Source organism: Durio zibethinus, chromosome 2 (genome assembly GCF_047325235.1).
Source record: "Durio zibethinus cultivar Kanyao isolate XHJ-2024 chromosome 2, ASM4732523v1, whole genome shotgun sequence".
Lineage (NCBI taxonomy): Eukaryota > Viridiplantae > Streptophyta > Magnoliopsida > Malvales > Malvaceae > Durio > Durio zibethinus.
Genome location: NC_143163.1, coordinates 24512754 through 24584842, shown reverse-complemented (window position 1 = coordinate 24584842; position 72089 = coordinate 24512754).

The window sequence follows — 72089 nt, the reverse complement described above, 5'->3', positions numbered from 1 at the left end:
GGTCTGCGAGCCTCAACCTTTGGCTCGCCTGCTGGTCCACCTGATGTGCCTGGTGTGCCCGCCCAGGGTGTGACACTTAGACATGGAATGAACTTCGTATGACTGAGCCAACCCACGAAATGAGCGTATGGGTGCTCAGTCGATCGGAGAGGCAGAATGCGCAAGCCCAGGATCGGCTCGGTCCCTCCTGCATGCTACCGATCCTGGTGCTGGTCCTACTCCGTAACCCTCGGTTCGGTCCGATCTTAGACTAGGAATGAACTTTGTATGCTTAAACTAGGGATGAACTCCATATGCCTAAGTCAACCCACGAAATGAGCGTGTGGGCGCTTAGCCGGCCAGAGAGGCAGGATGCGCAAGCTAAGGATCGACCCGATCCCTTCGACCATCAATGGCACATGATGACGCATGGTGATGGCACATGCATCGACTATCATCGACACAGGCTACCCTTTGGTACGGGCACTTGCCTCGATCACCATTGGCACAAGCTGGGCCCTGGTGCGGGTGGTTGTCTCGATCACCATCGGCACATGCCGGCCCTTGGTGCGGGTGACTGCCTCAACCACCATCGACACAAGATGGCCTCGGGTGTGGGCGGTTGCATCAAACACCATCGGTACATGCTGGGCCATGGTGAGGGTGATTGGCTCGACCACCATCGGTACATGTCGAGCCCAGCTCATCCCTCGAAACAAGCGTGCGAGCACCGAACCAATGGCTGGGGGTGGGATGCACGAGCCGACCAAGGATCCCGTTGCTAGTCCCTCTTAGTTGTTGCCCCAAACACCGTCAATAGCCTCAGGCCCTTGGTTGGTGGAGATCGAGAATGCACTATGTATGCCTAAGTCAACCCATGAAACAAATGTACGGGCGCTCAGTCGGTCGGAGAGCCAGAATGAGCAAGCCGAGGAACGGTTCGGTCCCCCTCTACGTGCTACCGATCCTGCGGTGGGTCCCTCAGTCTGGTTGGGTCTTAGACCAAGAATGAATTCCGTATGCCTAAGTCAATCCATGAAAGAGCATGCAAGCGCTCAGTCGGTCGGAGAGGCAGGATGCGCAAGTCGAGTATCGGCTCGGTCCCCCTCTGCGTGCTGCTGTCGATCTCGCTACCGGTCTGATCTTAGACTGGGAATGAACTCCATATGCTTAGACTAAGAATGAACTAAGTATGCCTAAGTCAACCCATGAAACGAGTGTACGGGCACTGAGCCAGCCGAAGAGGCATAATGTGCAAGCCGAGGATCAGCCTGGTCCCCCTCTACAGGATGTCGATCTCGCTGCCACAACCCTCGATCCGACTGGGGCTTGGACGTGGAATGAACTCCGTATGCCTAAGCCAACCCATGAAACGAGCACGCTATCGGGGATCGACTCGATCCCTCCAGCTGTTGGTCCTGCTGTGGCAACCCTCAGTCCGGTTCGATCTTAGATTGGGAATGAACTCAGTGTGCTTAGATTGGGGATGAACTCCGTATGCCTAAGTCAACCCATGAAACGAGCATGCGGGTGCTCAGTCAGCCAGAGAGGCAGGATGCGTAAGCCAGGGATCAACCCGATCCCCTTTACGTACTGTCGATCCCGCTACAGGTGCTACAGCCGTAACCCTAGGTTTGGTCCGATCTTAGACTAGGAGCACAATACGTATGCCTAAGTCAACCCACAAAACGAGCATGCAGGCACTTACCCGGTCAGAGAGGTGAGTGTGCAAGCCATGGATCGATCGAGTGGTAGGTGGATTCAGGCACATCTTCATATATCTGCCATGCCAATGCCATTTTTATGGCTTGTAAATTCATACAATGGTCCCCTAAGCCTTCATGTGAAGTTTCATGGCAAGACTCAAAAACTTTTTACGGTTTGGGATTTTTTAAAGTTTTTTTAGAAGGAGTTTTGGCTCCAAATTTGGTAGACTTGATCCTTGTATTTTTGTTGGCAAGCATAAAAAAATTCAGCTAAAAACTCGAAGTGGAGAAGATTTTGTGACCGTTTGAAAAACATGTTCCCATTTTAGACACTTTAATGGCTACTGAGAGCAAACCTATAAAATCTCAAATGCTCTTTATGGGGGTGTGAGTTCTCAAGGTTTGATGAGGGATAGGGGGCCAATATAAGGGCCAAGTACCAGCACCCATCGCACATCATGTGCGCACCCCCCTGGCCAACTCAATCGTCGGAACCCCTAATGCTGCCGGTTAGGTTCTCTGATGATGCTCTGGCGATGGTGCCCCGGGTGAAAAGAATGTGGCACCAGCACATGCCCGAGCCCAGCATGTGCACTGTGGCTCAAAATCAAACTTCGGCCAAGGCCTCGACCATCAATGGCACATGATGACGTATGGTGATGGCACATGCATCGAGCATCATCGGCACAGGCTACCCTTTGGTATGGGCAATTGCCTCGACTGTCATCGACATAAGCTGGGCCCTGGTGCGGGCGGTTGTCTCGATCACCATCAGTACATGCTGGCCCTTGGAGTGGGTGATTGCCTCGACCACCATCGGCATAAGATGGCCCCTAGTGCGTGCAGTTGCATCGAACACCATCAGCACATGCTGGGCCGTGGTGCGAGCAGTTGCCTCGACCACCATCGACACAAGCCAAGCCCCGGTCGGCCCTCAAAATGAGCGTGCGAGCACCGAATCAATCATTGGGGGTCAGATGCATGAGTCGACCAAGGTTCCCGCTGCTGGTCCCCTTCGGTTGTTGCCTCAAATGCCATCGATAGCCTCTGTCCCTTGGTTGGTCGAAAACGGGAATGCACTACGTATGCCTAAGTCAACCCATGAAATGAGCGTGCTGGTGCTCAACCGACCTGAGAGCCAAAATGTGCAAGCCAAGGATGGGCCCGGTCCCCCTCTGCATGCTACCGATCCCGTGTCAGTCCCTCAGTCCGGTTGGGGCTTAGACCGAGAATGAACTCCATATGCCTAAGTCAACCCACAAAATGAGCGTACGGGCGCTCAGTCGATCAGAGAGGCAGGATGCGCAAGCCGAGTATCGGCTTGGTCCCTTTCTGCATGCTGCTATCGATCCCGCTGTCTGTCCGATCTTAGACTGGGAATGAACTCCGTATGCTTAGACTGGGAATGAACTTCGTATGCCTAAGTCAACCCACGAAACGAGCGTGAGGGCATTGAGCTGGCTGGGAAGGCATAATGCGTAAGCTGGGGATCGACTCGGTCCCCCTCTGCGTGCTATCGATCCCGTTGCCACACCCCTCGATCCGACTAGGGCTTAGACATGGAATGAACTCCGTATGCCTATGCCAACCCATGAAACGAGCGTGCGGGCGCTCAGTCGGTCGGAGAGGTAGAATGCACAAGCCAGGGATCGACGCGATCCTCCCTACGTGTAGCCAATCCTGCTACTGCTCCTGCTACCGTAACCCTCAGTTCGGTCCGATCTTAGACTGGGAATAAACTCTATATACTTAGACTGGGGATGAACTCCATATGCCTAAGTCAACCCACGAAACGAGCGTGCGGGTGCTCAGCCGGCCAGAGAGGTAAGATGCGTATGCCGGGGATCGACTCGATCCCCTCTGCTTGCTGTCGATCCCGCTACGGGTCCTACTATCATAACCCTCAGTCCGGTCTGATCTTAGATTGGGAGCACACTACGTATGCCTAGGTCAACTCACGAAACAAGCGTGCGAGCACTTAGCCGACCAGAGAGGCGGGATGCGCAAGCCGTGGATCGATCGAGTGGTAGGTGGGTTCAGGCACATCTTTATATTTCTACCATGCCAATGCCTTTTTTATTGCTTGTAAATTCATACAATGGTCCCATAAGCCTTCATGTGAAGTTTTGTGGCAAGACGACCCGTTTTCTATTTTTCATGATTTTTAAAAACTTTTTACGGTTCGGGATTTTTTAAAATCTTTTTAGAAGGATTTTTTACCCCAAATTTGGTAGACGTGATCCTTGTATTTTTGTTGGCACGCACAAGAAAATTCAGCTAAAAACTCGAAGTGGAGAAGATTTTGTGACCATTTGAAAAAAATGTCCCTATTTCAGACACTTTAATGGCTACTGGGAGCAAACCTATAAAATCTCAAATGCTCTTTAAGGGGGTGTGAGCTCTCGAGGTTTGATGAGGGATAGGGGGCCAATATAAGGGCCAAGTACCAGCACCCATCGCACATCATGTGCACACACCCCCCGGCCCCCCCAATCGCCAGAACCCCCAATGCCATTGTTTAGGTTCTCCGGCGATGCTCAGACGATGGTAAGCCGGGTGAAAAAAATGTGGCACCAGCACATGCCCGAGCCAGGCATGTGCACCGTGGCTCAAAATCAAACTTCAGCCAAGGCCTCGGCCATCAATGGCACATGATGGCGCATGGTGATGGCACATGCATCGACCATCATCGGCACAAGCTACCCTTTGGTATAGGCACTTGCCTCGACCGCCATCGGCACAAGCTGGGGCCTGGTGCAAGTGATTGCCTCAATAAGCATCGGCACATGCCAGCCCTCGATGCGAGTGATTGCCTCAACCACCATTGGCACAAGATGGCCCCCGATGCGGGCGGTTGCATCGAACACCATCGGCACATGCTAGGTCATGGTGCGGGCGGTTGCCTCGACCACCATCGGCACATGAAGAGCCCCGATCGACCCTCAAAATGAGTGTGTAGGCATTGAACTGACCATTAGGGGCAGGATGCACGAGCTGACCAAGGATCCTGCTGCTGGTCCCCCTCGGTTGTTGCTCCAAACACCGTCGATAGCCTCTAGCCCTTGGTTGGTCGAGATCGGGAATGCACTACGTATGCCTAAGTCAACCCATGAAATAAGCGTGCGGGCTCTCAGCTGACTGGAAAGCCAGAATATGTAAGTCGAGGATCGACCCGATCCCCTTCAGCGTGCTGAAGATCACGTTGTGGGTCCCTCGATCTGATTTTGGCTTAGACCAGGAATGAACTCGGTATGCCTAAGTCAACTCATGAAATGAATGTGCGGGTGCTCAGTCGATCGGAGAGGTAGGATGCACAAGTCAAAGATCGGCCCGATCCCCCTCTGCCTGCTACTGTCGATCCCACTGTCGATCCAATCTTAGACTGGGAATGAACTCCGTATGCCTAAGTCAACCCACGATACGAGCATGCGGGCGCTGAGCTGATCGGAGAGGCATAATGCGCAAGCCAGGGATCAGCCCGGTCCCCTCTTCGTGTTGCCGATCCTGCTACTGGTCCTACTGTCGCAACCCTCGGTCCAGTCTGATCTTAGACTGGGAATGAACTCCATATGCTTAGACTGGGGATGAACTCCGTATGCCTAAGTCAACCCACGATACGAGCGTGCGGGCACTCAGGCGGCTAGACAGGCAGGATGCGTAAGTCGGGTATTGACCCGGTCCCTTTTGCATGCTGTCGATCCTACTGTGGGTCCTACTATCGCAACCCTCAGTCCAGTCCAATCATAGACTGGGAGTGCACTACGTATGCCTATGTCAACCCATGAAACGAGTGTAAGGGCACTTAGCCGGTCGGAGAGGCGGGATGCGCAAGCCATGGATCGATCGAGTGGTAGGTGGGTTTAGGCACATCTTCATATTTTTGCCATGCCAATGCCATTTTTATGGCTTGTAAATTCATACAATGGTCCCCTAAGCCTTCATGTGAAGTTTCGTGGCAAGACAACCCGTTTTCTATTTTTCATGATTTTTGAAAACTTTTTGCGGTTTGGGATTTTTTAAATTTTTTTGGAAGAGTTTTGGCCCCAAATTTGGTAGACATGATCCTTGTATTTTTGTTGGCACGCACAAAAAAATTCAGCTAAAAACTCAGAGTGGAGAAGATTTTGTGATCGTTTGAAAAAAATGTCCCCATTTTAGACACTTTAATGGCTACAGGGAGCAAACCTATAAAATCTCAAATGCTCTTTAAGGGGGGGAAGTTCTTGAGGTTTGATGAGGGATAGGGGGCCAATATAAGGGCCAAATACCAGCACCCATCGCACATCAAGTGTGCACACCCCCCGGCCCCCCAATCCCCGGAACCCCGAATGTTGCCAGTTAGGTTCTCCGACGATGCTCCGACGATGGTGCCTTGGGTGAAAAAAATGTGGCACCAGCACATGCCTGAGCCTAGCATGTGCACCATGGCTCAAAATCAAACTTCGACCAAGGCCTCGACCATCGATGGCACATGATGGTGCATGGTCATGGTACATGCATCGGCCATCATCGACACAGGCTGCCCTTTGGTACGGGCACTTGCCTCGACCGCCATCGGCACAAGCTAGGCCCTGGTGCGGGCGGTTGCCTCGATCACCATCGGCACATGCCAGCCCTTGGTGCGGACGATTGCCTCGACCACCATTGGCACAAGATGGCCCCTGGTGGGGGCAGTTGCATCGAACACCATCAGCACATGCTGGGTCGCGGTATGGGCGGTTGCCTCGACCATCGTCGGCATATGCCGAACCGACTGCTGGGGCTGGGATGTACGAGCCAACCAAGGATCCCGCTGCTGGTCCCCCTTAGTTGTTTCCCCAAACACCATCGATAGCCTCTGGCCCTTGGTTGGTCAAGATCGAGAATGCACTATGTATGCCTAAGTCAACCCATGAAACGAGCGTGCGGGCGCTCAGCCGATCGAAGAACCAGAATGCACAAGCCAAGGATCCACTCGATTGCCCTCTATGGGCTATCGATCCTGCTACGGGTCCCTCATTCCGGTTGGCGCTTAGATCGGGAATGAACTACGTATGCCTAAGTCAACCCATCAAACGAGAGTGCGGGCGCTGAGCCAGCCAGAGAGGTAGGATGCACAAGCCAAGGATCGGCACAATCCCACTCTGCGTGCTGCTATCGATCTCGCTGTCAGTTTGATCTTAGATTGGGAATGAACTTCGTATGCTTAGACTGGGAATGAACTCCATATGCCTAAGTCAACCCATGAAACGAGCGTGCGGGTGCTGAGCCGACCGGAGAGGCATAATGCGCAAGCCAAGGATCGGCCCGGTCCCCCTCTACGTGCTACCGATCCCACTGCCACAACCATCGGTCCGACTGGGGCTTAGAATGGAATGAACTTCGTATGCCTAAGCCAACCCATGAAACGAGCGTGCGGGCGCTCAACTAGTCAGAGTGGCAGAATGCGCAAGCCGGGGATCGACATGGTCCCCCCTACGTGCTACCGATCCTGCTGCTAGTCCTACTGCTGCAACCCTCGGTTCGGTTCGATCTTAGACTAGGAATGAACTTCGTATGCTTAGACTGGGGTTGAACTCCGTATGCTTAAGTGGGTTCAAGTACATATTCATATTTCAAACTTGCCAATACGATTTTTATGGCCTGTAAATTCATACAATGGTCCTCTAAGGCTTCAAGTGAGGTTTCGTGGTAAGACGACCCATTTTCTATTTTTCACGATTTTTGAAACTTTTTACATTTTGAGATTTTTTAAAAATTTTTTAGAAGGACTTTTGGCCTCAAATTTGGTAGACGTGATCCATGTATTTTTGTTGGCACGCACAAACAAATTCAGCTAAAAACTCGAAGTGGAGAAGATTTTGTGACCGTTTGAAAAAAATGTCCCCATTCCAAACACTTTAATGGCTACTGGGAGCAAACCTATAAAATCTCAAATGCTCTCTAAGGGGGTGTGAGTTCTCGAGGTTTGATAAGGGATAGGGGGCCAATATAAGGGCCAAGTACCAGCACCCATCACACATCATGTGCATACAGCCCCCGACCCCCCCAATCGTTGGAACCCCCAATGCCGCCGATTAGGTTCTCCGGTGATGCTCCGGTAATGGTGCCCCTGGCAAAAAAAATATGGCACCATCATATGCCCGAGCCCAGCATGTGCACCGTGGCTCAAAATCGAACTTCGGCCAAGGCCTCGACTATCAATCGCACATGATGGCGCATGGTAATGGCACATGCATCGACCATAATCGGCATAGGCTACCCTTTGGTACGGGCACTTGCCTCGACCGCCATCAGCACAAGCTGGGCCCTGGTGCAGGCGGTTACGTCGACCACCATCGGTACAAGATGGCCCCTGACGCGGGCGGTTGCACCGAAAACCATCGACACATGCCAGGCCGTGGTGCGAGCGGTTGCCTCGACCACCATCGGCATATGCCGAGCCCCAGTCGACCCTCGAAATGAGCATGCTGGCACCGAACCGACCGCTGGGGGTGGGATACGTGAGCCGAGCAAGGATCCCACTGCTGGTCCCCCTCGGTTGTTGCCCAAAACACCATCGATAGTCTATAGCCCTTGGTTTATCGAAATCGAGAATGCACTACATGTTCCTAAGTCAACCCATGAAACGAGCATGCGGGCGGTCAGTCGATCGAAAAGCCAAAAAACGTAAGCTGAGGATTGACCCAGTCCCCCTCTGCGTGCTGCCGATCCCGCTGTGGGTCCCTCGGTCCAATTGGGGCTTAGACCAGGAATGAACTCTGTATGCCTAAATCAACTCACGAAACGAGCGTGCGGGTGCTCAGCCGATCGGAGAAGTAGGATGCGCAAGATGAGGATCGACCCGATCCACCTCTGTGTGCTATTGTCGATCCGATCTTAGACCGGGAATGAACTCCGTATGCCTAACTCAACCCACGAAACGAGCATACGGGCGCTGAGCAGGGCAAAGAGGCATAATTCGCAAGCTAGGGATCGACCCGATCCCCCTCTGCGTGCTGCTGGTCCCGCTGCCACAACCCTCAATTCGGTTGGGGCTTAGACATGGAATGAACTCCGTAAGCCTAAGCCAACCCATGAAAGGAGCATGCGGGGGCTCAGTCAGCCAGAGAGGCAGAATGCGTAAGCCGAAGATCAGCTCGATCCCCCTACGTGCTGCCGATCCTGCTGCTGGTCCTGCTGTCGCAACTTTCGGTCTGCTGCGATCTTAGACTGGGAATGAACTCTGTATGCTTAGACTGGGGATGAACTCCGTATGCCTAAGTCAACCAATGAAATGAGCGTGCGGGCACGCAGCTTGCCAGAGAGGCAGGATATGTAAGTCGAGGATCGACTCGACCCCCTTTGCGTGCTTTCGATCTCGCTGCGGGTCCTACTTTTGCAACCCTCAGTCTGATCCGATCTTAGACTAGGAGCGCACTACGTATGCCTAAGTCAACCCACGAAATGACCGTGCGAGCACTTAGCCGGCCGGAGAGGCGGGATGCGCAAGCCGTGGATCGATCGAGCGGTAGGTGGGTTCAGGTACATCTTCATATTTCTACCATGCCAATGCTATTTTTATGACTTGTAAATTCATACAATGATCCCCTAAGCCTTCATGTGAAGTTTCATGGCAAGACGACCCGTTTTCTATTTTTCATGATTTTTGAAAACTTTTTGCGGTTCGGGATTTTTTAAAATTTTTTTAGAAGGATTTTTCACCCCAAATTTGGTAGACATGATCCTTGTATTTTTTTTGGCACACACAAAAAAATTCAGCTAAAAACTCGAAGTGGAGAAGATTTTGTGACCGTTTGAAAAAAATGTCCCCATTTTAGACACTTTAATGGCTACTGGGAGCAAACCTATAAAATCTCAAATGCTCTTTAAGGGGGTGTGAGGTCTCAAGGTTTGATGAGGGATAGGGGGCCAATATAAGGGCCAAGTACCAGCACCCATGCATATCATGTGCTCACACCCCCCGGCCCCCCAACCGTCGGAACCCCCAATGCCGTCTGTTAGGTTCTCTGGCGATGCTCCGACGATGGTGCCTCAGGCGAAAAAAATGTGGCACCAGCACATGCTCGAGCCCAGCATGTGCATCGTGGCTCAAAATCCAACTTTAGCCAAGGCCTCACAATCCATGGCACATGATGGCGCATGCTGATGGCACATGCATCGACCATCATCGACACAGGCTGCCCTTTGGTATGAGCACTTACCTCAACCACCATCGGCACAAGCTGGGCCCTGGTGCGGGCGGTTGCCTCGACCACCATCGACACAAGATGGCCCTTGGTGCTGGCGAATGCATCGAACACCATCGGCACATGCTGGCCCATGGTGCAGACGATTGCCTCAACCACCATCGACACATGCCGAGCCCCGATCGGCCCCCGAAACGAGCGTGTGAGCACCGAACCAACCACTGGGGGTGGGATGCATGAGCTAACCGAGGATCCCGCTGTTGGTCCCCCTCAGTTGTTTCCCCAAACACCGTTGATAGCCTCTGGCCCTTGGTTGGTCGAGATCAGGAATGCACTACGTATGCCTAAGTCAAACCATGAAATGAGCGTGCGAGCGCTCAGTCGATCGGAGAGCCAGAATACGTAAGCTGAGGATCAGCCCAGTTCCCTTCTGTATGCTGTCGAACTCACTGCAGGTCCCTCGATCAGACTGGGGCTTAGATCGAGAATGTACTTTGTATGCCTAAGTTAACCCACGAAACGAGCGTGTGGGTGCTCAACCGACCGGAAAGGCAGATAAATAAGCCAAGGATCAGCCTGATCCCCCTCAGCGTGCTGCTATCGGTCTGATCTTAGACTGGGAATGAACTCTGTATGCTTAGACTGGGAATGAACTCTGTATGCCTAAGTCAACCCATGAAACGAGTGTGCAGGCACTGAGCCGGCCGAAGAGGCATAATGCCCAAGCCACGGATCGGCCCGATCCCCTTCTATGTGCTGCCGGTCCCATTGCCACAACCCTCAGTACCGCTGGGGCGTTAGACATGGAATAAACTCATATGCCTAAGCCAACCAACGAAATAAGCATACTGGTGCTCAGCCAGTCGGAGAGGCAGAATGCACAAGCTGGGGATCGACCCGGTCCCCCCTGCGTGCTGTCGATCCTGCTACCGCAACCCTCGGTCCGATCCTATCATAGACTAGGAATGAACTACGTATGCTTAGACTAGGGATGAACTCCGTATGCCTAAGTCAACCCACGGAACGAGCATGTAGCCGCTAAGCTGGCCAAAGAGGCAGGATGCATAAGCTGGGGATCGGCTCGATCCCCTCTGCGTGCTGTCGATCCCGCTGCGGGTCCTGCTATCACAACCCTCGGTCTGGTCCGGTCTTAGACTGGGAGCGCACTACGTATGCCTAAGTCAACCCACGAAACGAGCGTGCGGGTACTTGGCCGACCGGATTGGCAGGATGCGTAAGCCATGGATCGATCGAGGGGTAGGTGGGTTCAGGCACATCTTCATATTTTTGCCATGCCAATGCCATTTTTATGGCTTGTAAATTCATACAATGGTCCCCTAAGCCTTCATGTGAAGTTTCGTGGCAAGACAACCCGTTTTCTATTTTTCACGATTTTTAAAACTTTTTACGGTTTGGAATTTTTTAAAATTTTTTTAGAAGGATTTTTTGCCCCAAATTTGGTAGACGTGATCCTTTTATTTTTTTTGGCACGCATAAAAAAATTTAGCTAAAAACTCGAAGTGGAGAAGATTTTGTGACCGTTTGAAAAAAATGTCCCCATTTCAGACACTTTAATGGCTACTTGGAGCAAACCTATAAAATCTCAAATGCTCTTTAAGGGGGTGTGAGTTCTCGAGGTTTGATGAGGGATAGGGGGCCAATATAAGGGCCAAGTACTAGCACCCATCGCACATCATGTGCGCACACCCCCCACCCCCCAATCGTCGGAACCCCCAATGCCGTCGGTTAGGTTCTCTGACGATGCTCCGACGATGGAGCCCCGGGTGAAAAAAATATGGCACCAGCACATGCCCGAGCCCAGCATGTGCACCGTGGCTCAAAATTGAACTTCGGCCAAGGCCTCGACCATCAATGGCACATGATGGCGCATGGTGATGCCACATGCATCGACCATCATCGGCACAGGCTGCCCTTTGGTACGAGCACTTGCCTCGACCGCCCTTTGGAATGATGGTGCCCCTGGTACGGGTGGTTACATCGAACACCATCGGCACATGATGGGCCATGGTGCGGGCGGTTGCCTCGACCACCATCGGCACATGCCGAGCCCCAGTCGGCCCTCCAAACGAGGATACGAGCACCGAACCGACTGGTGGGGGGGATGCACGAGCCGACCAAGGATCCCGCTGTTGGTCACCATCAATAGCCTCTGGCCCTTGGTTGCTCGAGACTGGGAATGCACTACGTATGCCTAAGTCAACCCATGAAATGAGCACGCGGGCGTTCAATCGATCGGAGAGCCAGAATGCACAAGCCGAGGATCGGCCCGATCCTTCTCTGCATGCTGCCGATCCCGCTACGGGTCCCTCAATTCAGTTGGGGCTTAGACCAGGAATGAAGTCCATATGCCTAAGTCAACCCATGAAAGAAGCGTGCGGGCGTTCTGCCAGCCAGAGAGGCAGGATGCGCAAGCCAAAGATCGGCCCGGTCCCCCTCTGCGTGTTGCTACCGATCCGATCTTAGACTAGGAACGGACTCCGTATGCTTAGACTGGGAATCAACTCCGTATACCTAAGTCAACCCACGAAACGAGTGTGCAGGCACTGAGCCGGTCGAAGAGGCATAATGCGCAAGCCGAGTACCAGCCTGGTCCCCCTCTGCGTGCTGCCGGCCCCGTTGCCATAACCCTCGGTCTGGCTGGGGCTTAGACATGGAATGAACTCCGTATGCCTAAGCCAACCGACAAAACGAGCGTGCGGGCGCTCAGCAGGCCGGAGAGGCAAAATGTGCAAGTCGGGGATCAACCCGATCCCCTCTGCGTGCTGTCAATCCTACTGCTGGTCCTGCTATCACAACCATCGGTTCGGTCATATCTTAGACTGGGCATGAACTCCGTATGCTTAGACTGGAGATGAACTCCGTATGCCTAAGTGAACTCCCGAAACGAACGAGTGGGGGCTCAGCCGGCCAAAGAGGCAGGATGCCCAAACTGGGGATCGCCCGGTCCCCTCTGCGTACTGTTGATCCCACTGCGGGTCCTACTGCTGCACCCTTGGACCGATCTGATCTTAAACTGGGAGCGCACTATGTATGCCTAAGTCAATCCACGAAATGAGCGTACGGGCACTTAGCCGGCCGAAGTGGCAGGATGCGTAAGCCGTGGATCGATCGAGTAGTAGGTGGGTTCAGGCACATCTTTATATTTCTGCCATGCCAATGCCATTTTTATTTCTTGTAAATTCATACAATGGTCCCCTAAGCCTTCATGTGAAGTTTCATGGCAAGGCAACCCGTTTTCTATTTTTCATGATTTTCAAAACTTTTTTCGGTTCAAGATTTTTTAAAATTTTTTTAGAAGGAGTTTTGGCCCCAAATTTGGTAGACGAGATCCCTGTATTTTTGTTGGCACGTACAAACAAATTCAGCAAAAAACTCAAAGTGGAGAAGATTTTGAGACCATTTGAAAAAAATGTCCCCATTTCAGACACTTTAATGGCTACTGGGAGCAAACCTATAAAATCTCAAATGCTCTTTAAGGGGGTGTGAGTTCTCAAGGTTTGATGAGGGATAGGGGGCCAATATAAGGGCCAAGTACCAGCACCCATGCACATCATGTGCACACACCCCCCGGTCCCCCAATTGCCGGAACCCCTAATACCACCGGTTAGGTTCTCCGATGATGCTCTGACGATGGTGCCCTGGACAAAAAAAATGTGGCACCAGTACATGCCCGAGCCCAGCATGTGCACCGTGGCTCAAAATTGAACTTCAGCCAAGGCCTCGACCATCAATGGCACATGATGGCGCATGGTGATGGCACATGCATCGACCATCATCGGCACAGGTTGCCCTTTGGTACGAGCACTTGCCTCGTTCGCCATCGGCACAAGCTGGGCCCTGATGCGGGTGGTTGCCTCGATCACCATCGATACATGTCGGCCCTTGGTGCGAGCGATTGCATCGAGCAGCATCGACACAAGATGGCCCTTAGTGCGGGCGGTTGCTTTGAACACCATCGACACATGCTGGGTCATGATACGGGCGGTTGCGTCAACCACCATCGGCAAATGTCGAGCCCCGGTCGGCCCCAAACACCATCGATAGCCCCAAATGCCCCAATCCCGCTGCTGGTCCCCCTCAGTTGTTGCCCCAAATGCCCCAATCCTGCTGCTGGTCCCCCTCGGTTGTTGCCCCAAATGCCATCGATAGCCTCTGGCCCTCGGTTGGTTGAGACTGGGAATGCACTACGTATGTCTAAGTCAACCCATGAAATGAGCGTGCGGGCGCTCATCCGACCGAAGAGCTAGAATGCGCAAGCCAAGGATCGGCCCTGTCCCCCTCTGCGTGCTGCTGATCCCACTGTAGGTCCCTCGATCCGTTGGGGCTTAGATCGGGAATGAACTCCGTATGCCTAAGTCAACCCATGAAACGAGCGTGCGGGCACTCAACCAGCCGAAGAGGCAGGATGCTCAAGCCAAGGATCGGCCTGATCCCCCTCTACATGCTGCTGTCGATCAGATCTTAGACTAGGAATTAACTTCGTATGCTTACACTGGGAATAAACTCTGTATGAACGAGCGTGCGAGCGCTGAGCAGGTCGGAGAGGCATAATGCGCAAGCCAGGGATCGATCGGGTCCCCCTCTGCGTGTTGCCGATCCCGCTGCCACAACCCTCGATTCAGCTGGGGCTTAGACATGGAATGAACTCAGTATGCCTAAGCAAACCTACAAAACGAGCGTGCGGGGGCTCAACCAGTCGGAGAGGTAAAATGCCTAAGCCGGGGATCGGTCTGGTCCCCTCTGCGTGTTGCTGATCCTACTACAGGTCCTGCTGCTACAACCCTCAGTCTGGTCTGATCTTAGACTGGGAATGAACTCCTTATGCTTAGACTGGGGATGAACTCCGTATGCCTAAGTCAACCCACGAAACGAGCATGCAGGCGCTCAGTCGGCCAGAGAGGCAGGATGCGCAAGCTGAGGATCAGCTCGGTCCCCCTCTGCATGCTGCTGTCGGTCTGATCTTAGACTGGGAATGAACTCTATATGCTTAGACTGGGAATGAACTCCGTATGCCTAAGTCAACCCACGAAACGAGCGTGCGGGCGCTGAGCCGACCGGAGAGGCACAAGCCGGTGATCGGCCCGATTCCCCTCTGCGTGCTGCCGGTCCCGCTACCACAACCCTCAGTCCGACTAGGACTTAGACATGGAATGAACTCCGTATGCCTAAGCCAACCCATGAAATGAGCGTGCGGGCGCTCAGCCAGCCAGAAAGGCAGAATGCACAATCTGAGGACCGGCTCGGTCCCTCTTACGTGCTATCGATCCTGCTGCTGGTCCTGTGCTGCAACCCTCAGTCCGATCCAATCTTAGACATGGAATGAACTCCATATGCTTAGACTGGGGATGAACTCCGTATGCCTAAGTCAACCACGAAACGAGCGTGCGGGCGTTCAGCAGGCCAGAGAGCCAGGATGCACAAGCTGAGGATCGACCCGATCCCCTCTACGTGTTGCCGATCTCGCTATGGGTCCTACTGCTACAACCCTCGATTCGGTCCGATCTTACACTAGAGCGTACTATGTATGCTGAAGTCAACCCACGAAACGAGCGTACAGGCACTTAGCCGACCGGAGAGGCGGGATGCACAAGCCATGGATCGATCGAGTGGTAGATGGGTTCAGGCACTTCTTCATATTTCTGCGATGCCAATGCCATTTTTATGGCTTGTAAATTCATACAATGGTCCCCTAAGCCTTCATGTGCAGTTTCGTGGCAAGACGACCCGTTTCCTATTTTTCATGATTTTTGAAACTTTTTGCTGTTCTAGATTTTTTAAAATTTTTTTAGAAGGAGTTTTAGCCACAAATTTGGTAGACATGATCCTTGTATTTTTGTTGGCACGCACAAAAAACTTCAGCTAAAAACTCGAAGTGGAGAAGATTTTGTGACCATTTGAAAAAAATGTCCCCGTTTCAGACACTTTAATGGCTACTGGGAGCAAACCTATAAAATTTCAAATGCTCTTTAAGGGAGTGTGAGTTCTCGAGGTTTGATGAGGGATAGGGGGCCAATATAAGGGCCAAGTACCAGCACCCAACGCACATCATGTGCGCACAGCCCCCGACCCCACCAATCGTTGGAACCCCCAATACCGCCGGTTAGTTCTCCGGCGATGGCGCCCCGAGCGAAAAAAATGTGGCACCAGCACATGCCCGAGCCCAGCATGTGCATCGTGGCTCAAAATCAAACTTGGCCAAGGCCTCGACCATCAATGGCACATGATGGCGTATGGTGATGGCACTTGCATCGACCATCATCAGCACAAGCTGCCCTTTAGTATGGGCACTTGCTTCAACCGCCATCGGAACAAGCTGGGACCTAGTGCAAGCAGTTGCCACGATCACCATCGGCACAAGCCGGCCCTTGGTGTGGGCGATTGCCTTGACCACCATCAGCACAAGATGGCCCCTGGTGCGGGCAATTGCATCGACCACCATCGACACATCAACCCATGAAACAAGTGTGCGAGTACTCAACCGGCTAGAGAGGCAGGATGCGCAAGCCAGGGATCGACCCGGTCCCCTCTACGTGTTGTCGATCCCGCTGCGGGTCCTGTTGTTGCAACCCTCGGTTCGGTCTGATCTTAGACTGGGAGAGCACTACGTATGCCTAAGTCAACCCACGGAACGAGCGTACGGGGCACTTAGCCAGCCGGAGGGGCGGGATGCGCAAGCCGTGGATCGATCGAGTGGTAGGTGGGTTCAGGCACATCTTCATATTTCTGCCATGCCAAAGCCATTTTTATGGCTTGTAAATTCATACAATGGTCCCCTAAGCCTTCATGTGAAGTTTCGTGGCAAGATGACCCATTTTCTATTTTTCACAATTTTTAAAATTTTTGCGGTTCGAGATTTTTTTAAATTTTTTTAGAAGGAGTTTTGACCTCAAATTTGGTAGACATGATCCTTGTATTTTTGTTGGCATGCACAAAAAAACTCAGCTAAAAACTCAAAGTGGAGAAGATTTTGTGATCGTGTGAAAAAAATGTCCCCATTTCAAACACTTTAATGGCTACTGGGAGCAAACCTATAAACTCTCGAATGCTATTTAAGGGGGTGTGAGTTCTCAAGGTTTGATGAGGGATAGGGGGCCAATATAAGGGCCAAGTACTAGCACCCATCGCACATCATGTGCGCATGCCCCCCGGCCCCCCAATCGTCGGAACCCCCATTGCCACCGGTTAGGTTCTCCAACGATACTTCGGTGATGGTGCCCCGAGGGAAAAAAATGTGGCACCAGCACATGCCCGAGCCCAACATCAATGGCGTAAGCTGGGCCCTGGAGCATGCGGTTGCCTCAATCACCGTGCCTAGATGGGTTCAAGCACATCTTTATTTTTCTACCGTGCCAATGCCATTTTTAAGGCTTGCAAATTCATAAAATGGTCCCCTAAGCCTTCATGTGAAGTTTTGTGGCAAGATGACCCTTTTCTATTTTTGAAACTTTTTACGGTTCGGGATTTTTTTAAATTTTTTTAGAAGGCATTTTGGCCCCAAATTTAGTAGACATGATCCTTGTATTTTTGTTGGCACGCACAAACAAATTCAGCTAAAAACTTGAAGTGGAGAAGATTTTATGACCGTTTGAAAAAAATGTCCCCATTTCAGACACTTTAATGGCTACTGGGAGCAAACCTATAAAATCTCAAATGCTCTTTAAAGGGGTGTGAGTTTTCGAGGTTTGATGAGGGATAGGGGGCCAATATAAGGGCCAAGTACCAGCACCCATCGCACATCATGTGCGCACACCCCCCGGCCCCCCCAATCGTCGGAACCCCCAATGCCGTCGGTTAGGTTCTCCGACAATGCTTCGACGATGGTGCCCTAGGCGAAAAAAATGTGGCACCAGCACATGCCCGAGCCTAGCATGTGCACCGTGGCTTAAAATCAAACTTTGGCAAAGACCTCGACCCTCAATGGCACATGATGGGCATGGTGATGGCACAAGCATCGACCATCATCGGCACAGGCTGCCCTTTGGTATGGGCACTTGCCTCGACCACCATCAGCACAAGCTGGGCCCTGGTGTAGGCTACTACCTCGACCACCATCAGCACAAGATGGCCCCTGGTGCGGGTGGTTGCATCGAACACCATTGTCACATGCTTGGCCGTGGTACGGATGGTTGCCTCGACCACCATCGACACATGCCGCGCCCCTATCGACCCCTGAAATGAGCATGCAAGAATCGAACCGATCGTTGGGGGCTGGATGCACGAGCCAACCAAGGATCTCACTGCTGGTCCCCTTCGGTTGTTTCCCCAAACACCGTCGATAGCCTCTGGCCCTTGGTTGGTCGAGATCGTGAATGCACTACATATGCCTAAAGTCAACCCATGAAATGAGCATGCGGGCACTCAGCCAATCGGAGAGCCAGAATGCACAAGCTGAGGATCGGCCCGGTCCCCCTCTGTGTGCTGTCGATCCCGCCATGGGTCCCCCGGTCAGGTTGGGGCTTAGATCGAGAATGAACTACGTATGCCTAAGTAAACCCACAAAACAAATGTACGGGCGCTCAACCAGCCAGAGAGGCAGGATGTGCAAGTGAGGATCGGCTCGGTCCTCCTCTGGGTGCTGCTATCGGTCTGATCTTAGATTGGGAATGAACTCCTATACCTATGTCAACCAATGAAATGAACGTGCAGGCGCTGAGCCAGCCGAAGAGGCATAATGTGCAAGTCGGGGATCGGCCCGGTCCCCCTCTACGTGCTGTCAGTCCCACTGCCGCAACCCTCGGTCCGGCCGGGGCTTAGACATGGAATGAACTCCGTATGCCTAAGCCAACCCATGAAACGAGCTTGCAGGCACTGAGCCAATCAGAGAGGTATAATGTGCAAGCCGGGGATCGGTCCGGTCCCCCTCTACGTGCTGTCGGTCCTGCTGCTACAACCCTCAGTCTGGCCAGGGCTTAGACATGGAATGAACTCCGTATGCCTAAGCCAACCCACGAAACAAGCGTACGGGTGCTCAGTCGGTCGGAGAGGCAGAATGCGCAAGTCGAGGATCGACCCGATCCCCTTCTGCGTGCAGTCGATCTTGCTGCTAGTCCTGCTACTACAACCCTCGGTCTGGTCTGATCTTAGACTGGGAATGAACTCCGTATGCTTAGACTGGGGATGAACTCCATATGCCTAAGTTAACCCACGAAACGAGCGTATGGGGCGCTCAACCGGCCAGAGAGGCAGGATGCATAAGTCGGGGATCGACCCAGTCCTCACTGCGTGCTGTCAATCCCACTGCGGGTCTTGCTGTCACAACCCTTGGTCCGGTTTGATCTTAGGCTAGGAGCACACTACGTATGCCTAAATTAACCCACGAAACGTGCGTGCGGGCACTTAACCGGCCGAGAGAGGCGGGATGCGCAAGCTGTGGATCGATAGAGTGGTAGGTGGGTTCAGGCACATCTTCATATTCCTGCTGTGCCAATGCCATTTTTAAGGCTTGTAAATTCATACAATGGTCCCCTAAGCCTTCATGTGAAGTTTCGTGGCAAGACAACCCTTATCTATTTTTCATGATTTTTTAAACTTTTTACGGTTCGGGATTTTTGAAAATTTTTTTAGAAGGAGTTTTGGCCCCAAATTTGGTAGACATGATCCTTGTATTTTTGTTGGCACGCACAAACAAATTCAGCTAAAAACTCGAAGTGGAGTAGATTTTATGACCGTTTGAAAAAAATGTCCCTATTTCAGACACTTTAATGGCTACTGGGAGCAAACCTATAAAATCTCAAATTCTCTTTAAGGTGGTGTGAGTTCTCAAGTTTGATGAGGGATAGGGGGCCAATATAAGGGCCAAGTACCAGCACCCATCGCACATCATGTGCGCACACCCCCCGGCCCCCCCAATCATCAGAACCCCCAATGCCATCGGTTAGGTTCTCCGGCGATGATCCGACGATGGTGCCCCACGCAAAAAAAATGTGGCACCAGTACATGCCCGAGCCCAGCATGTGCACCGTGGTTCAAAATCAAACTTCGGCCAAGGCCTCGACCATCAATGGCACAAGATGGGGCATGGCGATGGCACATGCATCGACCATCATCGGCATAGGCTGCCCTTTGGTATGGGCACTTGCCTCGACCGCCATCAACACAAGCTGGGCCCTGGTACGGGTGGCTGCCTCATCCACGATCGATAGAAGATGGCCCCTGGTGTGGGCGGTCACATCGAATACCATTGGCACATGCTTGGCCGTGGTGCGGGTGGTTGCCTCACCACCATTGGCACATGCCGAACCCCGGTCAACCCTATAAAAAAGCGTACGAGAACTGAACCGACCGCTGGGGGCTACATGCTCTAGCCAACCAAGGATCCCGCTGTTGGCCCCCCTCGGTTGTTGCTGGAAACACCATCGATAGCCTTTGGTCCTTGGTTGGTCGAGACCAGGAATGCACTACGTATGGCTAAGTCAACCCATGAAACGAGCTTACGGGCGCTCAGCCGGTCAGAGAGCCAGAATGCACAAGCTAAGGATCGACCCAGTCCCCCTCTACGTGCTACCGATCCTGCTACGGGTCCCTCGGTGCAGTTGGGGCTTAGACTGGGAATGAACTTCGTATGCCTAAGTCAACCCATGAAACGAGCGTATGGGCGCTCAATCGGTCGGAAAGGTAGGATGCGCAAGCCGAGGATCGACCCGGTCTCCCTATACGTGCTGTTACCAGTTCGATCTTAGATTGGGAATGAACTCCGTATGCCTAAGTCAACCTATGAAACGAGCATGCGGGCACTTAGCCAGCCAGAGAGGCATAATGCGCAAGCCGGGGATCGGCTCGGTCCCCCTCTGTATGCTGGCGATCCCGCAGCCAGAACCCTCGGTCTGGCTGGGGTTTAGACATGGAATGAACTCCGTATGCGTAAGCCAACCTAGAAAATGAGCGTGCAGGTGCTTAGCTGGTCGAAGAGGCAGAATGCGTAAGCCGAGGATTGACCCGAACCCCTACTACATGCTGCCGATCCTACTGCTGATCTTGCTGTAGCAACCCATGGTCCGGTCTGATCTTAGACTGCGAATGAACTCCGTATGCTTAGACTGGGGATGAACTCCATATGCCTAAGTCAACCCACGAAATGAGCGTGTGGGCCCTCAGCCAGCCAGAGAGGCAGGATGTGTAAGTCGAGGATCGACTCGGTCCCCTCTGCATGCTGTCGATCTTGCTGCAGGTACTGATGCCGCAACCCTTCATCCAATCCAATCTTAGACTGTGAGCACACTACGTATGCCTAAGTCAACCCACGAAACGAGCGTGCGGGCACTTAGCCAACCGAAGAGGTAGGATGCGCAAGCCGTGGATCGTTCGAGTGGTAGGTGGGTTCAGGCACATCTTCATATTTCTGTCATGCCAATGCCATTTTTATGGCTTGTAAATTCATACAATGGTCCCTTAAGCCTTCATGTGAATTTTGGTGGCAAGACAACCTGTTTTCTATTTTTCATGATTTTTGAAACTTTTTATGGTTCGAGATTTTTTAAAATTTTTTTAGAAGGAGTTTTGGCCCCAAATTTGGTAGACGTGATCCCTGTATTTTTGTTGGCACGCACAAAAATATTGAGCTGAAAACTCGAAGTGGAGAAGATTTTGTGACTGTTTGAAAAAAATGTCCCCATTTCAGACACTTTAATGGCTACTGGGAGCAAACCTATAAAATCTCAAATGCTCTTTAAGGGGGTGTGAGTTCTTGAGGTTTGATGAGGGATAGGGGACCAATATAAGGGCCAAGTACCAGCACCATCACACATCATGTGCGCACACCCCCCAACCCCCCCAATCGTTGGAACCCCCAATGCTGTCGGTTAAGTTTTCCGACGATGCTCCGGTGATGGTGCCCCGGGCGAAAAAAATGTGGCACCAGCACTTGCCCGAGCCCAGCATGTGCACTGTGGCTCAAAATTGAACTTCAGCCAAGGCCTCGACCATCAATGGCACATGATGGCACATGGTGATGGCACATGCATCGACCATCATCGACACAGGCTGCCGTTTGGTACGGGAACTTGCCTCGACTGCCATCGGCACAAGCTAGTTCCTGGTGTGGGCGGTTGCCTTGATCACCATCGGCACATGCTGGCCCTTGGTGTGGGTGATTGCCTCGACCACCATTGGCACAAGATGGCCCCTGGTGCGGGCGATTGCCTCGACCACCATCGGCACAAGATGGCCCCTGGTGCGAGCGGTTGCATCGAACACTATCGACACATGTTGGGATGTGGTGCGGACGGTTGCCTCGACCACCATCAGGACATGTCGAGCCCCGATTGACCCTCAAAATGAGCGTACGAGCACCGAACCGACCGTTAGGGTGGGATATACAAGCCGACCAAGGATCCCGCTATTAGTCCCCTTTAGTTGTTGCCCCAAATGCCGTCAATAGCCTCTGGCCCTTGGTTGGTCGAGACTGTGAATGCACTACGTATGCCTAAGTCAACCCATGAAATGAGCATGCGGGCGCTCAACCGGTCGGAGAGCTAGAATTCGCAAGTTGAAGATTGGCTCGATCACCCTCTGCATGCTACCGATCTCGCTGTGGGTCCCTCGATTCGATTGGGGCTTAGATCGGCTCTGTCCCCTTCTGCATGCTGTCGGAACCCCTAATGCCATCGGTTAGGTTCTCCGACGATGCTCTGGCGATGGTGCCCCAGGCAAAAAAAATGTGGCACCATTACATGCCCGAGCCCAGCATGTGCACCGTGGCTCAAAATTGAACTTCGGCCAAGGCCTCGACCATCAATGGCACATGATGGCGCATGGTGATGGCACATGCATCGACCATCATCGGCACCGGCTGCCCTTTGGTATGGGTGTCACGGGCTCTGACCTTAGACTCAGAATCCGTGCGACCTTTGGCTTGGAATCTCCTCCTTTATGCCTATGTCTGCCTAAAACACAAGTGTGCGGGCACTAGAACAATGGGAAGGGCTGATTACACAAGTTAAAGAGAAACAGGATAACAAGATAGAATTCTAGAAATGCTCTTATATTCACTGAAACAGAAGTGTTTGATGGTGTACAAATGAGGGTGGAGCAGCCCTCTATTTATAGTTGAGGCTCCAGTTATACTTAATGGCAATATCCCTAGAATAAAGGCTAAAATCAAGGGATTATATAGATTACAATCAATCAGGATGCTAACTCCTGATTTTTAAGGTCAACCAAATCTACCAGGATGCTCCTGCTGATCCTGCCTGCTTTTAGAAGCTTTCCTTGCGTGTCCAGCACCTTGGGCCCTTCTGGATGTGGTGCAGGTAGCTTGTATGCCAGTCCTTGGTCTCACGGGCTGGCCTGCAAGTTGGGCGGGTGTTCTGAACTCGTTTGCTAGGCTTTGCACGTAGATACCTGCCAGCACACCTAGTCTACGGGCCTCAACCTCTAGCTCGCCTGCAGGTGCGCCTGATGTGCCTGGCTCGCCTGCCCAGGGTGTGACATTGTCCCCCACCTGATTGTGTAGTGCCCTCATTGCATCTTCTGCATGGTACTGCCTAATCTGGTCCCTGAACTGCCAAGTCATCTGCTGGTTCCTAGCTCGCCTCACTGTCTGGAAGTCCCTTCCAGCGCACCAAGTACTCTTGTCTTGGTTGATAGTTCTTCTGTCTCACCTTCTGGTCAGCTATGATGCTACGGACCTCCTTCTCATATGAGGCGCTTGTTCCCAATGGCACACGCTTTGACTCTGCCCATCCTGGATCTCCCTCATCCTCATGGAACGGCTTGAGCATGCTCACATGGAACACCGGGTGTACCCTCAGCTTAGGTGGCATATCCAGCTTGTAGGTAACCTTGCCTACCCTCTTGACTACTCGGAAAGGTCCCTCCTACCTCTAGACTAGGCCTTTGTGCAACCCCCTGTGGCGCACAATGGGATGCTGCTTCACCAACACCAAGTCTCCAACCTAGAACTGCACGTCCCACCTATTCTAGTCTGCCCACTTCTTTGACCTCTTGGCCACCTTGTGTAGACAAACTCTAGGCAAGTCAGTTTCCTCCTGCCATGCCTTGGCAAACTTGTATGCTGCTGGATTCAGCCCTGTATAACCTGTAGTAATCGAACCGGGTGTTAGTGGTTGTTGCCCTGTCACAACCTCAAATGGGCTCTGGTTTGTTACCTCGCTCCTTTACAAGTTGTAGGAAAACTGTGCAACATCTAGCAGCTTTGGCCAGTCCCTTTGTGTGGCACTCACATATTGCCTGAGGTAGACCTCTAATAGTCCATTCACTCGTTCTGTCTGCCCATTGATCTGCGGATGCATGCTAGTGGAAAAGTTCAAGTCTGACCCCAACAGCTTGAACAACTTAGTCTAGAACCTGCCCGTGAAACGCCCGTCCCGATCACTAACAATGGTCCTCCGCACTCTCCAGTACTTAACCATGTTCTTCAGGAACAATCGAGCTGCCTCCTTGGCTGGGCACTCCTTGGTTGCTGGAATGAAGATTCCATATTTGGAAAACCTGTCCACCACTACCATGATGCTTCCAAACCCTTCTGCTTTGGGTAGACCGACTATAAAGTCCAAAGAAACACTCTTCCATGGTCACTCTGGCACTAGCAGTGGCTCCAAGAGACTACCTGGTTTCTTGAGCTCTATCTTGTCTTGTTGGCACACAAGACAAGTCTTCACATACGCCTCCACATCATCCCTCATGTGCGGCCAGTAGTACTGGTCCTTGATCAGCGCCAAGGTGTGGCTCACTTCGAGGTGTCCAGCCCACCTTGAATAATGACATTCTTGCTAAACTTCCTTATGGAGCTTCCCGTGCTGCGGCACAAACAGTATACTACCCCTGGTGTACAGCAAGCCATCCTGACACCAAAATTGCCTAGTCTTACCTTGTTGGGTGTACTCCATTAAAGCCTTGGCTGTAGGATCTTGCGTAAGTCCCTCCTTGATGCGCAGCACCAGTGACCCCTCTGGTTGGCTAATGGCAGCAAGGTTAGCCTTCCTGCTTAGGGCATCTGCCACTAGGTTTGCCTACTCCGGCTTGTACTCCATCTGGAAATCAAATTCCGTAAGAAAATCTTGCCATCTCGACTGCTTGGGGGATAGCTTCTTTTACATCTAGAAGTAGCTCATCGCCACATTGTCCATCCTCACCATGAACCTCTACCCCAACAAGTAATGGCACCAAGTGCGCAAGCAGTGCACCACTGCAGTCATCTCCTTCTCTTGGATCGTTTACCTACGTTTAGTCTCATTCAGCTTCCTACTTTCGAACGTGATTGGACGTCCTTCCTACATCAACACGCCCCCTATGGCAAAGTCTGATGCATCTGTATGCACCTCATACGGCCTGGCATGGTCTGGCAAGGCCAAGGCTGGCTCCTCGATCACAGCTCGCTTCAACCTATCAAAGTCGAGGATCGATCCGATCCCCTCTGCGTGCTGTCAATCCTGCTATGGGTTCTACTATCACAACCCTTGGTCCGGTCTGATCTTAGACTAGGAACGCACCATGTATGCCTAAGTGAACCCATGAAACGAGCGTACGGGCACTTAACCGACCAGAGACACGGGATGCGCAAGGCGTGGATCGATCGAGTGGTAGGTGGGTTCAGGCACAACTTCATATTTCTACCGTGCCAGTGCCATTTTTATGGCTTGTAAATTCATACAATGGACCCCTAAGCCTTCATGTGAAGTTTCGTGGCAAGACGACCCATTTTCTATTTTTCACGATTTTTGAAACTTTTTACGGTACGAGATTTTTTAAAATTTTTTTAGAAGGAGTTTTGGCCCCAAATTTGGTAGACATGATCCTTTTATTTTTGTTGGCACTCATAAACAAATTCAGCTAAAAACTCAAAGTGGAGAAGATTTTGTGACCGTTTGAAAAAAATGTCCCATTTCAAACACTTTAATGGCTACTGGGAGCAAACCTATAAAATCTCAAATGCTCTTTAAGGGGGTGTGAGTTCTCAAGGTTTGATGAAGGATAGGGGGCCAATATAAGGGCCAAGTACCAGTACCCATCGTACATCATGTGCGCACGACCCCTGGCCCCCCCAATCATCGGAACCCTCAATGCCGTCGGTTAGGTTCTTCGATGATGCTCCGAAAATGGTGCCTCGGGCGAAGAAAATGTGGCACCAGGACATGCTTGAGCCCAGCATGTGCACCGTGGCTCAAAATCAAACTTCGGCCAAGGCCTCGACCATCAATGGCACATGATGGCGCATGGTGATGGTGTCACAGGCTCTGACCTTAGACTCAAAAATCATGCGGCCTTAGGCTTGGAATCTCCTCCTTTATGCCTAAGTCAGCCTAAAACACAAGCGTGCGGGCACTAGAGCAATAGGAAGGGCTGATTACACATGTTAAAGAGAAACAGGATAAGAAGGCAGAATTCTGGAAATGTTTTTGTATTCACTGAAACAAAAGTGTTTGATGGTGTACAAATGAGGGTGGAGCAGCTCTCTATTTATAGTTGAGGCTCCAGCTACACTTAATGGCAATATCCCTAGAATAAAGGCTAAAATCAAAGGATTATACAGATTACAATCAATCAGGATGCTAACTCCTAAATTTCAGGGTCAATCAAATCGGCCAGGATGCTCCTGCTGATCCTGCCTGCTTCCAGAAGCTTCCCTTGCATGTCCAGCACCTTCAGCCCTTTTGGATGTGGTGCGAGCAGCTTGTATGCTAGGCCTTGGTCTCATGGGCTGCCCTTCAAGTTGGGCGTTCGTTCTGAACTCGTTTGCTAGGCTTTGTGCATAGATACCTGCCAGCACGCCTAGTCTACTGGCCTCAACCTCTGGCTCGCCTGCTGGTGCGCTTGATGTGCCTGGCGCACCCGCCCAAGGTGTGACATTCTCCCCCACCTGATTACGCAATGCCTTCATTGTGTCTTCTACATGGTACTGCCTGATCTGGTCTCCAAACTACCATAAGTCATCTGCTGGTTCCCAACTCGCCTCACTATCTAGAAGTCCCTTCCAGTGCACCAAGTACTTTTGTCTTGGCTGATAGTTCTTTCGTCTCACCTCTCGGTCAGCTATGATGCTATGGACCACCTTCTCATATGAGGCCCTTGCTCTCAATGGTGCACACTTTGACTCTGCCCGTCTTCGATCTCCCTCATCCTCATGGAATGGCTTGAGCATGCTCACATGGAACATCGGGTGTACCCTCAGCTTGGGTGGCATATCCAGCTTGTAGGCAACCTTGCCTACCCTTTTGACTACTGGAAAAGGTCCCTCATACCTCCGGACTAGGCCTTTGTGCAGCCCCCTGTGGTGCACAATGGGATAAAGCTTCACCAACACCAAGTCTCCAACCTGGAACTGCATGTCCCACCTATTTTGGTCTGCCCACTTCTTCGACCTCTTGGCCGTCTTATGTAGACAAACTCTGACCAAGTCAATTTGCTCCTGCCATGCCTTGGCAAACTTATATGCTGCTGGATTCAACCCTGTATAACTTGCAGCAATCGAACCGGGTGTTAGTGGTTGTTGCCCTGTCACAACCTCAAATGGGCTCTGGTTAGTTGCCTCTCTCCTTTGCAAGTTGTAGGAAAACTGAACAATATCTAGCAGCTTTGGGCAGTCCCTTTATGTGGCACTCACATAGTGCCTGAGGTAGACCTCCAATAGTCCATTCACTCGTTCTGTCTGCCCATTGGTCTGTGGATGCATGCTAGTAGAAAAGTTCAAGTCTGACCCCAACAGCTTGAACAACTCAGTCCAGAACCTACCCGTGAAATGCCCGTCCCGATCACTATCAATCGTCCTCGGCACTTCCTAGTACTTAACCATGTTTTTTAGGAACAATCGAGCTGCCTTCTTGGCTCGGCACTCCTTGGTTGCTGGAATAAAGATTCGATACTTGGAAAACCTGTCCACCACTACCATGATGCTTCCAAACCCTTCTACTTTAGGTAGACCGATTATAAAGTCCAGATAAACACTCTATCGTGGTCGCTCTGGCACTATCAATGGCTCCAAGAGACCGCTTGGTTGCTTGAGCTCCACCTTGTCCTGTTGGCACACAAGACAAGTCTTCACGTAGGCCTCCATATTGTCCCTTATGTGCGGCCAGTAGTACCTATCCTCGATCAGCGCCAAGGTACCGCTCACTCCGAGGTGTCCAGCCCACCTTGAATCATGGCATTGTTACAAAACTTCCTTACGGAGCTTTTCGTGCTATGGCATAAACAGTCTACTGCCCCTGGTGTACAACAACCCATCCTGCAACCAAAATCACCTAGTCTTACCTTATTGGGCGTACTCCATCAAGGGCTTGGCTGTAGGATCATGCGCAAGTCCCTCCTTGATGAGTGGCACCAGTGACCCCTCTGGTTGGCTAATGGCAGCAAGGTTAGCCTTTCTGCTCAAGGCATCTGCCATTAGGTTCACCTATCCTGGCTTGTACTCCATCTGGAAATCAAATTCAGCAAGAAAATCTTGCCATCTTGCCTACTTGGGGGACAGCTTCTTCTGCGTCTGGAAGTAGCTGGTCGCCACATTGTCCATCCTCACCACAAACTTCGACCCCAACAGGTAATGGCACCAAGTGCGCAAGCAGTGCACCACTGTAGTCATCTTCTTCTCTTGGACCGTGTACTTACGCTCAGCCTCGTTCAACTTCCTGCTCCCGAACGCGACTGGACGTCCCTCTTGCATCAACACGTCACCTACGGCAAAGTCTGATGCATCCGTATGCACCTCATATGGCTTGGCATGGTCTGGCAAGGCCAAGACTAGCTTCTCAGTCACAGCCCACTTCAACCTGTCAAAGGCTTCTTGGCACCCTGTACTCCACTCCCATGCTCTCCTTTTCTTGGGCAAGTCAGTCAATGGCGTGGCTATTGCTGAGTGACCTTTGATGAAGCGCCTGTAGTAGTTAACCAGCCCAAGGAACGATCTCAACTCAATGACCTTGGCTGGCGGTTGCCACTCCAAGATGGCATGTATCTTGCCTTCATCCATGCGTATCCTACCACCTCCCACTATGTGGCCAAGGAAGGGGATCTCCTGTTGGGCGAATGAGCACTTCTCCCTTTTGAAAAACAGCTTGTGCAACTGTAACACCTCGAACACCTGTCTCAAGTGGTCTACATGCTCTCCCAAAGTCTGGCTGTAGATCACAATGTCATCTAAATAAACCACAACAAACCGATCAAAGAATGACTGAAGTACCTTGTTCATAAGGGTGCACAATGTTACGGGGTGTTCGTGAGTCTGAAAGGCATCACCAAGAACTCATACGAACCATATTGAGTGACACATGCTATCTTTGGCTTATCTCCCTCCGCGATCCTAACTTGGTAGTAGCCCGACCTCAAAGCCAGCTTGGTGAACCACCTTGCACTCCCAAGTTGATCGAACAAGTCTGCAATGAGTGGGATGGGGTACTTGTTCTTGGTGGTCAGCTTGTTCAAAGCCCGATAATCTATGCACAGCTGCAATGACCCATCATACTTGCACTAGAATAAAACCGATGCACCATAGGGTGTTTTCGATGGCTTGATGAAGCCAGCATCAACTAACTCTTTAAGCTACTTCCTCAATACCTCCAACTCTAGTGGAGACATTCGGTAAGAGGCTCTGGCTGGTGGCTTTGCCTCAGACACCAGCTCGATCTTGTGGTCCAGGTGGTAGCTTGCTAGGCAGCTTTGCGGGCATCACATCACTAAAGGTTTTCAGCACCTTTAGCACCTCCAAGGGTGACTTGGTCTCCTTCTCCCTTGGCTTATCATATTTTAGGGTTACCAAGAAGGTGTCTTCTTGTCTGCTTACCACCTTGGCCAATTGGATGGCTGACACCACCCTCGACCTAACTCCAGACCCTCTCTTCAATGGCACTAGGCATTGGCACCGTGCATCCAAGATGCAAACACAATCGGCAAAAGGCACAAGGAGGGTGTTAATCTGAATAAGGAAATCCAAACCAATCACAAACTCATAGTCGTCAAGGGGTATTACCTCAATGGTCTCTTTGCCTTTCCAGTCTCCAAGCTATAACTCCACTCGCTGTGCTACTCCAATGGCTGGAACTTCCTTGGAGTTCATCGTTTTAATGGTACCAGTCCCTTTTTGCACCTTTAGTCCAAGCTTTCGGGCTCCATCACCTGAAATAAAAAGATGTGAGGCATATGTGTCCACCAGTGCACTCACCTTCTGACCCACAACCATCAGATCCACAAACAACAAGCCCTTTGGCTTACGACTCCTCTTACTCTGGATAACATTGAGCACCAACGACCCAAGCTTTGCTGCCTTTGACTCTGGCTCCTCGTCAGACTCCTTGTCTATAGCAGCCAACTTGCCTTTCTGCGGTAATTACGTGCTATGTGGCTCCCTCTACATAGGTAGCATGCTAGTGGCTCTCGGTCCCCTTTTGCTTTCCACTTGCCTGCTGGTGGCTTCTTCTCGCCATCCTTGGTTGAACGGTCTCGATCTCTATCCTTGGACTTGGACTCCCGATCATGGTCCTTCCCTTTGGACTGCTTCTTCTGGTCCCTATCGTCCCTGCCCTTACCTTTGGGTTTGGAAGACTCGAACTTGTTCAAAGGCTTGAACTCTATCAAGGCCTCAGCAGTAGTTATAGCTTTAGCCAAGTCATAAACTCCTTTCTTTTGTAGCTCATGCATCACCCACGGCTTCAGCCCATCCATGAAAGCAAATAAGGTGTTCTTTTTGCCTAGATTGGAGATCTGTAGCATCAGTTCAGAGAATTTTTAGACATACTCCCTTATGTCTCCTTACTGGCTAAGCTGGCGTAACTTTGCCTGTGCCTCATCATCGGCATACTTCGGGTAAAATTGTTCTCTGAACTCTTTTTGGAACTCTGCCTAGGTTCCAATCTTGGTGCTCCCACGCCTGACATCATCACACTTGCACCTCCACCATAATAAGGCTACATCAGTGAGATACATAGCAGCGGTGCTTACCTTTATCACCTCGTCTTGCATGCCCATGGCCTAGAAGTATTGCTCTATACCCCAAAGGTAGTTGTCTACTTCCTTGGCCACCCTAGTCCCTTTGAACTCCTTAGACTTAGTCTTAATGGCAGTCTCGCAAGCAACAAACTCACTGGTAAGCTCTTCCATCCACTGGCGCATGGCCTCCATGCCATCGCGCAAGGTCAGCACTTCAGCCTCCAAGGCCTTATTCTTCTGGGTGATCACATCCATGCCTTTGTTGAGAGCAGCTTCCAGCTCACTTTGGATCTCCTCCCCCATGGAGTCTGGCGATGCAATGTGAGTCTCTACTTCCTCAAGCTTCTCCCTCATGTCGCCCATGGTCACCTCCACCTTGGCCAGCCTACCGTCCATGGTAGACCAGATATCTCTAGAACTAGCTTTCTTGCCTCTTCCACGCCCATGTTCTTGGGCCTTTGGTTGTTGGCTAGCAACGGCGCTTTGGGATGCCATCTCCTCAATCACGATCTAACCTACACAAACAAACACGTAGAATCAAACTGGCTCTGATACCAACTGTCACGGGCTCCAACCTTAGACTCAAAAACCGTACGGCTTTAGGCTTGGAATCTCCTCCTTTATGCCTAAGTCAGCCTAAAACACAAGCGTGCGGGCACTAGAACAATAGGAAGGGCTGATTACATAAGTTAAAGAGAAATAGGATAAGAAGGTAGAATTTTGGAAATGCTCTTGTATTCACTGAAACAGAAGTGTCTGATGGTTTACAAATGAGGGTGAAGTAGCCCTCTATTTATAGTTAAGGCTCCAGCTACACTTAATGGCAATATCCCTAGAATAAAGGCTAAAATCAAGGGATTATACAGATTACAATCAATCAGGATGCTAACTCTTAATTTTTAGGGTCAACCAAATATGCCAGGATGCTCCTGCTGATCCTCCCTGCTTCCAGAAGCTTCCCTTACGTGTCTAGCACCATGGGCCCTTTTGGATGTGGTACGGGCAGCTTGTATGCCAAGCCTTGGTCTAACGGGCTGGCCTGCAAGTTGGGTGGGCGTTCTGAACTCATTTGCTAGGCTTTGCGCACAGATACCTACCAGCATGCCTAGTCTACAAGCCTCAACCTCTGGCTCACCTGCTGGTGTGCCTGATCTACCTGGAGCGCCCACCCAAGGCGTGACAATGGCACATGCATCAACCATCATCGACACAGGCTACCCTTTAGCACGGGCACTTACCTCGAGCACCATCGGCACAAGTTGGGACCTGGTACAGGCGGTTGCCTCGACCACCATCGGCACAAGATGGCCCCTGGTACGGGTGGTTGCATCGAACACCATCAGCACATGCTATGCCATGGTTCGGGTGGTTGCCTCAACCATTATCAGCATATATCGAACCCCGATCGGCCCCTAAAATGAGTGTAAGGGCACCAAACCGACCGCTGGGGGCAGGATGCGTGAGCTGACCAAGGATCCCGCTGTTGGTCCCCCTCGGTTGTTGCCCCAAACGCCGTTGATAGCTTTTGGCCCTTGGTTGGTCAAGATTGGGAATGCACTACGTATGCCTAAGTCAACCTATGAAACGAACGTGCGAGCGCTCAACCGGTCGGAGAGCCAGAATACGTAAGTCGAGGATCGACCCGATCCCCCTCTGCGTGCTGTCGATCCTGCTATGGGTCCCTCGATTCGATTAGGGCTTAGACCAGGAATGAACTCCGTATGCCTAACTCAACCCATGAAAAGAGCGTGTGGGTGCTCAGCCGATCAGAGAGGCAGGATGCATAAGCCGAAGATCAGCCCTGTCCCCCTTTGAGTGCTACTGTCGGTCTGATCTTAGACTGGGAATGAATTTCGTATGCCTAAGTCAACCCACGAAACGATCATGCAAGTGTTGAGCCGGTCGAAGAGGCATAATACGCAAGCCGGGATCAGCCCAATCCCCTTCTGCGTGCTGTAGGTCTCGCTGCCACAACCCTCGATTCGGTTGGGGCTTAGTCATGGAATGAACTTCGTATGCCTAAGCCAACCCATGAAACGAGTGTACGGGCACTCAATCGGCCAGAGAGGCAAAATACGCAAGCCGAGGATCAGCTCGGTCCCCCTTCTGTGCTACCGATCTTGTTGCTGGCCCTACTGTCACAACCCTCGGTCCGATCTGATCTTAGACTGGGAATGAACTCCGTATGCTTAGACTGGGGATGAACTCTGTATGCTTAAGTCAACCCACGAAATGATCGTACGGGCACTCAGCCGGTCAGAGAGGCAGGATGCACAAGCTAGGGATCGACCCGATCCCCTCTGTGTGCTGTCGATCCTGCTACGGGTCCTGCTGCCAGAACCCTCGGTCTGATCCAATCTTAGACTGGGAGCGCACTACGTATGCCTAAGTCAAACCACGAAACGAGCGTGTGGGCACTTAGCCGACTGGAGAGGCGGGATGCACAAGCCGTGGATCGATCGAGTGGTAGGTGGGTTCAAGCACATCTTCATATTTCTACCGTGCAATGCCATTTTTATGGCTTGTAAATTCATAGAACGATCCCCTAAGCCTTCATGTGAAATTTCTTGGCAAGACGACCCATTTTCTATTTTTCACGATTTTTGAAACTTTTTACGGTTCGAGATTTTTTAAATTTTTTTTAGAAAGAGTTTTGGCCCCAAATTTGGTAGACGTGATCCTTGTATTTTCGTTTGCATGCATAAACAAATTAAGCTAAAAGCTCGAAGTGGAGAAGATTTTGTGACTGTTTGAAAAAAATGTCCTCATTTTAGACACTTTAATGGCTACTGGGAGCAAACCTATAAAATCTCAAATGCTCTTTAAGGGGGTGTCAGTTCTCGAGGTTTGATGAAGGATAGGGGGCCAATATAAGGGCCAAGTGCCAGCTCCCATCTCACATCATGTGCGCACACCCCCCGGCCCCCCCAATCGCTGGAACCTCCAATGCCGCCGGTTAGGTTCTCCGACGATGCTCCAGTGATGGTGCCCCGGGCGAAAACAAAGTGCCACTAGCACATGCCCAAGCGCAGCATGTGCACCGTGGCTCAAAATTGAACTTCGGCCAAGGCTTCAACCATCAATGGCACATGATGGTGCATGGTGATGGCACATGCATCGACGATCATCGGCACAAGCTATCCTTTGGTATGGGAACTTACCTCGACCGCCATCTGCACAAGCTGGGCCCTGGTGCAAGTGGTTACATCGATCACCATCGGCACATGCCTGCCCTTGGTATCAGCAATTGCCTCGACCACCATCGGCACATGTTGGCCCGTGGTGCAGGCGGTTGCCTCGACCACCATTGGTACATGCCGAGGCCTGGTCGACCCTGAAATGAGCGTGCGAGCACCGAACCGACCGCTGGGGGTGGGGTGCACGAGCCAACCAAGGATCCCGCTACTGATCACCTTCAGTTATTGCCCAAACGTCATCGATAGCCTCTGGCCCTTGGTTGGTCGAAATCAGGAATGCACCACGTATGCCTAAGTCAACCCATGAAACGAGCGTGCAAGCACTTAGCCCATCGGAGAGCCAAAATGCGTAAGCTGAGGATCGGGTCGATCACCCTCTGCATGTTGCCAATCCCGTTGCGGGTTCGTCGGTCCGATTGGGGCTTAGACCAGGAATGAACTCCGTATGCGTAAGTCAACTCACAAAACGAGCGTACAGGTGCTCAGTCGGCCGAAGAGGCAGGATACGTAAGCCGAGGATCGACCCGATCCCCCTCTGCGTGCTGCTGTCGATCCAATCTTAGACTGGGAATCAACTCCATATGCTTAGACTGGGAATGAACTCCGTATGCCTAAGTCAACCCATGAAACAAGCGTGCGGGCACTGAGCCAGCCAGAGAGGCATAATGTACAAGCCGGGGATCAACCCGGTCCCCCTCTGCGTGCTGCCTATCCTGCTGCCACAACCCTCGGTCCGGTTGGGGCTTAGACATGGAATGAACTTCGTATGCCTAAGCCAACCCATGAAACGAGCGTGCGGGCGCTCAGCCTACCGGAGAGGCAGAATGTGCAAGCCAGGGATCGACTCGGTCCCCCCTACATGCTGTTGATCCTGCTACTGGTCCTGTTACCGTAACCCTCGGTCTGGTCTGATCTTAGAATGGGATTGAACTCTGTATGCTTAGACTGGGGATGAACTCCGTATGCCTAAGTCAACCCACGAAATGAGCGTACGAGTGCTCAGTCGGCCAGAGAGGCAGGATGCGTAAGTCGGAGATCCACCCGATCCCCTTTGCGTACTGTCGATCCCGTTGTGGGCCTTGCTACCACAACGCTCGGTCTGGTCTGATCTTAGACTGGGAGCGCACTATGTATGCCTAAGTCAACCCACAAAATGAGTGTGCGAGCACTTAGCCGACCGAAGAGACGGGATGCGCAAGCCGTAGATCGATCGAGTGGTAGGTGGGTTCAGGCACATCTTCTTATTTCTAGAATGCCAATGCCTTTTTTATGGCTTGTAAATTCATACAATGGTCCCCTAAGCCTTCATCTGAAGTTTCGTGGCAAGACGACCCATTTTCAATTTTTCACGATTTTTGAAATAGTATGCACTTTGGGATTTTTTAAAATTTTTTTAGAAAGATTTTTGGCCCTAAATTTTGTAGACGTGATCCTTGTATTTTTTTTGGCATGCACAAAAAAATTCAACAAAAAACTCGAAGTGCAGAAGATTTTGTGACCATTTGAAAAAAATGTCCCCATTTGAAACACTTTAATGGCTATTGGGAGCAAACCTATAAAATCTCAAATGCCCTTTAAGGGGTGTGAGTTCTTAAGGTTGGATGAGGGATAGGGGGCCAATATAAGGGCCAAGTACCAGCACCCATCGCACATCATGTGCGCACACCCCCCGGCCCCCCCATTGCCAGAACCCCTAATGCCGTCGGTTAGGTTCTCCGGCGATGCTCCGGTGATGGTGCCCCTGGTGAAAAAAATATGGTACCAACACATGTCCGAGCCTAGCATGTGCACCGTGGCTCAAAATTGAACTTCGACCAAGGCCTCGACCATCAATGGCACATGATAGCGCATGGTGATGGCACATGCATCGACCATTATCGGTACAGGTTGCCCTTTGGTACGGGCACTTACCTCGGCCGCCATCGGTACAAGTTGGGCCCTGTTGCGGGCAGTTGCCTCGATCACCATCGACACATGTCGGCCCTTGGTGCAGGCGATTGCCTCGACCACCGTCAGCATAAGATGGCCCATGATGCAGGCGATTGCATCGAACACCATCGGCACATGCTGGGTCGTGGTGTCGGCAGTTGCCCCGACCACCAACGGCACATACTAAGCCTTGATTGACCCCCGAAATGAGCGTACAGGCACCAAACCGACCGCTGGGTGCAGGATACATGAGTCGACCAAGGATCTCGCTGCTAGTCCCCCTCGGTTGTTGCCCCAAATGCCGTAATAGCCTTTGGCCCTTGGTTGGTCGAGATCGAGAATGCTCTATGTATGCCTAAGTCAACCCATGAAATGAGCGTGCGGGTGCTCAGTCGGTCGGAGAGCCAAAAAGTGCAAGTCAAGGATCGATCCGGTCCCCCTTTACGTGCTATCGATCCCACTACGGGTCCCTCGGTCTGGTTGGGGCTTAGATCGAGAATGAACTCCGTATGCCTAAGTTAACCCAATTAATGAGTGTATGGGTGCTCAGCCAGCCGGAGAGGTAGAATGCATAAACCAAGGATCGACCTAGTCCCTCTCTACGTGCTGTTGATCCCACTACCACAACCCTCAATCTGACTGGGGCTTAGACATGGAATGAACTTCATATGCCTAAGCTAACCCATGGAACGAGTGTGTGGGCACTCAGTCGGTCGAAGAGGTAGAATGCACAAGCTGGGGATCGGCCCGATCCCCCTCTGCGTGCTATCGATCCTACTACTGGTCCTGTTGTCACAACCCTCGATCCGGTCCGATCTTAGACTGGGAATGAACTCTGTATGCTTAGACTAGGGGTGAACTCCGCATGCCTAAGTTAACCCATGAAAGGAGCGTGCATGTGCTCAGCCGGCCAAAGAGGCAGGATGCGTAAGTCGGGGATCGACCCGATCCCCTCTGCATGCTACCGATCCCACTGCGGGTCTTGCTACCACCCTTGGTCCGATCCGATCTTAGACTGGGAGTGCACTACGTATGTCCAAGTCAACCTACGAAATGAGCGTGCAAGCACATAGCCGATCAGAAAGACGGGATGCGCAAGTTGTGGATCGATCGACTGGTAGGTGGGTTCAAGCACATCTTCATATTTCTGCCATGCCAATGTCTTTTTTATGGCTTGTAAATTCATACAATGGTCCCCTAAGCCTTCATGTGAAGTTTCGTGGCAAGACGACTCGTTTTCTATTTTTCACGATTTTTGAACCTTTTTATAGTTTAGGATTTTCTAAAATTTTTTTAGGAGTTTTGGCCCCAAATTAGGTAGACGTGATCCTTGTATTTTTGTTGACATGCACAAAAAAATTCAGCTAAAAACTCGAAGGGAAGAAGATTTTGTGACCGTTTGAAAAAAATGTCCCCATTTCAAACACTTTAATGGCTACTGGGAGCAAACCTATAAAATCTCAAATGCTCTTTAAGGGGGTGTGAGTTCTCTAGGTTTGATGAGGGATAGGGGGCCAATATAAGGGCCAAGTACCAGCACCCATCGCACATCATGTGCGCAAACCCCCAGCCCTCCAATTGTCGGAACCCCCAATGCCGCCAGTTAGGTTCTCCGACGATGCTCCGACGATGGTGCCCCGGGCAAAAAAAATGTGGCACCAGCACATGCCCGAGCCCAGCATGTGCACCGTGGCTCAAAATCAAACTTCGACCAAGGCCTCGACCATCAATGGCACATGATGGAGCATGGTGATGGCCCATGCATCGACCATCATCGGCACAGGCTACCCTTTGGTATGGGCACTTGCCTCGACTGCCATCGGCACAAGCTAAGCCCTGGTGCGGGCGGTTGCCTCGACCACCATCAGCACAAGATGGCCTCTGGTGCAAGCGGTTGCATCGAACACCATCGGCGCATGCTGGGCCGTGGTACGGACGGTTGCCTCGACCACCATCGGGACATATCGAGCCCCGATCGGCCCCCAAAATGAGCCTGTGGGCACCGAACCGATGGCTGGGGGTGGGATGCACGAGCCAACCAAGGATCTTGCTGCTGGTCCCCCTCGGTTGTTGCCCCAAACGCCGTCGATAGCCTCTGGCCCTTGGTTGGTCGAGAGGCATAATGCGTAAGTCGGGGATCCCCCTCTGCGTGCTGTCGATCCCACTGCCACAACCCTCGGTCCGACTAGAATTAGACATGGAATGAACTTCGTACGCCTAAGCCAATCCACGAAATGAGCGTACGGGTGCTCAGTCGGCTGGAGGGCAGAATGTGCAAGCTGGGGATCGACCCGATCCCCCCATGCGTGCTGTCGATCCTACTGCTGGTCTTGCGGCCCTAACCCTCGGTCTGATCCGATCTTAGACTGGGAATGAACTCCATATGCTTAGACTACAAATGAACTCCGTATGCCTAAGTCAACCTATGAAACAAGCATGCGGGCGCTCAACCGACCAGAGAGGCGGGATGCGCAAGCCAACGATCGACCCAGTCCCCTCTGAGTGTTGCTGATCCCGCTACGGGACCTGTTACCGCAACCCTCTGTCTAGTCTGATCTTAGACTGGGAGTGCACTATGTATGCCTAAGTCAACCCACGGAATGAGCGTACGGGCACTTAGCCGACCGGAGAGACGGCATGCGCAAGCCATTGATCGATCGAGTGGTAGGTGGGTTCAGGCACATCTTCATATTTCTACCATGCCAATGCCATTTTTATGGCTTGTAAATTCAGGCAACGGTCCCCTAAGCCTTCATGTGAAGTTTCGTGGCAAGACGACCCATTTTCTAATTTTCATGATTTTTGAAACTTTTTACGGTTCGGGATTTTTTAAAAATTTTTTAGAAGGCATTTTGGCCCCAAATTTGGTAGATGTGATCCCTATATTTTTGTTGGCATGCACAAAAAAACTCAGCTAAAAACCCAGAGTGGAGAAGATTTTGCAACCGTTTGAAAAAAATGTCTCCATTTCAGACACTTTAATGGCTTTTGGGAGCAAACCTATAAAATCTGAAATGCTCTTTTAGGGGGTGTGAGTTCTCAAGGTTTGATGAGGGTTAGGGGGCCAATATAAGGGCCAAGTATAAGCACCCATCGCACATCATGTGCGCACACCCCCCGGCCCCCCAATCACCGGAACCCCCAATGCCATCGATTAGGTTCTCCGGTGATGCTCCGACGATTGTGCCTCGGGTGAAAAAAATTTGGCACCAGCACATGCCTGAGCCCAGCATGTGCACCATGGCTCAAAATTGAACTTCGGCCAAGGCCTCAACCATCAATGGCACATGATGGCGCATGGTGATGGCACATGCATCGACCACCATCGACACATGCTGCCCTTTGGTACGGGCACTTGCCTCGACTGCCATCGGCACAAGCTGGGCCCTGGTGCGGGCGGTTGCCTCGATCACCATCGAGACATGCCGACCCTTGGTACGGGCGATTGCCTCGACCACCATCGGCACAAGATGGCCCTTGGTGCAGGCGGTTGCATCGAACACCATCGGCACATGCTGGGCCGTGGTACGGGCAGTTGCCTCGACCACCATCGGCACATGTCGAGCCCTGGTCGACCCTCAAAATGAGCGTGCAGGCATCGAATAGATCACTGGGGGTGGGATGCTCAAGCTGACCAAGGATCCCACTACTGGTCCCCCTCGGTTATTACCCCAAACATCCTCGATAGACTCTGGCCCTTGGTTTGTCGAAACCGAGAATGCACTATGTATGCCTAAGTCAACCCATGAAAGGAGTGTGTGGGTGCTCAGCCAGCTGGAGAGGTAGGATGCGTAAGCTGAGGATCGATCCGTTCCCTCTCTGCGTACTGCTGCCAGTCTGATCTTAGACTGGGAATGAACTCCGTATGCTTAGATTGGGAATGAACTCCGTATGCCTAAGTCAACCCGTAAAACGAGCGTGCGGGCATTGAGCCGACCAAAGAGGCATGAGCTGACCACAAACCAAGGATTGGCCCAATCCCCCTCTACATGCTGTCGGTCCCGCTGCCACAACCCTCGGTCTGGCTAGGGCTTAGAAATGGAATGAAGTCCGTATGCCGAAGCCAACCCACGAAACGAGTGTGCGGGCGTTCAGCTGACCAAAGAGGCAAAATGTGCAAGCCGGGGATCGGCCCGGTTCCTCCTGCATGCTGTTGATCCTGTTGCTGGTCTTGCTGTCACAACCCTCGGTCCGGTCCGATCTTAGATTGGGAATGAACTTCATATGCATAGACTGGGGATCGACCCGATCCTCTCTGCGTACTGTCGATCCCGCTACGGGTCCTGCTGCTACAACCCTCGGTCCAGTCTGATCTTAGATTGGGAGTGCACTACATATGCCTAAGTCAACCCACGAAACGAGCGTGCGGGCACTTAGCCGGTCGGAGAGACGGGATGCGCAAACCGCGGATCAATTGAGTGGTAAGTGGGTTCAGGCACATCTTCATATTTCTACCGTGCCAATGCCATTTTTATGCCTTGTAAATTCATACAATGGTCCCCTAACCTTCATGTGAAGTTTCGTGGCAAGATGACCCATTTTTTATTTTTCATGATTTTTGAAACTTTTTACGGTTCAAGATTTTTTTAAATTTTTTTAGAAGGATTTTTGGCCCCAAATTTGGGAGACGTGATCCTTGTATTTTTGTTGGCATGCACAAAAATATTCAGCAAAAAACTCGAAGGGGAGAAGATTTTGTGACCGTTTGAAAAAAATGTCCCCATTTCAGACACTTTAATGGCTACTAGGAGCAAAGCTATAAAATCTCAAATGCTCTTTAAGGGGGCTTGAGTTCTCGAGGTTTGATGAGGGATAGGGAGCCAATATAAGGGCCAAGTACTAACACCCATCGCACATCATGTGCGCACACCCACCGGCCCCCCCAATCGTCGGAACCCCTAATGCCGTCAGTTAAGTTCTCCGACGTGCTCCGACGATGGTGTCTCGGGCGAAAAAAATGTGGCACCAGCACATGCCCGAGCCCAGCATGTGCACCGTGGCTCAAAATTGAACTTCGACAAAGGCCTCGACCATCAATGGCACATGATGGAGCATGGTGATGGCACATGCATCGACCATCATCGGCACAGGCTGCCCTTTGGTACGGGCACTTGCCTCGATCGCCATCGGCACAAGCTGGGCCCCGATGCGGGTGGTTACCTCAATCACCATCGGCATATGCTGGCCTTTGGTGCGGGCGATTGCCTCGACCACCATCGGCACAAGATGGCCCCTAGTGCAGGCAGTTGCATCAAACACCATCAGCATATGCTGGGCCATGGTGCAGGTGGTTACCTCGACCACCATCGGCACATGCTGAGCCCTGGCCAGCCCTGAAAGGAACGTGCAGGCACCAAACCGACCGCTGGGGGTGGGATGCACGAGCCGACCAAGGATCCCACTGCTAGTCCCCCTCGATTGTTGCCCCAAACACCATTGACAGCCTCTGGCCATTGGTTGGTCGAGATCGGGAATGCACTATGTAAGCCTAAGACAACCCATGAAACGAGTGTGTGGGCGCTCAGCTGATCGGAGAGCCAGAATGCACAAGCCGAGGATCGGCTCGGTCCCCCTCTACGTGCTGTCGATCCCGTTACGGGCCCTTCGGTCCGATTGGGGCTTAGATCAAGAATGAACTCCGTATGCCTAAGTCAACCCATGAAACGAGTGTGCAGGCACTTAGTCGGCCGGAGAGGTAGGATGCGCAAGCTGAGGATCAGCCCGGTCCCCCTTTGCATGCTATTGTCGTTCTGATCTTAGATTGAGAATGAACTCCGTATGCTTTAGGAATGAACTCCGTATGCCTAAGTCAACCCATGAAATGAGCGTGTGGGCACTGAGCCGGCCGAAGAGGCATAATGCGTAAGTCAGGGATCGGCCTGATCCCCCTCTACATGCTGTCGGTCTCGTTGCCACAACCCTCGTTTCGGCTGGGGTTTAAACATGGAATGAACTCTGTATGCCTAAGTCAACCAACGAAACGAGCGTGCGGGCATTCAGCCGACTGGAGAGGCAGGATGCGCAAGCCGAGGGTCGACCCGGTCCCCCTCTCCATGCTGCTATCGGTCCGATCTTAGACTAGGAATGAACTCCATATGCTTAGACTGGGAATGAACTCCGTATGCCTAAGTCAACCCACGAAACGAGCGTGCGGGTGTTGAGCAGGCCGGAGAGGCATAATGCGCAAGCCGGGGATCAGCCCGGTCCCCCTCTACGTGCTGTCGGTCTTACTGCCACAACCCTCGGTCTGGCTGGGGCTTAAACATGGACTGAACTTCATATGCCTAAGCCAACCCATGAAATGAGCGTGCGGACGCTCAACCGGCCGAGCGGCAGAATGCGCAAGCCGGGGATCGGCCTGATCCCCCGTACGTGCTGCCAATCCTCCTACTATCACAACCCTCAGTCCCGTCCAATCTTAGACTGGGAATGAACTCCGTATGCTTAGACTGGTGATGAACTTAGTATGCCTAAGTCAACCGACAAAACGAACGTGCGGGTGCTCAGCCGGCCAGAGAGGTAGGATGCCCAAGCAGGGGATCGACCCGTTCCCCTCTACGAGTTGTCGAACCCGATACGGGTCCTGCTACCGTAACCCTCGGTTCGATCCGATCATAGACTAGTAGCGCACTACGTATGCCTAAGTCAACCCACGAAACGAGCGTGCGGGCACTTAGCCGACCGGCGAGGCGAGATGCGCAAGTCGGAGAGGCCTTGACTGTTTGAAAAAAAATGTCCCCATTTCAAACACTTTAATGGCTACTGGGAGCAAACCTATAAAATCTCAAATGCTCTTTAAGGGGGTGTGAGTTCTCAAGGTTTGATAAGGGATAGGGGGCCAATATAAGGGCCAAGTACCAGCACCCATCGCACATCATGTGTGCACACCCTCCGACCCCCCCAATCGCTGGAACCTCCAATGCCGTCGGTTAGGTTCTCCGGCGATGCTTCGGTGATGGTGCCCCGTGTGAAAAAAATGTGGCACCAGCACATGCTAGAGCCCAACATGTGCACCGTAGCTCAAAGTCAAACATCGGCCAAGGCCTGAACCATCAATGGCACATGATGATGCATGGTGATCGCACATGCATCGACCATCATCGGCACAGGCCACCCTTTGGTACGGGCACTTGCCTCGACCGCCAACAGCACAAGCTTGGCCCTGGTGCGAGTGGTTGCCTCGACCACCATCGGCACAATATGGCCCCTGGTGCGGGCGATTGTATCAAACACCATCGGCACATGTTGGGCCGTGGTGCGGGCGGTTGCCTCCATCACCATCGGTACATGCCAAGCCCCGGTCGACCGCTGAAACGAGCTTGCAAGCACCGAACCAACTACTCAGGGTGGGATGCGTGAGACGAGCAAGGATCCCGTTGCTGGTCCCCCTCGGTTGTTACCCCAAATGCCATCGATAGCCTCTGGCCCTTGGTTGGTCGAGACCGAGAATGAACTCCGTATGCCGAAGTCAACCCATGAAACGAGCGTACGGGCGCTCAGCCAGCCTGAGAGCCAAAATGTGCAAGCCAAGGATCGGCCCGATCCCCCTCTGTGTGCTGCCGATCAAGTTACGGGTCCCTCGGTCCGGTTGGGGCTTAGACCGAGAATGAACTCCGTATGCCTAAGTCAACGCACGAAACGAACGTGTGGGTGCTCAGCCTGCTGGAGAGGCAGGATGCGCAAGTCAAAGATTGGCTCGATCCCCCTCTACGTCTGCTGCCAATCCTGCTGCCAGTCCGATCTTAGACTGGGAATGAACTCCATATGCTTAGACTGGGTATGAACTCTGTATGCCTAAGTCAACCCATGAAATGAGCATGCGGGCGCTGAGCTGGCCGGAGAGGCATAATGCACAAGCCGGGGATCAGCCCGATCCCCCTCTACGTGCTGTCAGTCCCGTTGCCACAACCCTCGGTCTGGCTGGGGCTTAGACATGGAATGAACTCTGTATGCCTAAGCCAATCCATGAAACGAGTGTACGGGCACTCAGCCAGTCGCAGAGGCGAATGCGTAAGCCGAGGAAGGGCCCGATCCCCCCTGTGTGCTGTCGATCTTGCTGCTGGTCCTGTTGTTGTAACCTTCGATCCGATCCGATCTCAGACTGGGAATGAACTCCGTATGCTTAGATTGCGGATGAACTCCGTATGCTTAAGTCAACCCATGAAACGAGCGTACGGGTGCTCAATCGACCAGAGAGGCAGGATGTGCAAGCCAAGGATCGACCCGATCCCCCTCTGTATGCTGCTACCGATCCTGCTATCGGTCTGATGTTAGATTGGGAATTAACTCCGTATGCCTAAGTCAACCCATAAAATGAACGTGCGGGCGCTGAGCCGGCCGTAGAGGCATAATGTGCAAGCCGAGTGTCACGGACTATGCTTTCTCTCAACAAGCAATAGACCGTACGGCACTTGAATGGGTGCTCCCAACCAAGTCAGCCTTCAATAGATCGATATCTAAACAAATAACCATAAGCCATGGTTAGTCCCAAGCATTCACAATAAAGCACAATATATCGAGATCAATCTCAAGCGCACACATAAGAAGGCATATTCGCATCGAGAAAAAAAAAAACACATCGAGGTAACAATTGGGACATTCAATCGGGATGAGTTTTATTATAATTGGGAATCATACATTGGGACCTCCCACCATCACCAGGGCCAGGGGGGCAGCCCATGGTGGGTGGCCTAGGCTCGCATAGCAACCGATGAGATAGCCCAACACTACGCTGTCGGCTCACCCCCTAAAGATCCTTAGAGATTTTAGAGCTATGCTACCAATAACCATTACAATGTTTGAAATGGGGACACTTTACCTAGCACAAAGGATCTACCCGGCCATGGCCCTATACATGGGTGGCTCATGGCAACCTAAATCCCTGTCATGGCCCTATACAAGGTTGGCTCATGACATCCTCCCCCACCTATTCTATCGACGTCCTTGTCGACTTGTTGGCTTGAAATTCTTCGATCTTCCTTTGAAATCTCTGGAGGTCGTGTTCTCTCTCCCAGCTGGTTTCTTCTAGGCCTAATCCCTCCCACTTCACTAAGTACTCCTGAACTAGTCTTCGAGATATCTTGGTTTCCCTATCAGCTAAGATCTCTTCGACTCGACGCTCTGAGGGTGCCTTTATGGTGATGGTGGCTCTGGTTGGCTCCCTTCAGCTAGCATCTATAGGATCTGCATGGAAGGGTTTCAGGTTGCTTACATGAAATACTGGGTGCACCTTTATCCACCTTGGTGGGTCGATTTTGTAAGAAGCATTCCCTACCTTGGAAAGGACCCTTATTGGACCTTCATATTTACGCACCAGTCTACGATCTCTCTTTCTCAAGAACTTGGTTTGTTCAAGAACTAGTCAGACAAGAACCAAATCACCAACTTGAAATTGTTGAGCCCTACGACCCTTGTCTGCGTATTTTTTCATCTGCTTTGATGCTTTCTCAAGGTAGGCTTGTGCAATCTCTGTGTTTTGTTTCCACTCCTTGCTGAGATTGAGGCTCTCAGATTCTTTCCTCCATATTGTTCCAAGGAAGTGTAGGGTAGCCTTGGTAATTGTCTAGTGACCACCTCAAATGGGCTCTTATTGGTGGAAGAGCTTTTGCTAGAATTAAAGCAGAGTTAAGCCACGTCCAATAATGAAGGCCAGTCTTGCTGATTGGCTTGAACAAAGTGCCTCAAGTATTCCTCTAATAACCCGTTGAACCGTTCCGTTTGACCATTGGTTTGAGGGTGATAGCTTGAGGAGATGTTGAGTTGGGACCCTAATATCTTGAAAAGTTCTCTCTAGAAGGACCCGGTGAATCTCGAATCTCGATCACTGACAATATTTTGAGGGAGGCCCCAGTATTTGACCACATGTTTGAACAATAGTTGAGTTGTGTCTTCCGCTGTGCAATACTTATGAGCGGGAATGAATGTGGTGTACTTAGAGAATTGATCAATCACCACCAAAATAGCTCCAAGGTCACCAACCTTGGGTAGGCTCAAAATGAAATCGAGAGAGATGCCTTCCCATGGTTTGACGGGTACTGGTAGTGGTTCAAGCATGCCTGCAGGTTTTCTCCTTTCAACCTTGTCTTGTTGGCAAATGAGGCAAGTCTTCATGTAGTCCATCACATCTTGTCGCATGTGAGGCCAATAGTATCCCTGTTTCAATAACGCCAAAGTGCGTTGCCAGCCCGGGTGTCCCACCCATGGTGTGTCTGACATTCCCTCATCAGCATCTATCTCAGACCTTCTGCTCTTGGCACAAACACTCGAGGCCCCTTAGTCCATAAGACCCCATTTTCCTGCCAAAAATACTTGGACTTCCCTTCTTCTACTATCTTCAGGATGGCACAAGCTTACGGGTCCTTCCTTAAGTGATCTTGTCCTTTTCGGACATGTCTCGAATATCCAACATCAGGGTAGAAAAGCTCTTTACAAACTCTCGCATCGTTCCTGTTTGCACCAATTCTCGAAGTCTCCTTCAAGCCATATACTCCACATTCTCAAGGAAAAATTGGTTTTTTAATTCTCGCTTCAGATCCATCCAAGTCTTAATCGGGCACTCATCATCGACAAACTTGGAGCGCCACCACAGCTTGGCATCCCCTACGAGGTACATCAATGCCATTGCTACCTTGTCTTCCTCTGAATCCGTGTGTACAGCTCGAAAGTACTGCTCCATGTCAAACAAGAAATTTTCAAGTTCCTTAGCATCCCTTGCCCCCTCATAGCATCAAGGCTCTGGCACCTTGAGCCTTTTTCCCCTTTCCATCGAGCTCGAACTCGATTTGGCGATAGCCATTTATAGGATGCTCACCTATGCTCTGAACTCCTTAAACTCCTTTTAGAGAATGTTCAAGGCATCTCTAGCCTCTTCGCTCACATTATAGAGAGTATTGGACAACTCCAGCTGGGTTGTCTCGATCTCCCTCACTCGGTCTTTAGTCGCCATATGAGTTTTCATTACGGCCATCGCGGCCTCAAGTTCCTCAATTCTCTGTTGATGATTGGCCATCTCATCCATTTTTCTAGCACTTCTCAATCGTCCTCTGATACCACGTGTCACAGACTAAGCTTTCTCTCAACAAGCAACAGACCATGCGGCACTTGAATGGGCACTCCCAACCAAGTCAGCCTTCAATAGATCGATATCTGAACAAATAACCATAAGCCATGGTTAGTCCCAAGCATTCACAATAAGACACACAAGAAGGCATATTCGCATCGAGAAAATGAAAAACACATCGAGGCAACAATTGGGACATTCAATCGAGATGACTTTTATTATAATTGGGAATCATACATCAGGACCTCCCAACATCACCAAGGCCAGGGGGCAGCCTATGGTGGGTGGCCTAGGTTCGCATAGCAACCGGTGAGATAACCCAACACTACGCTGCTGGCTCACCCCCCTAAAGAGCCTTAGAGATTTTAGAGCTATGCTACCAGTAACCATTACAATGTTTGAAATGGGGACACTTTTCCTAGCATAAAGGATCTACCCGGCCATGGCCCTATACATGGGTGGCTCATGGCAACCTAAGTCCCAGTCATGGCCCTATACAAGGTTGGGTCATGACACCGGGGATCGACCTGATCCCCCTCTACGTGCTGCCAATCCCGCTGCCACAACCCTTGGTCTGACTAGGGCTTAGACATGGAATGAACTCCATATGCCTAAGCCAATCCATGAAATGAGCGTACGTAAGCCGGGGTAGAATGCGTAAGCCGGGGATCGACTCGATCCCCCCTGCGTGCTGTTGAACCTACTGCTGGTCCTGCTGTCGCAACCCTTGGTCCGATCTGATCTTAGACTAGGAATGAACTTCGTATACTTAGACTGGGCATGAACACCGTAAGTCAACCCATGAAACGAGCATACGGGCGCTCAGCCAGACAGAGAGGCAGGATGCGTAAGCTGGGGATTGACCCGATCCCCTCTATGTGCTATCGATTCCACTGCGAGTACTGCTATCGTAACCCTCAGTCCGGTCTGATCTTAGACTAGGAGTGCACTATGTATGCCTAAGTCAACCCACGAAATAAGCGTGCGGGCACTTAGCCGGCCGGAGAGGCGGGATGCGAAAGCTGTGGATCGATCGAATGGTAGGTGGGTTCAGGCACATCTTCATATTTCTACCACGCCAATGCCATTTTTATGGCTTGTAAATTCGTACAATGGTCCCCTATGCCTTCATGTGAAGTTTCGTGGCAAGATGACCCGTTTTCTATTGTTCACGATTTTCGAAACTTTTTAGGGTTTGAGATTTTTTAAAATTTTTTTAGAAGGAGTTTTGGCCCCAAATTTGGTAGACGTGATCTTTGTATTTTTGTTGGCACGCACAAACAAATTCAGCTAAAAACTCGAAGTGGAGAAGATTTTGTGACCGTTTGAAAAAAATGTCCCTATTTCAGACACATTAATGGCTACTGGGAGCAAACCTATAAAACCTCAATGCTCTTTAAGAGGGTGTGAGTTCTTTAGGTTTGATGAGGGACAGGGGGCCAATATAAGGGCCAAGTACCAGCACCCATCACACATCATGTGCGCACACCCCCCGACCCCCCCAATCGTCGGTACCCCCAATGCCGTCGGGTAGGTTCTTTGGTGAATGGTTCGGCGATAGTGCCCGAGGCAAAAAAAATGTGGCACTAGTACATGCCTGAGCCCAGCATGTACATCGTGGCTCAAAATTGAACTTCAGCCAAGGCCTCGACCATCAATGGGACATGATGGCGCATGGTGGTGGCATATGCATCGACCATCATTGGCACATGCTGCCCTTTGGTACGGGCACTTGCCTCAACCGCCATCGACACAAGCTGGGCCTTGGTGCGGGCAGTTGCCTTGACCACCATCGGTACAAGATGGCCCCTGGTGCGAGCGGTTGCATCGAACACTATTGGCACATGCTGGGCTGTGGTGTGGGTGGTTGCCTCGACCACCATCGACACATGTTGAACCCCGGTTGTCCCTGGAAACGAGTTTGCAAGCATCGAACTGACCGCTGGGGGTAGGATGCACGAGCTGACCAAGGATCCCGCTAATGGTCCCCCTCGGTTGTTGCCCTAAACGCCGTCGATAGCCTCTGGCCCTTGGTTGGTCGAGACTAGAATGCACTACGTATGCCTAAGTCAACCCATGAAACGAGCGTGCTGGTGCTCAGCCGATCGGAGAGCCAAAATGCATAAGTCGAGGGCCAGCCTGGTCCCTCTTTGTGTGTTACCGATCCCGTTATGGGTTCTTCCGTTCAATTGGGTCTTAGATCGAGAATGAGCTCCGTATGCCAAAGTCAACCCACGAAACGAGTGTACAGGCGCTCAGCCAGCCATAGAGGTAGAATGCGTAAGCCGAGTATCAGCCCGATCCCCTTCTGCGTGCTACTGTCGATCCCACTGCCGGTTTGATCTTAGACAAGGAATGAACTCCATATGCTTCGACTGGGAATGAACTCCGTATGCCTAAATCAACCCACAAAATGAGCGTAGGGACGCTTAGCCAACTGGAAAGGCATAATGCATAAGTCGGGGATCGACCCGATCCCCCTCTGCGAGCTGTCGGTCTCGCTACCACAACTCTCGGTCCGACTGGGGCTTTGACATGGAATGAACACTGTATGCCTAAGCCAACTCACGAAATGAGCATGTGGGGGCTCAGCCAGCTGAAGAGGCAGAATGTGCGAGCCGGGGATCAGCTCGGTCCCTCCTTGCATGCTGTCGATCCTGCTGTTGGTCCTGCTACCGCAACCCTCGATCCGATCTGATCTTAGGCTGGGAACGAACTCCGTATGCTTAGACTGGGGATGAACTCCATATGCCTAAGTCAACCCATGAAACGAGCGTGCGGGCGCTCAGCCGGCCATAGAGGCAAGATGTGCAAGCCAGCGATTGACCCTGTCCTATCTATCCCACTGTGGGTCCTGCTATCGCAACCCTCGATCCGGTCTGATCTTAGAATGGGAGCGCACTACATATGCCTAAGTCAACCCACGAAATGAGCGTGCGGGCACTTAGCCGGTTGGAGAGGCGGGATGCGCAAGCCGTGGATTGATCGAGTGGTAGGTGTGTTCAGGCACATCTTCATATTTTTGCCATGCCAATGCCATTTTTATTGCTTGTAAATTCATACAATGGTCCCATAAGCCTTCATGTGAAGTTTCGTGGCAAGACGACCCGTTTTCTATTTTTCATGATTGTCGAAACTTTTTACGATTCGGGATTTTTTTAAATCTTTTTAGAAGGAGTTTTGGCCCCAAATTTGGTAGATGTGATCCTTTTATTTTTTTTTGCACGTACAAACAAATTAAGCTAAAAACTCGAAGTGGAGAAGATTTTGTGACCGTTTGAATAAAATGTCCCCATTTCAGACACTTTAATGGCTACTGGGAGTAAACCTATAAAATCTCAAATGCTCTTTAAGGGGGTGTGAGTTCTCAAGGTTTGATGAGGGATAGGGGGCCAATATAAGAGCCAAGTACCAGCACCCATTGCACATCATGTGTGCACTCCCCCTGGCTCCCCCAATCGCCGAAACCCCTAATGCCCCCGATTAGGTTCTCCGACGATGCTCTGACGATGGTGCCCCGAGCGAAAAAAATGTGGCACCAGCACATGTCCAAGCCTAGCATGTACATCATGGCTCAAAATTGAACTTCGACCAAGGCCTCGATCATCAACGGCACATGATGGCGCATGGTGATGGCACATGCATTGACCATAATCGGCACAGGCTGCCCTTTGGTACGGGCACTTGCCTCGACCGCCATCAGCACAAGCTGGGCCCTAGTCCGGGTAGTTGCCTCGATCACCATCGGCACAAGCTGGCCCTTGGCATGAGCGATTGCCTCGACCACCATCAGCACAAGATGGCCCCTGGTGCGAGCAGTTGCATCGAACACCATCAGCACATGCTAGGCCGTGGTGCGGGCGGTTGCCTCGACCACCATCGACACTTGCCGAACCCTGATTAGCCCCTGAAACAAGTGTACGAGCACCGAATTGATCGCTGGGGGTGGGATACATGAGTCGACCAATGATACCGCTGCTGGTCCCCCTCGGTTGTTGCCCCAAACACCGCGATAGCCTCTGGCCCTTGGTTGGTCGAGATCGGGAATACACTACATATGCCTAAGTCAACCCATGAAACGTGCGTGCAGGTGCTCAACCGGTCAGAAAGCCAGAATGCACAAGTCGAGGATCGACCCGATCCCCCTCTACATGTTGTCAATCCCGCTGTGGGTCCCTCGATTTAGTTGGGGCTTAGACTGAGAATAAACTCTGTATGCCTAAGTCAACCCACGAAACGAGCGAACGGGCATTCAGTCGATCGGAAAGGCAGGATGTGCAAGCCGAGGATTGGCTTGGTCCCCCTCTGCGTGCTGCTGTCGATCCCGCTGTCGGTCCGATCTTAGACTGGGAATGAACTCCGTATGCCTAAGTCAACCCATGAAATGAGCATGAAGGTGTTGAGCCAGTTGGAGAGGCATAATGCGCAAGCCAGGGTTAGGCCCAACACCCCTCTGCATGCTGTCGGTCCCGCTACCACAACCTTTGGTCCGACTAGGGCTTAGACATGGAATGAACTCTGTATGCCTAAACCAACCCATGAAATGAGCGTGCGGGCACTCAATCGATCGAAAAGGTAGAATGCGCAAGCCGGGGATCGGCTTGGTCCACCCCTGCATACTGTCGATCTTGCTGTTGGTCCTGCTTTCCTAACCCTCGGTCTGATCTGATCTTAGATTGGGAATGAACTCCATATGCTTAGACTAGGGATGAACTCCGTATGCCTAAGTCAACCAACGAAACGAGTGTGCGGGCGCTCAGCCAACCATAGAGGTAGGATGCGTAAGTCGAGGATCGACCCGAACCCCTCTGTGTGCTATCAATCCCGCTGTGGGTCCTGCTACCTCAACCCTCGATCTAGTCTGATCTTAGACTAGGAGCACATTACGTATGCCTAAGTCAACCCATGAAACGAGCGTGCGGGCACTTAGCCAGCCGGAAAGGCGGGATGCACAAGCCGTAGATCGATCGAGTGGTAGGTGGGTTCAGGCACATCTTCATATTTCTGCCATGCCAATGCCATTTTTATGGCTTGTAAATTCATACAATGGTCCCCTAACCTTCATGTGAAGTTTCGTGGCAAGATGACCCGTTTTCTATTTTTCATGATTTTTGAAACTTTTTACGGTTCGAGATTTTTTAAAATTTTTTTAGGAGTTTTGGCCCCAAATTTGGTAGACGTGATCCTTGTATTTTTGTTGGCATGCACAAACAAATTCAGCTAAAAACTGGAAGTGGAGAAGATTTTGTGACCGTTTGAAAAAAATGCCCCAATTTCAGACACTTTAATGGCTACTGGGAGCAAACCTATAAAATCTCAAATGCTCTTTAAGGGGGTGTGAGTTCTCCAGGATTGATGAGGGATAGGGGGCCAATATAAGGGCCAAGTTCCAGCACCCATCACACATCATGTGCGCACACCCCCCGACCCCCTCAATGCCGTCGATTAGGTTCTTCAGCAATGTGCCCCAGGCAAAAAAAGTGTAGCACCAGCACCTACCCGAGCCCAGCATGTGCACCGTGGCTCAAAATTGAACTTTGGCTAAGGCCTTGACCATCAATGGCACATGATGGTGCATGGTGATGGCACATGCATCGACCATTATCGGCACAGGCTGCCCTTTGGTACAGGTACTTGCCTCGATCACCATCGGCACAAGCTGGGGGCGGGATGCGCGAGCTGAGCAAGGATCCCACTGCTGGTCCCCCTTGATTGTTGCCCCAAACGCCGTGGATAGCCTCTGGCCCTTGGTTGGCTGAGATCGGGAATGCACTACGTATGCCTAAGTCAACCCATGAAACGAGCGTGCGAATGCTTAATCGGTCGGAGAGCCAGAATGTGCAAGCTGAGGATTAGCTTGATCCCCCTCTGTGTGCTACCAATCCTACTGTGGGTCCCTCGATCCGGTTGGGGCTTAGACCATGAATGAACTTCGTATACCTAAGTCAACCAAGGAAATGAGCGTACAAGCGTTCAGTCGATCAAAGAGGTAAGATGCGCAAGCCGAGGATTGACCCGTTCACCCTCTGCATGCTGCTGCCGGTCTGATCTTAGACTGGGAACAAACTCCATATGCTAAGACTGAGAATGAGCTCCATATGCCAAAGTCAACCCATGAATGAGCGTGCAGGTGCTGAGCTGGCCGGAAAGGCATAATGCGTAAGTCGGGGATTAGCCCGATCCCCTTCTATGTGCTGCCCGTCCCGCTATCACAACCCTCGGTCTGGCTGGGGCTTAGACATGGAATGAACTCCATATGCCTAAGCCAACCCACGAAACGAGCATGTGGGTGCTTAGCTGACCTAAGATGCAGAATGCGCAAGCCAGGGATCAGCCCGGTCCCCCCTGCGTGCTGTCAATCCTACTGCTAGTCCTGCTACTGCAACCCTTGCTTCGGGCTGATCTTAGACTTGGAATGAACTCTGTATGCTTAGACTGGGGATGAACTCCGTATGCCTAAGTCAACCCACGAAACTAGCGTACGGGCACTCAGCCAGCCAGAGAGGCAGAACGCGCAAGCCGGAGATCGACCCGATCCCTCTGCGTGCTATCGATTCACTGTGGGTACTACTGTCGCAACCCTCGATCTGGTCTGATCTTAGACTGGGAGCGCACTACGTATGCCTAAGTCAACCCATGAAATTAGAGTGCGGGCACTTAGTCGGTTGGAGAGGCGGGATGCGTAAGCCATGGATCGATCGAGTGGTAGGTGGGTTTAGGCACATCTTCATATTTTTGTCGTGCCAATGCCATTTTTATGGCTTTTAAATTCATACAACGATCTCCTAAGCCTTCATGTGAAGTTTCGTGGCAAGATGACCCATTTTCTATTTTTCATTATTTTCAAAATTTTTACGGTTCGAGATTTTTTAAAATTTTTTTGGAAGCAGTTTTGGCCCCAAATTTGGTAGATGTGATCCTTGTATTTTTTTTGGCAAGCACAAACAAATTCAGCTAAAAACTCGAAATGGAGAAGATTTTGTGACCGTTTGAAAAAAATGTCCCCATTTCAGACACTTTAATGGCCACTGGGAGCAAACCTATAAAATCTCAAATGCTCTTTAAGGGGGTGTGAGTTCTCGAGGTTTGAAAAGGGATAGGGGGCCAATATAAGGGCCAAGTACCAGCACCCATCGCACATCATGTGCGCACACCGCCCGAGCACCCCAATCGTCGAAACCCCTAATGCTACCGGTTAAGTTCTCCGATGATGCTACGGTGATGGTGCCCAAGGCAAAAAAAATATGGCAGCAGCACATGCCTGAGCCCAGCATGTGCACCGTGGCTCAAAATCGAACATCAGCCAAGGCCTCGACCATCAATGGCACATGATGATGCATGGTGAGGGCACATGCATGGACCATCATCGACACAGGTTGCCTTTTGGTACGGGCACTTGCCTCGACCGCCATCGACAAAAGCTGGGCCCTAGTGTGGGCAGTTGCCTCGACCACCACAGGCACAAGATGGCCCTTGGTGCGGGCAGCTGCATCGAACACCATCGGCATATGCTGGGCCATGGTGCAGGCGGTTGCCTCGATCACCATCGACACATGTCGAGCCCCGATCGACCCCTGAACAAGCGTGTGAGCATCGAATCGACTGCTGGCGGTGAGATGCGTGAGCCGACCAAGGATCCCGCTACTAGTCCCTCTCGGTTGTTGCCCCAAATGCCATCGATAGCCTCTGGCCCTAGGTTGGTCGAGACCAAGAATGCAATACGTATGCCTAAGTCAACCCATGAAATGAGCGTGCGGGTGCTCAACCGATCGGAGAACCAGAGTGCATAGGCCGAGGATCGGCCCAGTCCCCCTCTACGTCCTGCCACTCCCGCTGTGGCTCCCTCAATCCGGTTGGGGCTTAGACTAGGAATGAACTTCGTATGCCTAAGTCAACCCATGAAACGAGCATGCAAGTGCTTAGCCAGTCGGAGAGATAGGATGCGCAAGTCGAGGATCGACCCTGTCCCCCTCTGTGTGCTACTGCCGATCCTGCTACCGGTTCGATCTTAGATTGGGAATGAACTCTTTATGCTTAGACTGGGAATTAACTCCGTATGCCTAAGTCAACCCATGAAATGAGCGTGCGGGTGCTGAGCCAGCCGGAGAGGCATAATGCGCAAGCCGGGGATTGGCTCGATCTCCCTCTGCGTGCTATCGGTCCCATTGCCTCAACCCTCGGTCCGACTGGGGCTTAGACATGGAATAAACTCTGTATGCCTAAGCCAACCCACGGAACGAGCGTGCGGGCTCTCAGCCGGTCGAAAAGGCAGAATGCATAAGTCGGGGATCAGTTGAGTCCCCCCTGCGTGCTGTCGATCCTACTGCTGGTCCTGCTACTGCAACCTTCGATCCGGTCTGATCTTAGACTGGGAATGAACTCCGTATGCTTAGACTGGGGATGAACTCTGTATGACTAAGTCAACCCATGAAATGACCATACGGGCGCTCAACCGGCCAGAGAGGCAGGATACGTAAGCCGGGGACTGACCCGATCCCTTCTACGTGTTGTCGATCCCGCTACAGGTCCTGTTACTGCAACCCTCAGTCTGGTCCGATCTCAGATTGGGAATGAACTCCATATGCCTAAGTCAACCCACAAAATGAGCGTGCGGGCGCTGAGCCTACCGGAGAGGCATAATCCACAAGCCGAGGATTGGCCCGATCCCCTTCTGTGTGTTGTCGGTCCCCTACCACAACCCTCGGTTCTACTGGGGCTTAGACATGGAATGAACTCCATATGCCTAAAACAACCATCGAAACGACCGTGTACGGGCTCAACAGGCCGAAAAGGCAGAATGCGCAAGCCAAGGATCGGCTCGATGCCTCTAGCGTGTTGTCGATTCTGCTACTGGTCCTGCTACCGTAACCCTCAGTCTGATCTGATCTTAGACTGGCAATGAACTCCATATACTTAGACTGGGGATGAACTCCATATGCCTAAGTCACCCATGAAAGGAGCGTGTGGGCACTCAGCCGGCCAGAGAGGCAGGATGCGCAAGTCGGGTATCGACCTGATCCCCTCTGCGTTCTACCAAACCCACTGCGGGTCCTGCTACCACAACCCTTGATCTGGTCCGATCTTAGACTGGGAGTGCACTACGTATGCCTAAGTCAACCCATGAAACAAGCGTGCGGGCACTTAGTTGGTCGGAGAGACGGGATGCGCAAGCCGTGGATCGATCGAGTGGTAGGTGGGTTCAGGCACATCTTCATATTTTTGCCATGCCAATGCCATTTTTCTGGCTTGTAAATTCATACAATGCTCCCCTAAGCCTTCATGTGAAGTTTCGTGGCAAGACGACCCATTTTCTATTTTTCACGATTTTCAAAACTTTTTACGGTTTGGGATTTTTTAAAAATTTTTTAGAAGGAGTTTTGGCCCCAAATTTGGTAGATGTGATCCATGTATTTTTGTTGACTCGTACAAACAAATTCAGCTAAAAACTCGAAGTGGAGAAGATTTTGTGACCATTTGAAAAAAATGTCCCCATTTCAGACACTTTAATGGCTACTGGGAGCAAACCTATAAAATCTCAAATACTCATTAAGGCGGTGTGAGTTCTCAAGGTTTGGTGAGGGATAGGGGGCCAATATAAGGGCCAAGTACCAACACCCATTGCACATCATGTGCGCACACCTCCCGGCCCCCCCCAATCACCAGAACCCCTAATACCGTCGGTTAGGTTCTCCAACGACGCTCCGATGATGTTGCCCCGGGCGAAAAAATGTGGCACCAGTACTTGCTCCAGCCCAGCATGTGCACCGTGGCTCAAGATGGTGCATGGTGATGGCACATGCATCAACCATCATCGGCACAGGCTGCCCTTTGGTACGGGCACTTGCCTCGATCACCATCGGCACAAGCTAGGCCCTGGTGCGAGCGGTTGCCTCAACCACCATCGGCACAAGATGGCCCCTGGTGTGGGTGGTTGCATCGAACACCATCGGCACATGCTAGGCAGTGGTGCAGACAGTTGCCTCGACCACCATCGGTACATGTCGAGCCCCGATTGGCCCTCGAAACGATTGTCCGAGCATCGAACCGACTGCTGGGGGTGGGATGAGTGAGCTGACCAAGGATCCTGTTGCTGGTCCCCCTCTGTTGTTGCCCTAAACGTCGTCAATAACCTCTAGCCCTTGGTTTGTCGAGATCGAGAATGCACTACGTATGCCTAAGTCAACCTATGAAATGAGCGTACGAGCACTTAGTTGACCGAAGAGCCAGAATGCACAAGCCGAGGATCGGCTTGATCCCCTCTGTGTGCTGTCGATCTCGCTACGAGCACCTCGGTCTGGTTGGGGGTTAGACCGGGAATGAACTCCGTATGCCAAAGTCAACCCATGAAACGAGCGTGCGGGCGTTCAGCCAGTCGGAGAGGCAGGATACGCAAGCTAAGGATCGGCCCGGTCCCCCTCTACGTACTACTATCGATCTGATCTTAGACTGGAATGGACTTTATATGCCTAAGTCAACCAACAAAATGAGCGTACGGGTGCCGAGCAGACCAAAAAGGCATAATGTGCAAGTCGAAGATTGGCCCGGTCCCCTCTGTGTGCTGCTGGTCCCGCTGCCACAACCCTCGGTTTGACTAGGGCCTAGACATGGAATGAACTCCGTATGCCTAAGCCAACCCACGAAACGAGCATGCAGGGGCTCGGCTGGTCGGAGAGGTAGAATGCGCAAGCTGGGGATTGACTCGGTCCCCCCTGCGTGCTGTCGATCCTGCTGCTAGTCCTACTGTTGCAACCCTCGATCTGGTTCGATCTCAGATTGGGAATGAACTTTGTATGCTTAGACTGGGGATGAACTCCATATGCCTAAGTCAACCTATGAAACCAGCGTGCGGGTGCTCAGCTGGCCAGAGAGGCAGGATGTGCAAGCCGGGGATCGACTCGATCCTCTCTGCATGTTATCGATCTCGCTGCAGGTCTTGCTGCCACAACCCTTGATCCGGTCCAACCTTAGACTGGGAGCGCACTACGTATGCCTAAGTCAACCCACGAAACGAGCGTACGGACACTTAGTCGGCCGAAGAGGCGGGATGCGCAAGCCATGGATCGATCGAGTGGTAGGCGGGTTTAGGCACATCTTCATATTTCTGCCGTGCCAATGCCATTTTTATGGCTTGTAAATTCATACAATGGTCCCCTAAGCCTTCATGTGAAGGTTCGTGGCAAGACGACCTGTTTTCTATTTTTCATGATTTTTGAAACTTTTTACGGTTCGAGATTTTTTAAAATTTTTTTAGAAGGAGTTTTGGCCCCAAATTTGGTAGACATGATCCTTGTATTTTTGTTGGCCCGTACAAACAAATTCAGCTAAAAACTTGAAGTGGAGAAGATTTTGTGACCATTTGAAAAAAATGTCCCCATTTCAGAGACTTTAATGGCTACTGTGAGCAAACCTATAAAATCTCAAATGCTCTTTAAAGGGGTGTGAGTTCTCCAGGTTTCATGAGGGATAGGGGGCCAACATAAGGGCCAAGTACCAGCACCTATCGCACATCATGTGCGCACATCCCATGACCCCCCAATCATCGGAACCCCCAATGCCGCTAGTTAGGTTCTCCGGTGATGCTCTGGTGATGGTGCCCCGGGTGAAATAAATGTTGCACCAGCATATGCTCGAGCCCAGCATGTGCATCGTGGCTCAAAATCAAACTTCATCCAAGGCCTCGACAATCAATGGCACATGATGGCGCATGGTGATGGTACATGCATCGACCATCATCAGCACAGGCTACCCTTTAGTATGGGCACTTGCCTCGACAGCCATCGGCATAAGTTGGGCCCTAGTGCGAGCAGTTGCATCGAAGACCATGGCACATGCTGGGTCATGGTGCGGATGGTTGCCTCGATCACCATCAACACATGCTGAGCCCCGATCGGCCCTCAAAATGAGCATGCGAGCATCGAACTGATCGTTGGGGGCGGGATGCACGACCTGACAAAAGATCCTGTTGCTGGTCCCCCTTGGTTGTTGCCCTTCCACATGCTATTGATCCCACTGCCATATACCTCGGTTCGGCTGGGGCTTAGACATGGAATGAACTCCGTATGCCTAAGCCAACCCACGAAACGATCGTGCAGGCACTCAGTCCGCCAAAGAGGTAGAATGCGTAAGCTGGGGATCGACCCGGTCCCCCTATGTGCTGTCGATCCTGCTGTTGCAACCTTCAGTCCAGTCAACCCATGAAACGAGCACGCGGGCATTCAACCGGCCAGAGAGGCAGGATGTGCAAGCTGAGGATCGACCCGATCCCCTCTACATGCTGTCGATCCCGCTGTGGGTCCTGCTACTACAGCCCTTGGTCTGGTCTGATCTTAGACTATGAGCGCACTACGTATGCCTAAGTCAACCCGCGAAATGAGCGTGCGGGCACTTAGCCGGCAGGAGAGGCTAGATGCGCAAGCCATGGATCGATCAAGTGGTAGGTGGGTTCAGGCACATCTTCATATTTCTGACATGCCATTGCCATTTTTATGGATTGTAAATTCATACAATGGTCCCCTAAGCCTTCATGCGAAGTTTCATGGCAAGACGACCCGTTTTCTACTTTTCATGATTTTTGAAAATTTTTACGGTTCGGGATTTTTTAAACTTTTTTTAGAAGGAGTTTTGGCCCCAAACTTGGTAGATGTGATCCTTGTATCTTTGTTGGCATGCACAAAAAAATTCAGCTAAAAACTCGAAGTGGAGAAGATTTTGTGACCGTTTGAAAAAAATGTCCCCATTTCAGACACTTTAATGGCTACTGGGAGCAAACCTATAAAATCTCAAATGCTCTTTAAGGGGGTGTGAGTTCTCAAGGTTTGTTGAGGGATTGGGGGCCAATATAAAGGCCAAGTACCAGCACCCATCACACATCATGTGAGCACACCCCTCGGCCCCCCAATCGTCGAAACCTCTAATGCCGTCGGTTAGGTTCTCCGACGATGGCGCTCCGGGCGAAAAAGATGTGGCACCAGCACATGCCCGAGCCCAGCATGTGCACCGTGGCTCAAAATCGAACTTCGGCCAAGGCCTCAACCATCAATGGCACATGATGGCGCAGGGTGATGGCACATGCATCGACCATCATCAGCACAGACTACCCTTTGGTTCGGGCACTTGCCTCGACCGCCACTGGCACAAGCTGGGCCCTGGTGCGAGTGGTTGCCTCGACCACCATTGGCACAAGATGGCCCTCGGTGTGGGCGGTTGCATTGAACTCCATCGGCACATGCTGGGCCATGGTGCGGGCAGTTGCCTCGACCACCATCAGCACATATCGAGCCTCGGTCAGCCCCCGAAACGAGTGTGCGAGCATCGAATCGATAGCTGGGGGTGGGATGCACGAGCCAACCAAGGATCCCACTGCTGGTCCCCCTCGGTTGTTGCCCCAAATGCCACCGATAGCCTCTGGCCCTTGGTTGGTCGAGATCGGGAATGCACTACGTATGCCTAAGTCAACCCATGAAACGAGCGTGCGGGCGCTCAGCCAGTCGGAGAGCTAGAATGCGTAAGTCAAGGATCAGCTCGGTCCCGCTTTATGTGCTATTGATCTCGCTGCGGGTCCTGCAGTTTGATTGGGGATTAGATCGGGAATGAACTCCGTATGCCTAAGTCAACCCACAAAACGAGCGTCCGGGCGCTCAGCCGACCGGAGAGGCAGGATGCGCAAGTCGAAGATCGACCTTGTCCCCCTTTGCGTGCTGCTGTCGGTCTGATTTAGACTGGGAATGAACTTTGTATGCTTAGACTGGGAATGGACTCTGTATGCCTAAGTCAACCCACGAAATGAGCGTGCGACGCTGAGCTGATCGGAGAGGCATAATGTGTAAGCCGGGGATTGGCCCGATCCCTTTCTACGTGCTGTCAGTCCCACTGCCACAACGCTCTATCCGACTGGGGCTTAGACATGGAATGAACTCCGTATGCCTATGCTAGCCCACAAAATGAGCGTGCGGGCACTCAACCGGCCGGAGAGGAAGAATGCACAAGCTGAGGATCGACCCGGTTCCCCCTTACATGCTGTCGATCCTATTGGTGGTCCTACTACCGTAACCCTTGGTCCGATCCGATCTTAGACTAGAAATGAACTCTGTATGCTTAGACTGGGGATAACTACGTATGCCTACGTCAACCCATGAAATGAGCGTCCGGGCACTCAGTCGACCAGAGAGGAAGAATGCGCAAGTCGGGGATTGACCCGATCCTCTCTGCGTGCTACCGATCCCACTGCGGGTCCTGCTACTGCAACCCTCGATCCGGTCTGATCTTAGACTGGGAGAGCACTACATATGCCTAAGTCAACCCACAAAACGAGCGTGTGGGCACTTAGTCGACTGGAGAGGCGGGATGCACAAGCTATGGATCGATTGAGTGGTAGCTGGGTTTAGGCACATCTTTATATTTCTGTCGTGCCAGTGCCATTTTTATGGCAAGACCACCCATTTTCTATTTTTCACAATTTTTGAAACTTTTTATGGTTCGAGATTTTTTAAAATTTTTTTACAATGAGTTTTGGCCCCAAATTTGGTAGACATGATCCTTGTATTTTTGTTGGCACTCACAAAAACATTCAGTTAAAAACTTGAAGTGGAGAAAATTTTGTGACCATTTGAAAAAAATGTCCCCATTTCAGACACCTTAATGGCTACTGGGAGCAAACCTATAAAATCTCAAATGCTCTTTAAGGAGGTGTGAGTTCTCGAGGTTTGATGAGGGATAGGGGGCCAATATAAGGGCCAAGTACCAGCACACATCGCACATTATGTGCGCACACCCCCTGGCCCCCCCAATTACCGAAACCCCCAATGTCGTCGACTAGGTTCTCCGGTGATGCTCTGATGGTGGTGCCCCAGGCAAAAAAATTGTGGCACCAGCACATGCCTGAGCCCAACATGTGCACTGTGGCTCAAAATCAAACTTCGACCAAGGCCTCGACCATCAACAGCACATGATGGCACATGGTGATGGCACATGCGTCGACCATCATCGGCACAGGTTGCCCTTTGCCTCGACCGCCATCAGCACAAGCTGGGCCCTGGTATGGGTGGTTGCTTAGACCCTTATCGACACAAGATGGCCCCTGGTGCGGGCGGTTGCATGAAAAACCATCGGCACATGCTGGCTCATGGTACGGGCAGTTGCCTCGACCACCATCGACAAATGTCGAGCCTCGATCAGACCCCGAAATGAGCGTGCGAGCATCGAACAGATCACTGGGGGTGGGATATGCAAGTCAACCAAGAATCCCGCTGCTGGTCCCCCTCGGTTGTTGCCCCAAACACCATCGATAGCCTCTAGCCTTTGGTTGGTCGAGATCGAGAATGCACTACGTATGCCTAAGTCAACCCGCAAAATGAGCATGTCGATGCTCAGTCGATTAGAGAGGTAGGATAGGTAAGCCGAGGATCAGCTCGGTCCCCCTCTACATGCTGCTATCGGTCGATCTTAGATTGGGAATGAACTCTGTATGCTTAGACTGAGATTGAACTCCGTATGCTCTCTAGTTGGGGCTTAGACATTTAATGAACTTCGTATGCCTAAGCCAACCCACGAACCGAGTGTACGGGTGCTCAGTCGGTCGGAGAGGTAGAATGTGCAAGCTGAAAATCAGCCCGATCCCCCCTGCATCCTGCCAATCCTACTTCTGGTCCTGTTGCCACAACCCTAGGTCCGGTCCGATCTTAGACTGGTAATGAACTCCATATGCTTCAATTGGGGATGAACTCCGTATGCCTAAGTCAACCCACGAAACAAGCGTGCGGGTGTTCAGCCGGCCAGAGAGGTAGGATGCATAAGCCGAGGATCGACCCGGTCCCCTCTGTGTGCTACCGATCCCGCTACGGGTCATGCTACCACAACACTCAGTCCAGTCTGATCTTAGACTGGGAGTGCACTACGTATGCCTAAGTGAACCCATTAAATGAGCGTGTGAGCACTTAGCCAACCGGAGAGACGGGATGCGCAAGCGGTGGATCGATCGAGTAGTAGGTGGGTTGAGGCACATCTTCATATTTTTGCCATGCCAATGCCTTTTTTATGGCTTGTAAATTCATACAATGGTCCCCTAAGCCTTCATGTGAAGTTTCGGGGCAAGACAACCCGTTTTCTATTTTTCATGATTTTTGAAACTTTTTACGGTTCTAGATTTTTTAAAAATTTTTTTGAAGGAGTTTTGGCCCCAAATTTGGTAGACGTGATCCTTCTATTTTTGTTGGCACACACAAAAACATTCAGCTTAAAACTCGTAGTGGAGAGGATTTTGTGACCGTTGGAAAAAAATGTCCCCATTTCGGACACTTTAATGGCTACTGGGAGCAAACCTATAAAATCTCAAATGCTATTTAAGGGGGTGTGAGTTCTTGAGGTTTGATGAGGGATAGGGGGCCAATATAAGGGCCAAGTACTAGCACCCATCGCACATCATACGCGCACAACTCTCGACCCCCCTAATCACCGAAACCCCCAATGCTGTCGGTTAGGTTCTCTGGTGATGGTGCTCGGGGTGAAAAAAATATGGCACCAGCACATGTCCAAGCCCAGCATGTGCACCGTGGCTCAAAATTGAACTTCGGCCAAGGCCTCGACCATCAATGGCACATGATGGCGCATGGTGATGGCACATGCATCGACCATCATCGGCACAGGCTGCCCTTTGGTACGAGCATTTGTCTCGACCGCCATCGGCACAAGCTGGACCCTGGTGGGGACAGTTGCCTCGACCACCATCTACCCAAGATGGCCCCTGGTGTAGGCGGTTGCATTGAACACCATCATCCCATGCTGGGCCGTGGTGCGGGCGGTTGCCTCGACCACCATCGACGCATGTCGAGCCCCGATCAGCCCTCGAAACAAGCATGCAAGCATCGAACCGACCGCTGGGGGTGGGACGCGTGAGCCAACCAAGGATCCAACTGCTGGTCCCCCTTGGTTGTTCCCCCAAACACCGTCGATAGCCTCTGGCCCTTGGTTGGTCGAGATCGAGAATGCACTACGTATGCCTAAGTCAACCAATGAAACGAGCGTACGGGCGCTCAGCCGGTCGGAGAGCCAAAATGCACACGTCAAGGATCAGCCAGTCCCCCTCTGTGTGATACCGATCCTGCTATGGGTCCCTTAGTTTGATTGGGGCTTAGACCTGGAACAAACTCTGTATGCCTAAGTCAACCCACGAAACGAGTGTACGGGCTCTCAACCAGTCAGAGAGGCAGGATGCGCAAGCCGAGGATTGCCTCGATCCCCCTCTGCGTGCTACTATCGGTCTGATCTTAGATAGGGAATGAACTCCGTATGCTTAGACTGGGAATGAACTCCGTATGCCTAAGTCAACCCATGAAACGAGCGTGCGGGTGCTGAGTCAGTCGAAGAGGCATAATGCGCAAGTCGGGGATCGACCCGGTCCCCCATTACATGCTACCATTCCCGCTGCCACAACCCTCAGTCCGGTAGGGGCTTAGACATGGAATGAACTTCGTATGCCTAAGCCAACCCATGAAATAAGCGTGCAGGGTCTCAACCGGCCAGAGAGGCAGAATGTGCAAGCCGGGGATCGGCCCAGTCCCCCCCTGTGTGCTGTCGATCCTGCTGCTAGTCCTACTACTGGTCCTACTACCGCAACCCTCGGTCCGGTCCAATCTTAGACTGGGAATGAACTCCGTATGCCTGAGTCAACCCATGAAACGAGTGTGCGGGCGCTCAACCGACCAGAGAGGCAGGATGCGCAAGCTAGGGATCGACCCGATCCCCTCTGCGTGCGGCGGATCCCGCTGCGGGTCTTGCTACCGTAACCCTCAGTCCGGTCCAATCTTACACAGGGAGTGCACTACGTACACCTAAGTCAACCCGCGAAACAAGCGTGCGGGCACTTAGCCGACCAAAGAGACGGGATGCGCAAGCCGTGGATCGATCAAGTGGTAGGTGGTTTCAGGCACACCTTCATATTTTTTCCATGCCAATGCCATTTTTATGGCTTGTAATTTCATACAATGGTCCCCTAAGCCTTCATGTGAAGTTTCGTGGCAGGACGACCCGTTTTCTATTTTTCACAATTTTTGAAACTTTTTACGGTTCAAGATTTTTTAAAATTTTTTTAAGACTTTTGGCCCCAAATTTGGTAGACGTGATCCTTGTATTTTTGTTGGCATGCACAAACAAATTCAGCTAAAAACTCGAAGTGGAGAAGATTTTGTGACCGTTTGAAAAAAAATGTCCTCATTTTAGACACTTTAATGGCTACTGGGAGCAAACCTATAACATCTCAAATTTTCTTTAAGGGGGTGTGAGTTCTCAAGGTTTGATTAGGGATAGGGGGCCAATATAAGGGCCAAGTACCAGCACCCATTGCACATCATGTGCACACACCCCCGGGCCCCCTAATCGTCGAAACCCCCAATGCCACCGGTTAGGTTCTCTGATGATGCTCCGACAATGGTGCCCAGAGTGAAAAACATGCGGCACAAGCACATGCCTGAGCCCAACATCTGCATCATGGCTCAAAATTGAACTTCAGCCAAGGCCTCGACCACCAATGGCACATGATGGTGCATGGTGATGGCACATGCATCGACCAACATCGGCACAGGCTACCCTTTGCTATGGGCACTTGCCTCGACCACCATCGACACAAGCTGGGCCCTGGTGCGGGCGGTTTCCTCGACCACCATCGGTATAAGATGGCCTCTGGGGCGAGCAGTTACCTCGACCACTGTCAAAACCGACCACTGGGGGTGGGATGCATGAGCCAACCAAGGATCCCGCTACTGGTCCCCCTCGGTTGTTGCCCCAAACACCATCGATAGCCTCTGGCGCTTGGTTTGTCGAGATCAGGAGCACACTACGTATGCCTAAGTCAACCCATGAAACGAGCGTGCGGGTGCTCAGCTGGTCGGAGAGCCAGAATGCGCAAGTCGAGGATCGACCCGATCCCTCCCTACATGCTGCTGATCTTGCTGTAGGTCCCTCAGTCTGGTTGGGGCTTAGACCAGGAATGAACTCCGTATGCCTAAGTCAACGTACGAAACAAGCGTGCGGGCACTTAGCCGACCGAAGAGGCAGGATGCATAAGTCGAGGATCGGCTCGATCCCTCTCTACGTGCTGCTGTCGGTCTGATCTTAGATTGGGAATGAACTCTGTATGCTTAGACTAGGAATGAACTCCGTATGCCTAAGTCAACCCACGAAACGAGCGTGCGGGTGCTGAGCTAGTCGGAAAGGCATAATGCACAAGTCGGGGATCGACTCGATCCCCCTCTGCGTGCTGTCGGTCCCGCTACCACAACCCTCGATCCGGCTAGGGCTTAGATGTGGAATGAACTCCGTATGCCTAAGCTAACCCATGAAATGAGTGTGCGAGCACTCAATCAGCCGGAGAGGCAGAATGCGGAAGCCAGGGATCGACCCGATCCCCCCATATGTGCTGCCGATCCTATTGCTAGTCCTACTATCGTAACCCTCAGTCTGGACTGATCTTAGACTGGGAATGAACTCTTTATGCTTCGACTGAGGATGAACTCCATATGCCTAAGTCAACCCATGAAATGAGCGTGTGGGCGCTCAGTCGGCCAGAGAGGTAGGACGCACAAGTCGAGGATCGACTTGATCCCTTCTGCATGCTATCGATCCCACTGTGGGTCCTGCTATCGCAACCCTTGGTCCAGTCTGATCTTAGACTGGAAGTGCACTACGTATGCCTAAGTTAACCCATGAAACAAGCACGCAGGCACTTAGTCGGTCGGAGACGTTGGATGCGCAAGCTGTGAATCGATCGAGTCGTAGGTGGGTTCAGGCACATCTCCATATTTCTACAAGCCAATGCCATTTTTATGGCTTGTAAATTCATACAATGGTCTTCTAAGCCTTCATGTGAAGTTTCATGGTAAGATGACCCATTTTCTATTTTTTACGATTTTTGAAACATTTTACGGTTCGAGATTTTTTCAAATTTTTTTAGAAGGAGTTTTGGCCCTATTTCAGACACTTTAATGGCTACTGAGAACAAACCTATAAAATCTCAAATGCTCTTTAAAAGGGTGTGAGTTCTCGAGGTTTGATTAAAGATAGGGGGCCAATATAAGGGCCAAGTACCAACACCCATCGCACATCATGTGCGCATACCCCCCGGCCCCGCCAATCATCAAAACCCCCAATGCCGCCGGTTAGGTTCTCCGATGATGCTTCGACGATGGTGCCTCGGGTGAAAAAAATGTGGCACCAGCACATGCCCGAGCCCAGCATGTGCACTGTGGCTCAAAATTGAACTTCCGCCAAGGCCTCGACTATCAATGGCACATGATGGCGCAAGGTGATGGCACATGCATCGACCATCATCGACACAAACTGCCCTTTGGCACGGGCACTTGCCTCGACTGCCATCGGCACAAGCTGGGCCCTGGTGTGAGCGGTTGCCTCGATCACCATTGGCACATGCCAGCCTTTGGTATAGGCGATTGCCTCGACCACCTTTGGCACAAGATGGCCCCTGATGCAGGCGGTTGCATCGAACACCATCGAAACATGCTGGGTCATGGTGCGAGAGGTTGCCTTGACCACAATCGACACTTGCCGAGCCCCAGTCGACCCCCAAAATGAGCGTGTGGGCATCAAATCGACTACTGGGGGTGGGATGCGTAAGCCGACCGAGGATCCTGCTGCTGGTCCCCCTCGGTTGTTGGCCCAAACACCGTCGATAGCCTCTAGCCCTTGGTTGGTTGAGACTGGGAATGCACTACGTATGCCTAAGTCAACCCATGAAATAAGCGTGCGGGCGTTCAACCGATCAGAGAGCCAGAATGCACAAGCCGAGGATCAGCCTGATCCCTCTCTATGTGCTGTCGATGCCACTGTGGGTCCTTCGATCTGATTGGGGCTTAGACCAAGAATGAACTCCGTATGCCTAAGTCAACCCATAAAACGAGCGTACGGGCGCTTAACCGGCCAGAGAGGCAGGATACGCAAGCCGTGGATCGATCGAGTGGTCGGTGGGTTCAGGCACATCTTCATATTTCCGTCATGCCAATTCCATTTTTAGGGCTTGTAAATTCATACAATGGTCCCCTAAGCCTTCATGTGAAGTTTCGTGGCAAGATGACCCGTTTTCTATTTTTCACGATTTTTTAAACTTTTTACGGTTAGGGATTTTTTAAAAATTTTTTGGAAGGAGTTTTGGCCCCAAATTTGGTAGACGTGATCTTTGTATTTTTGTTGGCACGTACAAACAAATTCAGCTAAAAACTTAAAGTTGATCGGCTCGATCCCCTTTTGCGTGTTGCTGCCGGTTCGATCTTAGACTGGGAATGAACTCCATATGCTTAGACTGGGAATGAACTCCGTATGCCTAAGTCAACCAACGAAACGAGCGTACGGGCGCTGAGCTGGCCGGAAAGGCATAATGCCAACTCAGGGATTGGCCCGATCCCCCTCTGCGTGCTGTCGGTCCTGCTGCCACAACCCTCGATCCGACTGGGGCTTAGACATGGAATGAACTCTGTATACCTAGGCCAACCCACGAAACGAGCGTGCGGGCACTCAGCCGGATGGAGAGGCAGAATGTACAAGCCGGGGATCGACCCTGTCCCCCCTGTGTGCTATCGATCGTATTGCTGGTCCTGCTGCCGCAACCCTTGATCCGATCCCATCTTAGACTGGGAATGAACTCTGTATGCTTAGACTGTGGATGAACTCCGTATGCCTAAGTCAACCCACGAAACGAGCGTGCGAGCGCTCAGTCGGCCAAAGAGGCAAGATGCGTAAGTCGAGGATCGACCCGGTCCCCTCTGCGTGCTGTCAATCCCGTTGTGGGTCTTGCTGCCGTAACCCTCAGTCCGGTCTGATATTTGGCTGGGAGCGCACTATGTATGCCTAAGTCAACCCACAAAATGAGCGTGCGGGCACTTAGCCGGCCAGAGAGGCAGGACGCGTAAGCTATGGATCGATCGAGTGGTAGGTGGGTTTAGGCACATCTTCATATTTCTACCTTGCCAATGCCATTTTTATGGCTTGCAAATTCATACAAGGGTCCCCTAAGCCTTCATGTCAAGTTTCGTGGCAAGATGACCCGTTTTCTATTTTTCACAATTTTTGAAACTTTTTACGGTTCGAGATTTTTTAAATTTTTTTAGAAGGATTTTTGGCCCCAAATTCAGTAGACATGATCCTTGTATTTTTGTTGGCACGTACAAAAAAATTCAGCTAAAAACTCGAAGTGGAGAAGATTTTGTGACCGTTTGAAAACAATGTCCCCATTTCAGACACTTTAATGGCTACTGGGAGCAAACTTATAAAATCTCAAATGCTCTTTAAGGGGTTGTGAGTTCTTGAGGTTTGATAAGGGATAGGGGGCCAATATAAGGGCCAAGTACCAGCAACCATCGCACATCATGTGCGCACACCCCTCGACCCCCCAATCATCGGAACCCCCAATGCCGTCGGTTAGGTTCTTCGGTGATGCTCCGACGATGGTGGCCCGGGTGAAAAGAATGTGGCACCAGCACATGTCCGAGCCTAGCATGTGCACCGTGGCTCAAAATCAAACTTTGGCCAAGGCCTCAACCATCAATGGCACATGATGGTGCATGGTGGTGGCACACGCATCGACCATCATCGGCAGAGGCTGCCCTTTGGTACGGGCACTGGCCTCGGCCGCCATCGGCACAAGCTAGGCCCTGGTGCAGGCGGTTGCCTCGATCACCATCGGCACATGCCGACCCTTGTTGCGGGCGATTGCCTCGACCACCATCGGGACAAGATGGCCCCTGGTGCGGGTGGTTGCATTGAACATCATCGGCACATGCTGGGCCGTGGTGCGGGTGGTTGCCTCGACAACCATCGACACATGTTGAGCCCCGATCGACCCCTGAAATGAGCGTGTGGGCACTGAGCCGACTGCTGGGGGTGGGATGCGCGAGCCAACCAAGGATCCCGCTGCTGGTCCCCCTCGGTTGTTGCCCCAAACGCCGTCGATAGCCTCTGGCCCTTGGTTGGTCGAGACCAAGAATGCACTATATATGCGCAAGTCAAGGATTGACCTGATCCCTTTCTTCGTGCTATTGATCTTGCTGCGGGTCCCTCAGTTCGGTTGGGGCTTAGATCGAGAATGAACTATGTATGCCTAAGTCAACCCACGAAACGAGCATACAGGCGCTCAACCGATCGAAAAGGCAGGAGCGCAAGCTAAGGATCGACCCGGTCCCCCTCTACGTGCTGCTACCGGTCTGATCTTGGATTGGGAATGAACTTCGTATGCTTAGACTGGGAATGAACTTCGTATGCCTAAGTCAACCCATGGAATGAGCGTGCGGGCGCTGAGCAGGTCGGAGAGGCATAATGCGCAAGCTGGGGATAGGTCCGGTCCCCCTCCGCGTGCTGCCGATCCCGCTGCCACAACCCTTAGTCTGGCTGGGGCTTAGACATGGAATGAACTCCTTATGTCTAAGCCAACCCACGAAAAAATTGTGCGGGTGCTCAGTCAACCGGAGAGGCAGAATATGCAAGCTGGGGATCGACTCGATCCCCCCTGCATGCTACCGATCCTACTGCTGGTCCTACTACCGCAACCTTCGGTCCAGTCTGATCTTAGACTAGGAATGAACTTCATATGCTTAGACTGGGGATGGACTCTGTTTGCCTAAGTAAACCCATGAAACGAGCGTGTGGGCGCTCAATCGGCCAGAGAGGTAGGATGCGTAAGCCGGAAGGCATAATACGCAACTCGGGGATCGAACCAATCCCCCTCTGCGTGCTATCAGTCCCGCTACCAAAACCGCCGGTCCGGCTGGGGCTTCGACAAGGAATGAACTCCGCATGCCTAAGCCAACCCATGAAACGAGCATGCAAGGGCTCAGTCGGTGGGAGAGGCAGAATGCGCAAGCCGGGCATCGACCTGGTCCCCCCTATGTGCTACTGGTCCTGCTACTACAATCCTCAGTCCGGTTCGATCTTAGACTGGGAATGAACTCCGTATGCTTAGACTGAGGATGAACTCCGTATGCCTAAGTCAACCCATGAAACGAGCATGGGGCTCTCAACCAGCCAGAGAGGCAGGATGCGCAAGCCAGGGATCAACCCAAATTTGGTAGACGTGATCCTTGTATTTTTGTTGGTACACACAAAAAAATTCAGCTAAAAACTCGAAGTGGAGAAGATTTTGTGACCGTTTGAAAAAAACACTTTAATGGCTACTGGGAGCAAACCTATAAAATCTCAAATGCTCTTTAAGGGGGTGTGAGTTCTCGAGGATTGATGAGGGATAGGGGGCCAATATATGGGCCAAGTACCAGCACCCATCACACATCATGTGCGCACACCCCCGACCCCCCAATCACCAGAACCCCCAATGTCGTCGGTTAGGTTCTCCGGTAATGCCCCGACGATGGTGCCCCGAGCGAGAAAAATGTGGCACCAGCACATGCCCAAGCCAGCATGTGCACCATGGCTCAAAATCAAACTTCGGCCAAGGCCTCGACTATCAATGGCACATGATGGCGCATGGTGATGGCACATGCATCGACCATCATCGACACAGGCTGTCCTTTGGTATGGGCACTTGCCTCGGCTGATATCAGTACAAGCTGGGCACTGGTGCAGGCGGTTACCTCGATCACCATCGACACATGCCAACCTTGGTGTGGGCGATTGCCTCGACCACCATCGGGACAAGATGGCCCCTGGTGTGGGCGGTTGCATCGAACACCATCGGTACATGCTGGGCCGTGGTGCGGGTGGTTGCCTCGATAACCATCGGCATTGTCGAGCCCCGGTCGACCCCCAAAATGAGTGGGTGGGCACTGAACCGACTGCTAGGGGTGGGATGCGCGAGCCGACCAAAGATCCCGCTACTGGTCCCCCTTAGTTGTTTCCCCCAACATCGTCGATAGCCTTTGGGCCTTGGTTGGTCGAGACTGGGAATGCACTATGTATGCCTAAGTCAACCCATGAAATGAGCGTGCGGGCGCTCAGTCGACTGGAGAGCCAGAATGAGCAAGCTGAGGATCGACCCGGTCCCCCACTATGTGCTACCAATCTCACTGCGGGTCCTTCGGTCCGGTTGGGGCTTAGACCGAGAATGATCTCTGTATGCCTAAGTCAACCCATGAAACGAGCGTGCGGGCACTCAACTGGCCGAAGAGGTAGGATGCACAAGCCGAGGATCGGCCTAGTCCCTCTCTAC